At 40.8% G+C, this 67,351-nt stretch overlaps 3 protein-coding genes across 4 annotated transcripts; 2 read left to right on the top strand and 1 right to left on the bottom strand.

The window, feature by feature from the left end:
• Nucleotides 1-17,979: 17,979 nt before the first annotated feature.
• Nucleotides 17,980-49,947, top strand: LOC105698957 (ras-responsive element-binding protein 1). 2 transcript variants are annotated; one of them, XM_012423615.1, is made up of 4 exons: nucleotides 17,980-18,446; nucleotides 40,573-40,643; nucleotides 41,071-45,546; nucleotides 47,625-49,947. In XM_012423615.1, exons 1-4 carry the CDS (start codon nucleotides 18,428-18,430, stop codon nucleotides 48,192-48,194), a joined length of 5,136 nt encoding a protein of 1,711 aa, XP_012279038.1. In that variant the 5' UTR covers nucleotides 17,980-18,427; the 3' UTR covers nucleotides 48,195-49,947. The 2 variants fall into 2 exon arrangements, with proteins under 2 accessions (XP_012279038.1, XP_012279036.1); XM_012423613.1 differs by having other exon boundaries at nucleotides 41,068-45,546.
• Nucleotides 49,948-54,675: 4,728 nt separating this feature from the next.
• Nucleotides 54,676-61,971, top strand: LOC105698956 (dual specificity protein phosphatase CDC14A). The gene is made up of 9 exons (XM_012423612.1): nucleotides 54,676-54,685; nucleotides 54,794-54,995; nucleotides 55,177-55,424; nucleotides 56,980-57,241; nucleotides 57,312-57,441; nucleotides 58,975-59,153; nucleotides 60,020-60,159; nucleotides 60,279-60,392; nucleotides 61,396-61,971. The coding sequence occupies exons 1-9, from the start codon at nucleotides 54,676-54,678 to the stop codon at nucleotides 61,653-61,655; spliced, it is 1,545 nt and encodes a 514-aa protein (XP_012279035.1). The 3' UTR covers nucleotides 61,656-61,971.
• LOC105698958 lies at nucleotides 61,890-66,502 on the bottom strand. The gene is made up of 11 exons (XM_012423616.1): nucleotides 66,114-66,502; nucleotides 65,848-65,968; nucleotides 65,542-65,762; nucleotides 65,268-65,449; nucleotides 64,907-65,054; nucleotides 64,774-64,815; nucleotides 64,502-64,676; nucleotides 64,014-64,408; nucleotides 63,641-63,936; nucleotides 63,460-63,567; nucleotides 61,890-62,061 (listed from the first exon to the last, which is right to left on the bottom strand). The coding sequence occupies exons 1-11, from the start codon at nucleotides 66,189-66,191 to the stop codon at nucleotides 61,971-61,973; spliced, it is 1,857 nt and encodes a 618-aa protein (XP_012279039.1). The 5' UTR covers nucleotides 66,192-66,502; the 3' UTR covers nucleotides 61,890-61,970.
• Nucleotides 66,503-67,351: the final 849 nt, after the last annotated feature.

Raw genomic sequence — 67,351 nt, 5'->3', positions numbered from 1 at the left:
TTATTTACATTTACGTAAATACATCTTATAAATAAATTCTGAAATTACCTTGGTACGCAAAAATTCTTCAAAAATAATTTATAAAATTTATTTTTCTTGTGTTACTAAAAATGCATTATTCTCTCCGATGCCATAAATCGAAATGGAAGAACGCAAAGAATTTTTTATCAGAGCTTTCATGAAAGCCTTCAACAAAAAAGACTTGCAACAAATAATTTCACAATATTGAATGTGCAAGTTTGCAATAGATATCTAACTAGTAAATTGATATGTTTGAACATGAAAACTATCGAATCGGATTGTTTACAAAAAATTTCTATGGACAAGAAATAAATTACGTGTGGGTAAAACGACCAACTTTAAAAATATTTAATGAATCAATTTGACTCACATCCGTCAAAATAGGTATAGCACATATGGATTTTTGGAACTAAGGAGGGGGGAAAGGAAGGAATTAGCATTTGTATACATTTCATAATTTTAAAACCAGCATATGTTTTAAAAATAAATTATTTAAGTTTTTCTATATATATAACAATAAAATTGTAAATGAGTCAAATTGACTCGTTCCAGCAATCTAGTGTTAAGGGGATGTGAAAGTGCAATCCGAAAGCTCAATTGTTCATAAGACTTTTTTACGAATTGGGTGTCTCAAATCGTTTCATACTTTAAAATGTGAATACGAAGGCCCTAAGATAGGTCCTTAAACTCGCAAAATTTCATTTTTTATAAACTATTTTTAAAATTCCTATAAACAAATTTGAAAAGAATTGAAATTTCATGAGTTTCAGGACCTTCCTTATAGGCTTCCTATTCACGTTGTAAAGTTTCAAACTATTCGGTAAACCGAATTGGAAGAAAAGTCTTATAAACAAAACCTCTTAAGGTGATATGAAAGGGTCATTCTATATATATAAAACGTTCAAATACTTATTAAATTTTTCTTTGTACGGAGTGCACTGAATCATTTGAAACTGCAGTACGTGATTATGACGTCCCTAAGGAAGAACGCGTTGCTCGTGAAACTTCATTTTTCACAATAAAACGTAATTTTGGTTTTAGTCTAGGATAAATAAACAAAATTTCTTGTTGAAAAATGAAATTTCACGACCATCGCGTTCTTCCTTAGAACCTTCATCATCACGTGCTGAAGTTTCAAATAATTTGATGTACCCAGTTTGGTGAAAAGTTTTATAAATATTTTCTCATTTTATGTACACAGAATGAACCTTTCATGTCACCCTAAGGTGATATGAAAGGGTCAATAATGTCGTAAGTCATGTCAAGGGGCGATTTGGCAGTTTCACCCACAAGAACATAATATTTTTAATAATACGGAACGAAAAATATAACTTTCTCAATTAAAAGAAACAAAATTAAGGGGTGAGCCACCCCTCATAGGTCTTACTTTGGATGGTGATTTCACCCCCTTAAAGTGTATAATGGTAGATAACAAAAAATACGTGTCGCTTAGTTTTTAATCTACTATAACATGTTATAAAAGAAATGAAATCGGAGAGATCGACCTGGGATACCTTCCTTGTGAGTAAATCTGTCTAGCCTCATCTGAAACACCGCACGTATACGCGGATATTCGTTATACATTCAGAAGATGTTTCGTGTCAGGGATGCGTATCTCGTGCTGAAATCGGCCGATTCGTTGGTGGTCCGATATCCGGCTCGGTGAAAAATTGTCATAATCGGTGAAAGAACCAAAGTAACGTCGAGAACGCCTGAATATTTGTGTACAGACCGTAGTTGGAAACGGTCGCATGGATGGAATGCATTAACGAGACATATGTTACGTATTCGGCACCCCTTGGCAGATCGCTGATGAGCATATAATGCCGAGGGGACAAGCTAAGGTGCCACGACCAAGCACAGGTATATTTACACATGCCCGCCAGACATCTGTTGACTAGGTAGATGAGGTGCCCGGTAGATGCACCCGGAACCCCTCTGTACAGTCCAACACCTATGCATTTCGAAGGCAACCTGGCTGGTTTCGCCGGCGCCAAATTTAGTGACAAGTGAACATCAAAGGCACCTAAATACGATTAGTAACCTAAATGTATCACTTGAACTAATTTTAAAGGTAAAAGGAAATCATGCGCAAGAGGGTCGGAAAGACTCCTACGCATCTGCAGCATGGCGAAAATGTTATAAAAATTAAAGAAACGGATTATTTTTGTTACACCACTGTTAAGGTGTTACGAAAGTCATTCGGCATATATCAAAACGTCGAAATATATATACAACTTTTCTGCAAGCTGGACGCACCGAATCATTTGATACTTCAGCACGTGATTATGAAGGTGAAATTTCATATTTCGACGAACAATTTGTATTTATCTCGGAGAAGAACCAATGGAAGAGTTCTTTTTCGAAAAATGAAATTTCACGAGCATCGCGTTCTTCCTTAGGGCCATCATAATCGCGTGTTAAAGTTTCAAATAATTCGGTACACCCAGTTCAGAGAAAAGTTTCATAAATATTTTAACGTTTTGTATAGATATAGAAAGACCCTTTCATATCGCCTTAAAGTGATATGAAAGTATATGATATATACATAAGAAAAAGTCAAAATATTTATAAACTTTTCTTCAAACTGGGTGTACTGAATCACCTGAAACTTTTACATGTAATTATGGAGGCCCTAAGGAATAACGTGCTGCTCATGAAATTTCTTTTTTCGAGAAAAATGTACTTATTTCGCACACGAACCAATAAAGGATATTTTTTTTCGAAAAATGAAATTTCATGGGCAGCGCGTTCTTCCTCAGAGCTTCTATGGTCACGTGTTAAAGTTTAAGATAATTTGGTGCACCCAGTTTGGAGAAAAGTTTTATAAATATTTTGACTTTTTAGTACGTACATATCACACTTTCATATCACTTTAAGGTGTTACGAAGGAGTTATTCTGTATATACGAAAATGTCGAAATATTTATAAAACTTTTCTCCAAGCTGGATGCACCGAATCATTTAAAATTTTAGCACGTGATCATGGAGGCTCTAAAAAAAACGCGATGTTCATGAAATTTTATTTTTCACAAAAATGTTTCTATTTATCCCAGACTAGAACCATACATATATATTTTTTTATGGAATTGCCAGCAAATAGGGTGAATTCCACTATGATTAAATAAAACGAATATTAATTTTTAATCAATATCTTCTGCCAGTTACAACTAATTCCAAAAGAAGAACACGAACGCGTAAAGGCTGAAAACAATGAATACCGACGAACACCATATCTTGTCAAACTTATAGATATGATAATTCTAAAAGTCCATGAACGTCTTTTAAAGTCCAAAGAGGAAATTATGTCCAAGGTTGGAATTGACAGCCCAATATCGCAGAAACGGTACAAAATATATTTCTCTTTTTAAAAGAATTAAAACAGGAACAAGCTCCAACGAAACCGTCCCGAATAAATTATCATTAGCAATAAAGGAACTGCTTTGAACCCAAAATTCGAGTGTGAAAGGAAATGCAGTATAAAATTGGAAATACCTCGTGAACGAGGAAACCTTCGTTACCGACGTTATCAACGTCGTGCCAATTAACAATTCCGCTGTAACAGCCCAACAGTCCGCTGTGACAGCCCAATTTCGAAGAAACGGCACAAAATATATTTATCTTTTTAAAAGAATTAAGACAGGAACAAGCTCCGACGAAACCGCCCCGAATAAATTATCATCAGCAATAAAGAAACTGCTTTGAACCCAAATGCGAGTGTGAAAGGAAATGCAGTATAAAATTGGAAATACCTCGTGAACGAGGAAACCTTCGTTACCGACGTTATCAACGTCGTGCCAATTAACGATTCCGCTGTAACGGGCAGCCTACTATTGTCGCACAGTGATAGGCCCACGCACATGCACGTGGTGCGCCCATCGGTACCATTTCGTATGCACCTTCCGTACGTTCTTCACCGTATTCTTCCATTCGTATCCACACACGTGAATCGTCTCCGTGCAAGTGTAAGTACGTGCACTCGCTCGCCTGTCCGGACGCCGAGTACAAACACGGATACCGAGATACGCCTTAACCTAATTCGAACTCCTAGCGGAGTCACGAATCGTAATAAGAGGCACGATACAATGGGCGATAGTAACGTAAGACTCGCATGGAAGGCATTTAGTGCCGGAAAAAGATCCGACACTAAGTGACCAGCGCTTAAGTGAGCAAATATCTCACGAAACGCTCTTTATCCGGAAAACTGTATGCACGATCCTACCCTAGTAGCATAGAATAATTTATAAATATTTCTTTGTAATCTTTGCTAAATATCCCAAGCGACAGATTTTTTAAGATCTCTTGTAGATTTCATTCGATGATATTTGAAATATTTCTTGAAAATCTCAATGACATATTTAGTTTCANATAGACATAATATTCTAAAACAAACGTTCTGCAAATATTTCAAATGTCTGGTAAATTGTTACAAAATGTACGATATTCGTTAAATATATAGAAAATATAGGACAAATACTTTATGCTACGAGGGTAGAAACATTTCCTACAGTACAGTAGTTCCTATGCATACGCAATTAAATTAGTTCGAATGAGAAAGAATCTCTCCTCCTTCTGTGAAATGATAGGAAAGTAGTCAATAATGAATAGTAGGGTCATTTATAAGTTTCGGAGTAATCGATGCCCGTCACGTGACTCTTCGGGAAACTTTGGACCGTTTCGAACCGGATGGACCACCATAACGTCACTGATCAAATATGGGCGAGGACTCGAGAAGACAAATACGAACGATCTAATCTCCCGCTTTCCTTATCAGAGTGGAGTTTTACGAACTCTGGAAGATCACTTATTGACGCTCCAGCATCATATCGTTTCTCGGGCATCGCTGGATGCATAATATACGTAATATACAAGTATATTAATTTCTATTGAATGTATATAGATATCTAGCAAAGTTATTTTAGATATACTGAACGGCTAAATGACCAGATATTAAACTCTGGAAGACCGCTTATTGACGCTACAGCATCGTGTCGTTTGTCGGGCATCGCTGGATGCATAATATACGTAATATACAAGTATATTAATTTCTACTGAATGTATGTAAGATGTATATAGATATCTAGCAAAGTTATTTTAGATATACTGAAAAGCTAAATGACCGGATATAATAAGAGTAGGTAGGTATGGTAAATCTAACGATATTGTTATTGAAATGCCTATCCAAGTACAATATTTTAATAACGAGTATAATTAAGCGCGAATAGCCCGCTGGGGGCGAAGTTCTATGGCGTTCGTGTAACGATGGGGTCTACCTTGGTGCCATTGTCCGAGGATTACCGTCAGGTAATGTTCCCTAAGTACTCGACTGTCGCGATGGAAGTCTACCCTGACAATAATAATGGGATAAAAGGACTCGAAACTGCCTGGGTATTTTCAAGACGTCGCCGGAGAAATGGGGCCAATTTTACTCGACCATTGGGAAGTTCGAGAAGTTTCTTAAGCTCAATAATTTTGAGATCATTCATGACTTGGAAAAATTGGGAACCATTTTAGTCGTCACAAATTATTCCTATATATATTTCGACCGATGGTAAAATATTTTAAACGGCGAGGAGGCCAATTTTACTCGACCATTGGAAAGTTCAAAAAGTTTCTTAAGCTTAAAAATTTTGAAATCGTTCATGATTTGGGAAAATTGAGAATAGTTTTAGTCGTCACAAATTGTTCCGATCTATTATTCGGCCGATGATAAAATATTTTAAAAAGCGAGGAGGCCAATCTTATTCGACCATGGAAAGTTCAAAAAGTTTCTTAAACACAAAAATTTTGAAATCGTTCATGATTTGGGAAAATTGAGAACCGTTTTAGTCGTCACAAATTATTCCGATATATATTTCGACCGATGGTAAAATATTTTAAACGGCGAGGGGGCCAATTTCATTAATTTCGATCCCAATAGATATGAACTCTATTCCAGGGTGGACGTCTCAAAATTATGGGACAGAATTCGGTGCTTATGATTTCAAAAACTTTAACATTAATGTACCATGAAAGTGGCGTCGAAGAGGTTTCGTTTATGAAACTTTTCTCCGAATTGGGTTCACCGAATCGCTTTAAACATTGCAACGTGAATACGGAGATTATAAGGAAGGTCCCGAAACTCATGAAATTCTAATTTTTTAACAATTTGTTTATAGGTATTTCAAAAATGTTGTGTCAAAAATGAAATTTCACGAGTGTCAGGACCATTATTATGAACTCCATATTCACGTCGTAAAGTTTAAAACGATTCTATACCCCGAGTTCAGCGAAAAGTTTCATGAACGATCGACCTCTCGAATGCCACTTCCACATCCCCTTAAAAAAGCTGATTGCCGCGTTCATTATCATTTAAAAAATTCTTCCGATTGCCGCATCTTACGTTTCTTGGAGTTTACAATAAGATTCAGGTCAGGGTGCGAACCGTAGTTCGGACACTTCATGAACTTCGAATCACAAGTGTACGAAAGTACCGAGGATACTAAAATCCTCAGAAGTGTTCGAGCGTCTTCCGCTCGGAATTTTTTCTAATACAGATCTCGGATGTGTTTGCGAAATGAGAATTCCAATCCACAGATAGTAAAACGAGAGGCGGGAGTGTACATAATTGTGTTGGAGTAGTCTGCGTCACTACCGTTGGTGGATTATCGTCCAGGTAGCAGTGCCCTAAGTATGGGCAGTGTAGAGATGAGGATCTATCGGGTGACGATAATAGGATAAAAGGACGAACGTAAACTCGAGTGCGGTCTAACGTGCAGGAAACGGGGCCACTTCGGACCTCCCCGGGAAAATTCGCGATCCCTGTGGAAAACCAAGAGCGTTTTCACGGCTGGTAACACCTTTCGGCAAACACTGGACCCGGACACCCCGTGGGTCCTTTCTTTGGGGCCCCATAAACGTCCATTTGGTGACGGTGTATCCGCAATAAAGGGGATTACCGAGTCTTCTGGCAGCGGCGCGACCGAGTGAATAAGTCACGACAAAAGCCGCCTTTAATCCGCAATCACCGTCTCGGGATGTCGTAAACGAAAGTTCCTCGGAGGGCAGAGACTAAGACGGTCGAGGAAAGTCGAGAGACGTCTTAACGGTGTTCGCCGGAACAACGTTTCTCGACGACCCCTCCGGGAAAATCCTTCTTGGCAAACTCATTTTCTCAGTTTGCCCTTACAGCTTCGTTATTTACTTATTCATTTTTCTACCTATCTCGGAAGACTTCCTAATGGCGGTACACTAATAAGGGAAGTTCCCTAATAACCAAGTAAGGAGTCTTCAATAGCCCCGTTCACAGGAACAAGATGGCATCTAGACGTTGCGATGAATCTGCTAATGAGAATTTACTCATCTCTGTTGGGTAGTCATACTTGCATTTCTATACTTCCTACCTCTTTTTTGGAAAGTCGAAGGATTTTTTTTCTCATCTCCTGGAGAGAAATACGGGACGATCGGTCCTCGATCCTCGAAATGATCTACACGCGCGAACTTCGCTGAAATTCCAACAATACCTCGTTTTATTAACCTATCCTTAATGTTAAGAATATTAAAACATAAATACGAGACGACCGCTCCTCGATTCTCGAGATGATCTACACGTGCAAACTTCGCTGAAATTCCAACAATACCTCGTTTTATTAACCTATCCTTAACGTTAAGAATATTAAAACATAAATACGGGACGATCGCTCCTCAAAAATCGAAGGATTTTTTTTCTCATCTCCTGGAGAGAAATAAAAAGAAAAACCACTTCATTCGATTAACGCTCATCTCTGTTGGGTAGTCATACTTGCATTTCTATACTTCCTACCTCTTTTTCGGAAAAATCGAAGGATTTTTTTTCTCATCTACTGGAGAGAAATAAAAAGAAAAACCACTTCATTCGATTAACGCTCCAGTGCGGTGGATGCTCAAAATATGAATTTTGAATTTAAGGAATTTAGAAAACATTTTGAGTGGTTGAGTTAACATGTGTATTGAGTTAATATAATAAAATGATATATTCATACACAAAATATTGAGTCTGTACGCGTTACCATTGTAAACGTATAAAGCCGTCAAGTTAATCTTGATATCCTTTCCTACGTAACTACATTGATCATATAATTATAATTTGAACTCATATCATTATGTCTGTCTCAAATAAAGGTATGTAGATAATATTGTCACTTTAGAATTGTAATTTTTACCGTTTTGACTAAATGACATATAAAGATGTCATACATACGTGTTCAGCTAATCCTTTAATTTTCCCTTAAGGTGAAGTGAAACCCCCATCAAATCAGTCGATTCGAATACAACACTTTTTTTTAAGTGCAACACACCAAACTGTCCGAAACTTTGACACATCCTCCTGATCATCTAAGAATTGTCCTGACACGTTCAAAATTTGGATTTTTGGAAACAATTTTTTAACTTAGCCCGGACCAGAACCAAAATCGCGTCGAGCTCTCATATTTCGATCAGTATACAATTATCGAAGGCTCTGATACGAGAAACGAAAGGATCAGGACAATTTTACGACAATTTAGAACACTCTAGTAATCGATAAACTCGCATTTGAACGGAATAAAGGCAAAAAAAGTGTTGTATGCGCTTCTATGCTAAAACGATGGGAATACGAGGTCCCGTAGTGAAAATTTAATTGACCTTGAAATCACAGATGGCGCAGGGGGTCCCTCTGCAGTCAATTAGGGTCTCAGAAAGCATGAATCCAGAGGATTTCTGGTTATTGTACGAAAACGACAGGTGGAGTATGCCATTTGGTATAATACCCAATATAATTTGACACAATTGTGAATATAAAAACGAACATCAGCAACGTAGAGGCATTTAGAAAAATCTTCTTTATCCACGTCGATCAAGTTCCTCGACGTGTTTCACTTCACCTTAAATGGAACCAAATGTTTCCTGGAATAATTAAGAGGCTTCTGGTAGGATCATTTCTGGCTAGGGTCTTTATCGCTCGTCTTTTCCAAATCTGATTAGTATATTCCGCAAACTGCCCGCTAATGTGCATATTTCAGTAAGGATATTTGAGATCAGTCCTAAAGCCGAACCGTTGAACCGCAATTTTATATCACTTTCTTTCAGGAAAACAGAAATTATCGGATTTCTTATTTCAGATCCTGGTCCTACTCGATAGGTGAAGATTTTTCTATATTTTTCAATCACCATGTAGTCTACTACCCATCATAAGCGAATGTCTCGTTCCGCGCATGCGCAGGTGTCTGTGCGCGTGACGGTATTTCCAAGATCCAAGAAAAGATTATAACCCAATGATGCCAATTGTCCGTGGGCTGTAAAACTTTTCCAAATCTCGCCTCGTACCCTCGTAACTAATTGCTAATGCTTTTCTCGGAAACTAGAGTTCGGAATACTTATCATCCGATATTAACCGTAAGAAACAGGAGACCTAATGACTTAAAACGGGAGATGAAGTCCGTCGATGTCGCCTGTCGGAAATATTTTAATTTCCTACCTTAAGGTGATCTGGAAGTGACGTCAAAGAGTTCACGTTCATGAAACTTTTCTCCAAACTAAGTGTACTGAATCTGTTCAAACTTTGCAATGCAAATATGGAGGGTACAGCAAGGTCCCGAAACTGAGCAAATTTCAATTTTTGTATAATTTGTCCAGACATCTTTAAAATTTGTTATAAAAAATGAAATTTTATGAGGGTCAGGACTTTCCTTATAGCCTCCACATTCACTTTGTAATGTTTGAACCGATTCAGAACACCTAATTCGTAGAAGTTTCGTGAACTATTAACCTTTCAGATGCCACTTTCACATCCCCTTAAGGTGAAGTGAAACACGTCGCGAAACTTGATCGACGTCGGTAAAGAAGATTTTTCTAAATACCTACGTTGCAGACATTCGTTTTTATATTGACAGCTGTGTTAAATTATATTGAGTACTGCACTAAATGGCATACTCCACCTGACGTTTTCATACAATAATTATAAAGAAATCGAAGGAAAACTCCAGAAATCCTCTGGATTCATGCTTTCTGGGGCCCTAATTGACTGCAGAGGGACACCCTGCGCCATCTGTGATTTCCAGGTTAACCAAATTTTCACTCCGAGACCTCGTATTCTCATCGTTTTAGCATAGAAGCGCATAAAACTTTTTTTTACCTTTATCCCGTTCAAATGCGAGTTTATCGATTATCAGAGTGTTATAAATTGTCATAAAATTGTCCTGATCTTTTCGTTTCTCATATTAGAGCCTTCAACAGTTGTATATTGATCGAAATATAAGAGCTCGACGCCATTTTGGTTCTGGGCTGGGTTGAGTTAAAAAATTTTGTTAAAAAATCCAAATTTTGAATGTGTCAGGACAATTCTTAGATGATCAGGAGTGATGTGTCAATGTTTCGGACAGTTTGGTCTAATACCCTTAAACAAAAGTGTTGTATTCGAATCAACTGATATGTAGGGTGTTTCACTTCACGTTAACCCTTTGCTTATTAAGAGCGTCTAAAGGCGCCCGACGTTTGGTCGAATATTGCCTGCACGATCAGACGAATTTCGCCCATATGTCGAAATGGCTCCGCGTTCAAAGGGTTAAGGGGATGTGAAAGTAGCATTCGAAAGCTCAATCGTTCATAAAACTTTTCTACTACCTGGGTGCCTCAAATCGTTTCATACTTTAAGACGTGAATATGGAGACCCTAAGGTAGGTCCTGAAACTCGCGAAATTTCCTTTCTTATAAACTATTTTTAAAATACCTATAAACAAATTTGAAAAGAATTGAAATTTCATGAGTTTCAGGACCTTCCTTATAGTCTCCCTATTCACTTTGTAAAGTTTCAAACCATTCGGTAAACCGAGTTGGGAGAGAAGTTTTATAAACCGAACCTCTTCGACGCCACTTTCACATCATGTTAACGAGCCATCGCGAACGGATCGTCTCCTAATTTTTCTTAATTTCGTATCTAGGCTTCCAAGGTGTTCCCGAAATTTTCCCTTCTCCGTCCAATCCGTGACTTTTTTCACCACCGCTAAAATCTATTTCCACGAGTCACCTTACTTTTTTCCCCATTTCCCCCGAGGGGAATCGGTGTCGATCGATCGACTACTGCGAGAATGAAGGCACCAGGGTCATAGCTCTGATATATAAAGAAGTTATAGATTCTCCGTTGGACGTCCACGTTTCCAAGATTTCTGGGTCACACGACGAGGCGACCATTATTTCGCCGTTTCGAGGCGCTTCGTACGGAAAATAGAGTCTAAAGCTCTTTCCGCGGTTTTCATATCCAGTTGCATGGGTATTTTCGGCGATACCCGCCACATTTCAACAAACATTGGCATTGACCAAAGACCAAAGGCAGAAAAAGTTAATTCAGGTAGAAGAAGAACACCGTTGATGGTCCTCAGACAACTGGCATAAGGAAAGGCTCCGTTCGGGCTATCCAACGTAAAGCAGACAAAACGTTCCTTTCCGCGGTTTTCATATCCAGTTGCATGGGTATTTTCGACGATACCCGCCACGTTTCAACGAACATTGGCATGGACCAGAGACCAAAGGCAGAAAAAGTTAATTCAGGTAGAAGAAAAGACCGTTGATGGTCAACAGCCAACTGGCACAAGGAAAGGCTCCATTCGGGCTATCCGAGGTGAAGCAGACAAAACGTTCCTTTCCGCGATTTTCATATCCAGTTGCACGGGTGTTTTCGACGATACCCGCCACGTTTCAACGAACATTGGCATGGACCAGAGTCCAAAGGCAGAAAAAGTTAATTCAGTTAGAAGGAAAGACCGTTGATGGTCAACAGCCAACTGGCATAAGGAAAGGATCCGTTCGAGCTATCCAACGTGAAGCAGACAAAACTTTCGTTTCCGCGATTTTCATATCCAGTTGCATCGGTATTTTCGGTGATACCCGCCACGTTTCAACGAAGATTGGCATGGACCACAGACCAAAGGCAGAAAAAGTTAATTCAGGTAGAAGAAAAGACCGTTGATGGTCAACAGCCAACTGGCACAAGGAAAGGCTCCATTCGGGCTATCCGAGGTGAAGCAGACAAAACGTCGGACGGTAAAAGACATAAGGGTGTCATCCCTTGGTCCTAAAGCATGCCCAGCAGCCCGTGTCGAAGATCCATCTGGACACCGGGGCCACCGGGTCACCGGCAATTAGCATGCGAGGTATCGCAGGTAGATGTTGCTTTCGTGGCCGCATTAACATAAGGCCCCTAAAGGGCCCGTCTTGGTCCGGCGACGTGGCGTTGTTTCGCACCCCTGACTTATTTCGACTCCTCGGTCACCTCTTGACTTTTCCATGGACGACAGTCGCAGAAGTAACCCTTCTGTGAATTGGCACCCTCCTGGCGGATGACTCCAACGTTTAGCCAACAGTGTCCGGGATTTTCGGATGCGGGCCCCAGGTCCCATTCGGGCCCCGTTCGGGCCCCGTTCCCAGGTATAGGTGTCCGGGTCCGTTTCGGGACCTAAAGAGGCCGAAAAAGGGCCTCGCATTGGAGATTTCTTCGGAGAAAGGGGATTAACTCCTGGTAATCTGTGTAATTGGGCAGCCCCCTGTTTACGTGAAACTCCTCCCGGGTAATACCGAAAAACTAACCCCAATGTCGAATTGCTCCGACAAAGTGCCTCGACCGGGTCATGTACGTCCTTATTTCTGGGAAGATACCAAAATGCAGGTGTCCTTTGCAACCTTTGCTAATGGTAACTGGTTTCGACCCATTTGTGCTCTCCATTAAACACAAAGTGGTGGAATACATGGGGAGAAATGGGTTAAAACTGTAATCATATGAAGTGTGTTGCAAGAAACGTAGTTTCTACGTTCTAATGTTCGCCCTATCAAGTTCACCGTTGATGTTACGTCTAGTTTACGTTTATTAAACTACCGTTTCAGTCGTGTAACGTGAACGTCGTTTAAATGTAGTCCGTACTTATAATAATCGTTCGTAATCATTTATTATATGTTGAAATTATGTTGAACATTATGTTAAAGTACACGTTTTTTCTTAATTAGGGATAAGCATCGAGAACTTAATACGTAGCATCAACGTTTCTTGTAAGTGTTTATTACTTAACCCTTTGAGCACGGAGCTATTTCGACATATGGGCGAAATTCGTCTGACCGTGCAAGCAATATTGGACGAAACGTCGGGCGCCTTTAGGCGCTCTTAGTAGCCGAAGGGTTAAGAGGATATTTCCTCGGGAAGTTATGAATTTAAATGCTCGAAATCACGTGAAAATTGGCTGAAAATCGTAAGCAGAAGTCACTAGAAATCGTTGAAAATCACCGAAACGAAGATACAATTTTAAAGCCGTACGTCACTCGTTATCGAATCGCATTGTCGTTTATCATGTGCAATCGAAGACGATCGGTTCTCAAAGAAGGAAATCGTATCACTGATTTTGGAGTGAAAAGCCCCTCAACGTAGAGAAAAAACCGCAGGTTGATAAATGTTTAATATTTTTACATCTACTACTCTATGCCCATTAGATTTACGTGTATAAAACGTGAATTTCACTACTTTATGTTTACTGTGTTCTCGATACAATAAAATATCCAAAGCTTGTAGTATGAACATTTATTCGCATTTTTCCTGTACAAAACGTAACTAGCATTACGTATTTGTACTCAAATTTACGAATTATGCATTTATGTACATTGAGAAGAAATTTCGTTGATTCAAAGAAAATTATTTCTTAGAAGAATACTCATTTGAATCAAATATCAGTGCTTGGGTAGAAAGAACGTGTAATTACCCCAAAGAAATATTAATGTTTCATTTGAAGAAATAATAATATTCTACAAATTTTATTAAAACTGTCACACGTTTAATTACAATAAATAGTGGTGGAATATTTCGTTCGATCTATTAAAAGAAATGGTTTCTTAGGTATGAAGACATATTTCATTTCATTGAGTTAAGGAAAAAAATCTTTTCTTTTTTCAAGGAAATTATTTCTTTGAATTGAGTTATTGAATTAGAAATACAGTTTCAATTTCTTACTGAATTATCATAAGATATGAAGATCAATGCAATGCGTTAAGTTTAAACATTTCGCACTTTTCAGCGAAAACCATATTTCTTTGATTTTATACTACAGTTTCTTTAACTTCATCCAAAGAAATAATTTCTCAGTGTATTAAATGACTAATGTTTAGCGAACCGCGAATAGCGCTAGGGACGAATTTGCGAAGAGTAATTAATTCAATAGAATGTAGATAATTAATTCAATAGATATGAAGTATTCGATCAATGCAATGCATCAAGTTTAAACATTTAGTATTTTTGAGCGAAGACCATATTTCTTTGATTTTATGTTACAGTTTCTTTAACTTCATCCAAAGAAATAATTTCTCAGTGTATTAAATGACTAATGTTTAGCTAACCGCGAATAGCGCCATGGACGGATTTTCGAAGAGTAATTAATTAAAATTACACATCACGCCGATTAATATACCAAGGCGATAAGTCGAGACCAAAAAGTTTGTTGAATCATGCACGACTAGCGATATCGAGGGATCACGAGACATCAATTATTAACTCTTTCTTTTATTCTCGTCTTAAAACTCGCGAAGAAACCGTAATTGCGCAATCATTTCCAACTCCCGGTGGTTTACTCCCAACATAAACGTCTGCGCCCTACGAATGTTGTTACCGATGTCATTTCAATCCTATTTCGAAAACATATACCAGACATATCCATTAAAATGCACAGTTATAAGGAAACTAGAATAAATTGTAATAAAATGCAGTTGTAATTCAGTTCAGCACTCAAGCCTTCCATACATCCCAGCCGATATTAATAAAAAAGCTAGGCAGGGTTTTGCGCCAAATGACTAATACATCCGTACGTTTCCTTATCAAGGTGGTATGAAAGGGTCATTCGATATATATAAACCGTCAAAATATTTATTAAACTTTTCCCCAAACGGGATGCACCGAATCGATAGAAACTTCAGCACATGATTATGAAGGCCCTAAGGAAGAACGCACTGCTCGTGAAATTTCATTTTCCTCAAAAAAAAAAAAAGAATGTGATCTCGGTTCAAATCTAGGATAAACGAAACAAATTTTTGTTTGAAAAATGAAATTTTCGGAGCATCACGTTCTTCTTTAGGGCCTTCACGATCACGTCCTGAAGTTTCAAACGACTCGGTGCACCCAGTTTGGAGAAAAGTTTTATAAATAATTTCACGTTTTATGTATATAAAATGACCCTCTCATCCCACCTTGAAAATACCACTTCGAGTATACGATTGCTTATCATAATCCCGGAACACCTCGTTTTATTAACCTATCTTTAGTGTTAAGAATATTAAAACATAAATACGGGACGATCGCTCCTTGAACCACAGAATGATCTATGCATGCGAACTTTGAAGAAATTCCGAAAACACCTCATTTTATTAACCTATCGTTAATGTTAAGAATATTAAAACATAAATACGGGACAATCGGTCCTCGATCCTCGAGATGATCTATATGCGCAAACTACGAAGAAATTCCGAAAATACCTCGGTTTATTAACCTATCCTCAACGTTAAGAATATTAAAACATAAATACGGGACGATCGGTCCTCGATTCTCAACATGATCTACATGCGCAAACTTCGAAGAAGTTCCAAAAACACCTCGTTTTATTAACCTATCCTTATATCTTAAAACATAAATACAGGATGGTCGCTCCTCGATCCTCGAGATGATTTGCATGCGCAAACTTCGAAAAACTTAAAAAAATACCTCGTTTTATTAACCTATCCTTAATGTTAAGAATATTAAAACATAAATACGGGACGATCGGTCCTCGGATTCTCAACATGATCTACATGCGCAAACTTCGAAGAAGTTCCAAAAACACCTCGTTTTATTAACCTATCCTTATATCTTAAAACATAAATACGGGATGATCGCTCCTCGATCCTCGAGATGATCTGCATGCGCAAACTTCGAAAAACTTCAAAAAATACCTCGTTTTATTAACCTATCCTTAATGTTAAGAATATTAAAACATAAATACGGGACGATCGCTCCTCAATCCTCGAAATGATCTACACGCGCGAACTTCGAAGAAATTCCAAAAATACCTCGTTTTATTAACCTACCCTTAACGTTAAGAATATTAAAACATAAATACGGGACAATCGGTCCTCGATCCTCGAAATGATCTACACGCGCGAACTTCGAAAAACTTCCGAAAATACCTCGTTTTATTGACCTATCCTTAACGTTAAGAATATTAAAACATAAATACGCTCCGCAGGATGATCTACGCATGAGAACTCGGAAGAAATTCGAAAAAGTGGAATTCGTTCGGAGAGTCGGCTCGCGTAAAGAGAAGTCTACGTAAGAGAGCGCCACCCTTTGGCGCGCGCCCGGAGGCTAACGGTGCCGGTCTACGTGCGCTACGTGCCCGCTGGTCACGTAGTCGTGAGCCGCCTCGATACTCTCGATACCAATGCCGCGGGTCGACCTATCGGCGAGGCTGCGCGCGGGAGTAGGAGCGGGTCTCGCGGCCGCGCACGGAGAAAGGCTCCCGCAGCATCGCGCCAATGGTACGTGCCATCGAGCGGTGCCGGCGCGGCGTAGGAGGGACGTCCGCGCTCTTCCCCGACGAAACGGACGAAACGGACAAGAGAGACGAGAGGGGGGGGGGGGGGGGGGTCGAGTCGGTCGATGAGGAGGAAGACGGAAGAGACGGAGACGCGTCAGAGGCGGAAGCTCGGCCGATCGAAAGGACACGGAAAGAAAAGTGGGAGGGAGCCGCGAAAACGGTCGTTGAAAAGTCGATATCGTCCCTGACCGTTTAATAGATACGTCAAGCTTAACGCATTCGCAACGGGCTATTTTTCAAAGGTTATAATTTAAGAACGAGAACTTTCGTTTCATATATCAATTGTGAAGGCATATCAAATTTATATATCAATTGTGAAGGCATATATCAAATTTATATAACAATTGTGAAGGCATATCAAATTCATATATCAATTGTAAAGTCATACATAAAATGCATATATCAATTGTGAAGGCATATCAAATTCATATATCAATTGTGAAGTCATATATCAAATTTATATAGCAATTGTGAAGGCATATCAAATTCATATATCAATTGTGAAGACATATATCAAATTCATATATCAATTGCGAAGACATATTAAATTCGTATATCAATTGTGAAGGCATATCAAATTCATATATAAATTGTAATCATACATCAAATTCATGTATCAATCATGAAGTCATACATCAAATTCATATATCAATCGTAGTCATATATAAAGATTTGAAAATATCTATAAAACTTTTCTCCAAACTGGGTGCACCGTATCATTAGGAACTTCAACACGTGCTTGCGGAGGTCCTAGGGAAAAACATAGTGCTAAGGAAATTTCATTTCTCTGAGAAATATGTACTCTTGTTTCTAGTCTGGGATAAATGGAAACATCCTTATATAAAAAATGAAATTTTGCGAGCACCACGGTTTTCCTTAATCCTCCATAATCATATACCGAAGTTTCGAACTACTCGATGCATCCAGTTTGAAGAAAAGTTTACTAATCCCAGAATGGCTCCTTCGCGTCACCTTAAAGGAACATCGCCAAACTCTGGATGTCGAGTTCTTCCCCGTGATTTCGCGCGATACGTCCATAGACAAATAGTACGTACCTCCGAATCCGCGGCCCGACTCGGCGGAGCGAATCGGGAGGGGGGAGCGGGTGGCCGGCAGGTGCGCGAGAGAGAGGCATGCCAGGGCGCGAGGGAGACCGCCCCGCGCGGGGTGGGGACGGAGCAGGTAGGGCGCCGGGGTGGGGGCCGGCCGAGAGGAGCGAGGGGAGGGGAGGGCCCGCTCGGTCGGCCGCGGGGAGGGGATGACCGCGAGAGACAGGTGAGAGAGAGGAGAGGAGGCGGTGCCGGGGGCGGAGGGGGAGAGATGAGCCGGCGCAGGTTGAGAGAAATTGTCAGAACCGGCGGAGACTCACTTCTCCGCGGCTAGTCGGATCGGCGAGACCGCTCTCCTGGACCTCGCAACGCTCCTCCCTGGCCCCTCTGCCGCGGGGGCGCGACGTCGGCTCCTCGCAGACCACTCGGACCGGTGGAAGGTGCAAGGTGCAAGGTGGGGTGCCGGGGTCGGGACGTTTCGGCGTCGAGAGCAACGGCCGTTGCGCATTTTGAATTCGCGCGAACGAGGACGAGAGTACGCGGTGTCGCGAGTGCGGGTTTAGTTGGCATGCAGCCTCGCCGATGGACGCCCTGGGCGCCTCGCGGGGGTGACTTGCCCCTGGATTTCGTTCGGCGAACCGTGAGTGGTGACATGGGTGACTAGGCGACCTGGCGAGACTCCGGGTTCGACCGGTCACCTCGGAAAGACTGTTCGGCCGGTTTCCGGTGATCGAAGAAGAGGCTGATCGCTATCGGCGGCCGGACCGGCATGGATTACTCCACGAAAGGTACGTCGAACGGTCTACGTGGTGAAACGATATATCTCGGCCTGCGCTCCGATATGCGTATACGCGTTGCGGAAAACTCTCCGAAATGGAAAATATACGTGAAATTCCCATCTTGGTGGGGCCCCGGGGGGAGAAATCAATTGTAACTACCTGGGAGGACGGCTTCGCGTTGGCCTGATCGGCTCGTCGTGCGAAATGCCGGATAGGAAATGTCCTTTAACGTCTTGCGTGATATTTTCGTTTTAACGCTCGGGAAATGAAGGATCTTGAGTGGCGGGGATTTTTAACGTCGATTCGTGATTCCCGACGGTGGAGGGAGCTTCGGGAAGCTCCACTCGGCAGATGATTACGTGACGCGAGATCGGAGGATCGGGCCAGATAATCGGATAAATAAGCTCGAAAAGTGACGCACTGGACGTCCGGAGCTGACGTAACGCCCTCCGGGGATGCGGAGATTCTTTCGAGGTTCCCCGCTCGAGAGACGCTCCATCGGGCTTTATCGCCTTATCGAAGATAGGACGCTCTGGGCCCGGAGTTTAAGGGGGACGGTCGGGAGCACTAGTCGTACCTCCATCCTCGAGATCAGGAATCGGCTCGTATCGGAGGAACTAACGCCAAGGACGACGCGGATATAGGAATTATCGCCCTTCTTCCTTTCCATTTTTCACGGAAATTTTTATCGAAAGGTGTGTTTCATTTCAATCGGCCACAAGATCTGCAGAATTTACTCGGTGGAAGGTAACCTTTCGTTCTACGAAGAGATCTATGAGGCACGACGCTTCTGAAGTATATTAGGTTAAGGTAGCGCGGAATGCAAAGGGTTAAATTTTGTTTTAGAGGCATGGCATCCATCTTTACGAGATAATTATTAACGCTTTATGGAAAAAAAAAGTCGATTATCGGGAAACTCGGTATCCCTGATAGGTGTCGCGATCTTGGACGGCGAAGCGACGCGAAGTCTCGAATTTCTCTAGCGGTTGGTTTAAGGGAAACGGCAGTCGAAGTCTACTCGGATAAGGACCTTTTGTGCTTCAAACTTACCCTTCATTTCAATCGACCACAAGATCTGCAGAATTTATTCAGTGGTTGGTAACATTTCGTTCTCCGAAGTCACTCATGAGGCACGACGCTTCTGAAGTATATTAGGTTTAGGTAGCGCGGAATGCAAAGAGCTGACTTTCGTTTTAGAAGCATGGCACACATCTTTGCGATATAATTATTAACGCTTTGTGAAAAAAGTTGGATTATCGAGAAACTCGGTATCCGTGATAGGTGTCGCGATCTTGAACGGCGAAGTCCCGACTCTCTTAAATGGTCGGTCTAAGGAAAACGGTTGTCGAAGTCTACTCGGATAAGGACCCTTTGTGCTTCAAACTTATCCTTAATTTCAATCGACCACAAGATCTGCAGAATTTACTCGGTGGTAGGTTACCTTTCGTTCTCCGAGGAGATCTACGAGGCATGACGTTTCTGAAGTATATTAGGATAACACTAGAACTACCGGCGGATTTTTTTTGTATAGGATGGGCCGTTTGAAATCAGTCATCTTGACTGGCCTTGGTAATTCTAGCGTTAAGGTAGTGCGGAATGAAGGGTTAAATTTCGTTTTAGAGGAACGGCACCCATCTTTGCGAGATAATTATTAACGCTTTTTGAAAAAAGGTCGATTATCGGGAAACTCGGTATCCGTGATAAGTGTCGCGATCTGAACAGCGAAGCAACGCGAAGTCTCGAATCTCTTCAACGGTCGGTCCAAGGCAAACGGTTGTCGAAGTCTACTCGGATAAGGACCCTTTGTGCTCCAAACTTATCCTTAATATCAATCGACCACAAGATCTGCAGAATTTATTCAGTGGTTGGTAACATTTCGTTCTCCGAAGTGACTCATGAGGCACGACGCTTCTGAAGTATATTAGGTGAAGGTAGCGCGGAATTCAAAGGGTTAAATTTTGTTTTAGAGGAACGGCACACATCTTAGCGAGATAATTATCAACGCTTTGTGAAGAAAAAGGCCGATTATCGGGAAACTCGGTATCCGCGATAAGTGTCGCGATCTGAACAGCGAAGCGACGCGAAATCTCGAATCTCTTCAACGGTCGGTTTAAGGGAAACGACAGTCGAAGTCTACTCGGATAAGGACCCTTTGTGCTCCAAACTTATCCTTAATTTCAATCGACCACAAGATCTGCAGAATTCATTCAGTGGTTGGTAACATTTCATTCTCCTAAGTGACTCATGAGGCACGACGCTTCTGAAGTGTATTAGGTTAAGGTAGCGCGGAATTCAAAGGGTTAAATTTCGTTTTAGAGGAATAGCATCCATCTTTGCGAGATAATAATCAACGCTTTGTGAAGAAAAAGGCCGATTATCGGGAAACTCGGTATCCGTGATAAGTGTCGCGATCTTGGACGGCGAAGCGGCGCGAAGTCTCGAATCTCTTTAACGGTCGGTCTAAGGCAAACGGTAGTCGAAATCTCCTCGGATAAGGACCCTTTGTGCTCCAAACTTATCCGGGAGGGTCGAAACGTTTCGACGACCTTCGCCGAATCTCTGCCGTGTATGGAAAGACGTCCGGCTCGTTCGATCGGAGATTTCCCCGCGACTCATCTTCCTCCTAAACAGATATATAAAAGAAAAAGAGTACATACGAATGTAAACACTCGCGGATGGTCTGCTGGCGCCTCGAGAAATGTCTACGGTTATCTTGAAGTCCACGGATGTGGAAAATCGAGAGGTTTACCGCGAAAGGGGAAAAATGGCGACCGGGGTGCGGCCCTGTATGTCCTCGATTAAATCCTGGATTAATTCGTTGGTACGTGTCATTTCTCTTAGATTTCTGTAAACGTGTTTTAAGGGGAGGCGAAAGTAGCATCTGAGTAGGCTATCTTTCGTGAAACTTTTTTCCGAACTGAGGATACCGAATCGTTCCAAACTTTGCAACCTGAACGTGGAGGACCTAAGGTAGGTCCTGAAACCCATGAAATTTCACGTTTTATACAAAATTGTGAAAATATCTATTAACAAATTGAAAAAAAAAATTGACATTGTCTGAGAGTCAGGGACCTTTTTCATAGGTTTCATATTGACATTGTCAAGTTTGAAGCGACTCGGTACATTCAGTTCGGGGAAAAGTTTCATAAATGAAACCGCTTGCGCATCACCTTAAAACCCCTAAATATGAAAAAGGACCGTCGGCAGACGATTCGTCTCCATACGTCATACTTCAATTTATACGCTTACGGTGTGGCTAATTTTTTTCATAGAAAAGGAAAATACGCGGCCATCTTCTCTTGACGAGGCATCGGAGTCTCCGACGTTTATGCGTCGATCTCTTATCCGTCACCGCGTTAATTAACAAAAGACGTCTGCTTATGCCGTCGAATAACAGCCATTGGCACCGGTGCTTGAGAAGACACGTAATTCAGGTACATGCAAGAGTACTCCACGTGTTCCGTGTACAGTGTGCAGCGCACCGTCACGTAAACACTTGCATGCACGTTTTTTTTTTTTTTTCTGTGTTGCGTCTTGAATGCAGCCGCAATTCATGTTGTGGTCGCGTAACGATTCAAAGCCAGAGCTTCCCGAAGATTTCTCGGATCTCATCCGGGATATCCATCTTAAATCGAAGTACTGACATGAAAACAGGGGAATTAATGTATTAAGGCAAAAACGTTGGTACAAGTTGTCCGTAGGTGAGCCGCGGTTATATAAGAATTTCTTCCCAGTGGACGTTACATGAAATACAGACAAATTTGACATAAAAGCGGTTAAGGTGAAGTGAAACACGTCGAGGAACTTGATCGACGTCGATGAAGAAGATTTTTCTAAATGCCTACGTTGCCGACGTTCGTTTTTATATTGACAGCTGTGTCGAATTATATTGGGTATTGTACCAAATGGAATACTCCACCTGTCGTTTTCGTACATTAATTATAAAGAAATCGAAGTAAAGCGCTACAAGGTGCGGGCCGATATATCGGCTCTGGCACTAAAAGGGTTAATTGCAAAATTTCATCGAGGAGGCGTTCAGTACTAGATCAGAAAAAAACCTAGACGTCTTGGACCCCTAAAGTGGGGATGATTTCAATACGTGGCGTTAGATCACCTTATACTACTTCGTAGGTGTAACTTTCTGTCCTTCGTGAATAACTTTGTGGTGCAGATATGCAGATGCGATTGATTTGGATGCACCCGCAGTTCCGCTCCCCTCAGCGACAAGCGACAGGGTGGTGCTCTCTATTGCATAGTGTCGCAGTGAACTCCTAGGGTGGCTGTGCTCGCTTAAACGGGTGAAATCAGAATTAGGGAGTGGCGAAGAGTCAATAGCTCCCCACGGGTTCCCGTGACCCCTGCCGTGGAAAATTAATCGGCGCGATGAGTTATTACATGGTGTTAACAAGGTTCGATTCGAATTTCATTCGGTTCCACTTGCGCCTGCGCACGATCAGTTGCAACGAGTGTTTCTTTTTTTTTTTTTGCGGAAAACCGATACGAACCTAGCTGTACTTCTTAAGGTGAAGTGAAATACGTCGAGAAACTGAACGACGTCGGTAAAAAAGGTTTTTCTAAATACTTACGTTGCCGACGTTCATTTATATATTGACAGCTGTGTCGAATTATATTTAATATCGCACTAAATGGCATGGTCCACCTGTCGTTTTCGTACAATAATTATAAAGAAATCGAAGGAAAACTCCAGAAATCCTCTGGATTCATGGTTTCTGAGGCCCTAATTCACCGCAGAGGGATCCCCTACGCCATCTGGGATTTCCAAGTCAACTAAATTTTCTCTCTGAGACCTCATATTCCCATCATTTTAGCATAGAAGCGCGTATGACACTTTTTTTACCTTTATTCCATTTAAATGTGAGTTTTTAGATTATCAGACCGTTCTAAATTGTGGTACAATTGTTCTGACTCTTTCGCATCTCATATTAGAGCTCTCAATAATTGGATATCGATCAAAATATGAGAGCTGGACGCCATTCTGGTTCTGGTCAGGGCTGCGTTGAAACATTTTGTTCAAAAATCCAAACTTTGAAAGTGTCAGAATAATTCATAGGTGCTCACGAATTATGTATCAAAGTTTCGAACGGTTCGATCCAATACCCTTAAAAAAAAGTGTCTTATTCAGGCCGACTGATTTAAGGGGTGTTTCACTTCACCTTAAGATGATGTAAAAGGTGCTGAGAAATTTAATCGTGGTTGATAAATTAAAATTCATCTATACCCTTTTTGGTAGTATCGTCATTTTCAATACTCAAGTGGTAACATAAGCTGGCGCAACCCGTTACCAACATTTATATTTATATCGAAGTCTTTTACAGTCAACGTTGAGAATTATACGAAATGAAGCGTTTTATCTGCCATTTTAGTAAAGTAATGGTGAAGAGATCGACGTAAAACTCTCGAAATCCCGGGAATTCAATATTCTAACGACTGCTTAGGACCAACGTCGCCATCTGTGACGTTTAGCTGCAACTAAATGTTTGCTCTAAAAACACGCATTAGCCCCTGGACCTGCCAGCGTTCTCTTGCAATCGTTGGCGAAAGTATTTTCCACTTTTAAATTAATTAATTTCCACTTTTAATTACCACATTCTAAATTGTTCGAGCTAGATCCTGAAACTCTTCATTTTCGATTCTAAGCCTCCGAGAAGCATAAAACATCGAAAACTTGCACGGACCACGCCGTGTTGGTTCTAGTCCATGATAAGTAAATAAATTTTTGATGAAAAATGAAATTTCATGAGTTTCAGGACCTACTTTAGGGCCTCTATCTTCCCGTGGTGAAATAAAAAACTAATCGGTATCCTCAATTCGGTGAATACTTTCCCCAACGATTTGACTTCTCAGATATATATAGGCTGACTCTTTCATATCACCTTAACAAGATTCGATTAGAATTTTATTCGGTCCCACTTGCGCCTGCGCACGATCACTGCATTGCGCGAGTTTTTTTTTTTCTTCTTTGCGGAAAACCGATTCGAACCTGGCTCTACTTCTTAACCTCGCTCCAACTTGCCGCAGTCAGAACTAGAATTAGTGCACCGGAATAAAATTGAGATAATGTCGAGGATAGATGCCCGAACGTGTTCCCGATAAGAGCCGGCGCAAAACTGGGCTCGCGAATCGCGATATGCAAAGCGACGCATATGCCGTCATAACATTGTCAACCAGTGACCACTGCAGCGATTCCGTTATCGAAAAAGTCGATAGAAATAGCTCCTCGGGATCTTGTATCGCTTCCTTCCCTTTTAACCCTTATCACTCCAAGAATATTAGAAGAGCATTAGAAGTTGGCAGTATTGCTGCCGGTTGGAGTGATAAGGGTTAATAGCCGAGAGAAAAGTATCGCCACGTGGGTTTTGCATCGATAAAATGTGACGCTTTAAATGTACGTGGACTTGTATACTTTTCAAATATTATGTGGTTTCTTTTTTTTTATACTTTTCAAACAGAAAATGTTAAATAGACGCTAATGGGGTCTAATAATTAGGAAAAAAAAAAATACTTCCAGGATAAATTATTCATGTTTAGATCTTTAATACCACTTTTAGGTGGCTTCGGTGGTTAATAATATCTTTACTATAATATCAATGATTTATCCGAGTGGAATATATTTCAACCGGTCCACATTTAATTAAACTGCCTTAAAGGCTTGCAAACATTTGACTTTTCATTTGGTGATAAAGGTGATAATATGCAGCGCCATGTAAGAAACGCCGTAATCTTTGTAATATGTGGGTTTTCGATAAAATGTAACGCTTTTAATGTACGTGGACCTGTATACTTTCCAAATATTGTGGTTTTTTTTATATATATACTTTTTAAATAGAAAATGTTAAATAGACGCTAATGGGGTCTAATAATTAGGGCGCACGGAAGTCCGCATTGCAGAATCGAGCACCGCGTTTATCACATTAGGTATTTACACGGAGAGAAAAAAAAAAGTACTTCCAGGATAAATTATTCTTCTTTAATTCATTAATATCACTTTTAAGTGGCATCGGTTGTTAATAATATCTTTACTATAATATCAATGATCTATCCGAGTGGAATATATTTCAACCGGTCCACATTTAATTAAACTGCCTTAAAGGCTTGCAAACATTTGACTTTTCATTTGGCGATAAAGGTGATAATATGCAGCGCGATATAAGAAACGCCGTAACCTTTGTAATATCTGACGCTAGTTGTGCGATAATTACGGTATGTCGAGATAATCCCACGTATCGATACCGCCTTGCGGTGCCTAAGTCGATTCAGAGGAAACCGACAATCATGCCTGCGCACTTTTATCCAATACCGGTGATAACTGACGCCAGTGTCGGTACGAGTGGAACTATTTCATTTATTTTTCAATTGCGCGTCACATTCGCGTGGGTGGGGACGAACGCGTCAATGAACTATGAATTACTCATGCAGCACCTACCGATTAACACTTTAGAGACATCCTACTCGTGGTATACATCCAATTCAATGAATGTTTCAAATAGTGGCAGGAAAAATAGAAAACAAGAAATCTAACTTACATTTATGTAAGATAATTGAAAACCGGCATTTTTAGCGATGTATATACCCTAGGACGCGGTCGTAACACCCTCCTAACCTTAGACCTTGGGCATAACGCAAGTTATAAGCCACGAGTACCGCATATGACCGCCTAGTAGTACCATCTACGCGTTTGTGTAAGCATACCTGTATTAGTTAGCGTATCTAGGTATATCTAGTAGCGTATATGCGTATGTGTAAGCATACCTGTATTCGTTAGCGTATCTAGGTATACCTAGTAGCGTATACGCGTATGTGTAGCCATACATGTATTCGTAGCATATCTAGGTAGGGTAAGTCCGGGATAGTTGGTCCATGTTTTTTTAAAGTCATTTTTTCTGAAACTTCGCAATGTCTAGGATTTGGTATATTTTTTTTGTAATATGTATATGACCTTGAACAATTGTAAGCACTTCTCCAGCTGTTACACTAATCACACTTGAAGTTATGATTTTTTCTTTTTTTTACTCGGTAGTCCATCTATCCCGGGGGTACTCGGGTTAGATGGACCACCTCCTAGGGATTGATGGACCTCTGGTATACGTTACTAAATCAGGGTGTAACACAAGAAATACATGTTATCAAAGGTATAAACATTGTTTATTTCAAAGTATAAAGTTATAAACTGCTTGAAAAGTGATTAGTATAGAGTTATAAACTATTTGAAAAAGGATAAGTAAATTTGATAGTCAATATACTTAGAAAATATAGGTAGTCTGATTTATATTCACATCCATCCATCCATTCATCCATATATCCATTTATATAGAAAGTAAAGCCCTAATAGGAGATATGGTCCGCCTATCCCAGGTTTTTTCAAGTAGTCCATCTATCCCAATTGTCGGGGATAGATGGACCAGTTTCCCGTCCAGACAAACAACGCTACCGGCATGCCATTTTAGGTCAAGATTGTACTCAAGTATACACTTGAGTTATAGGATTGATCTTACGTCGAAATCATTTAAACTAACTTAACCACATATCAAATAAATCCAGTATAAAATATTTGTCAACTCACCAAAAGAAATAAACAAAGTTTTCTTCTAAAATACGCATGAAACTCATGAGCAAAACTTAAGCGTGGTTCCGTCTACTCAAGAAGAACAACTTCAGACAACGACTGCAGCGCTGCTGTGACACCCCAACCAAATATTCGACTAGTCCTTCTATACCGGTGGTCCATATATCCCGGACTTACCCTATATCTAGTAGCGTATACGCGTACGTGTAACCATACCTGTATTCGTAGCATATCTAGGTATATCTAGTAGCGTATACGCGTATGTGTAACCATACATGTATTCGTAGCATATCTAGGTATACCTAGTGGCGTATACGCGTATATGTAACCACACCTGTATTCGTTGGCGTATCTAGGTATATCTAGTAACGTGTACGCGTATGTGTAGCCTTACCTGTATTCGTTGGCGTATCTAGGTATATCTAGTAACGTGTACGCGTATGTGTAACTATACCTGTATTCGTTGACGTACCTAGGTATATGCGGAGACACTCGGTTGGGCCACGTAAGTAACTCCAGTTTTGCGACATTTACACCGATCGGTATCGACGTGCCCACGCGAAGAGAAATTAGAGGTTTGGATTTAGAACGCGGAATACTAGAGTGCATCGCTTCTTGGTAAAAAGATGGAATGCGATAATGCGCGTTGCACATAGGCATGCCTTGGTATACTATAATGCTTTAGGTGTAATGTTAATTTAAGATGATACGAAAGGCGCTGAGAAATTTAATCGACGTCGGTGAAATAAAATTCATCTCCACCCTTTTTGGGGGTAATGTCGTTTTGAATACTCATGTGGTGACAGAAGAGTCCCGTTACCGACATTTAAATTTATGTTCAAGTATTTTACGGTCTACGTTGAGAATTATACGAAGTGAAGCGTTCCACTTGTCGTTTCGGTAAAGTAATGATAAAGAGATCGACGTAAAACTCTCGAAATCCCGTGAATTCAATATTCTAACGACTGCTTAGGACCAACGTCGCCATCTGTGACGTTTAGCTGGAACTAAATTTTTGCTCTAAAAACACGCGTTAGCCCCTGGACAAGCCAGCGTTCTCTTGCAATCGTTGGCGAAAGTATTTTCCACATTTTCCCATCTGACTGGGTAATATTCCAATTCTACGGTATTCTAGATTGTTCGAGCTAGGTCCTGAAACTCTTCATTTTCGATTCTAAGCCTCCGAGAAGCATAAAACATCGAAAACGTGTCCGGACCACGCCATGTTGGTTCTAGTCCATGATAACTAAATAAATTTTTGATGAAAAATGAAGTTTCATGAGTTTCAGGACCTACTTTAGGGCCTCTATCGTCCCGTGGTGAAATTAGAAACGAATCGGTACCCCGAATTCGGAGAATACTTTCCCCAACGATTTGACTTCTCAGATATATATGTGCCCATAATTATGAAAGTGGTCTAAGTCAAAATTGAAAAAAAAAATGAGTTTATCAGTTATTTCACGCCACATTATTTTAAACTAAATTAATTCAACGTAACTTCGAAACAAAAAATATATGACTTAGACCACTTTCATAATTATGGGCACATATAGGCTGACTCTTTCATATCACCTTAATAGTCTTTGCACGTGAGCACTTAGCATGTAAAATCCAATCGTTATTTCCCTGTAGGTATTAAGTGTACAGTGGGACCTCCCTCGTAAGGCTTGACGTGGGACACTCGCAATAATAGATAACAAAAGCCGGAGATGACTAAACAGCGCTGGAAGGTCACGTAGTAACCGAAAGTAGAGTCCACCGAGAAACTTGAAACGCGAAGTAAAACTGGAATCGGATGTTTAATGACTCTTGCGGGAGAACGGGTTAAAAACGGGATAAAAATCGGTCGCAAGGTGTGGTTTAACGCCATCTAGGGCGAATCAGAGGCAACCGGAACGGACCGTAGGAGGAAACGGCGTTTCAGTTCGCATCGAGTGAGGCGATTGACCGATGATGCCTGATTTTGCATTCCGTAGTCTCGAAGAAGAAAGAAATTATATTTGCGCGCGTCTCGAATGATAACGGAAAGATTTACGGGACGTCGAACGTAACATTGAGGTTTCAGGTAGACGAAGGTTTCTCCGAATCGGGACGGCTTATCCGAATAAAATGTTTACGAGGGAATTGCTCTGGCGAAGTTCGCGGAATCGCCGGCCCATTGGTCACCTTCGGGCGCTGCGGTGCTCCGTTTAAGGTGAAGGGAAACCCCCTTCAAATCAGTCGATTCGAATACAACACTTTTTTTTTAAGGGTATTGGACGAAACTGTCCGAAACCTTGAGACATGATGACTCATGATCATCTAAGATTTCTCCTGACACATTCAAAATTTGGATTTTCGGAACACATTTTTTTACTTTTCCCAGACCAGAACCAAAATGGCGTCGAGCTCTCATATTTCGACCAATATACAATTATCGAGGGCTCTGATATGAGAATCGAAAGGGTCAGGACAATTTTACGACAATTTAGAACACTCTGGTAATCGATAAACTCGTATTTGAACGGGATAAAGGCAAAAAAAGTGTCTTATGCGCTGCTATGCTAAAACGATGGGAATACGAGGTCTCGGAATAAAAATTTAATTGACATGCAAATCATAGATGGCGCGGGGGGTCCCTCTGCAGTCAATTAGGGCCCCAGAAAGCATGCATCCAGAGGATTTCTAGAGTTTTGCTTCGATTTCTTTATAATTATTGTACGAAAACGACAGGTGGAGTATGCCATTTGGTACAATACCCAGTATAATTCGACACAGCTGTCAATATAAAAACGAACGTCCGCAATGTAGGTATTTGGAAAAATCATCTTCCTCGACGTGTTTCACTTCATCTTAACCGCGGATTACCTCGGCGGCCTCCATAACCTCTCAAACTCTGTTCGTCGTGCGCTGCAACTCTCGCGCAATGGTGACGACCTTGTTGCCCGGGAAATCTGCATTTTCATGCAATTGACGTCTGAACCAAGAAAGGACGCTCACGCTAACAAAATTAAACCGAACAGAAACTTCGCATAAAGTATTTTTCGGGAAAAGCAAAGGCGTTCGTTTCTTGCTTCCATTTTTTATACGCAATTTTGATATACCCCAGCGTTGTTGCGTCAAGATATCATGATAGCAGTCAGTAGGTTTGCAATAATTCGCGTTCTATAATCTTCGGAAGATTTATTTGAAATTATTAAAAATTATTAAAAATTTATTGAACCGGATTTGGACGGTCAATTTGGGAATCATAACGACGACCTTTAGAATTTGCGACTCGGCCAAATTAAAAAGAACTCCATGCTTTATGGTTTTGCACGTAAAGCGTCGTAAGATAATTTGTCGGGTTCTTTTCGCGACGTTACGTTCTTGACGATTATTAACAACGAAACGTTAGTAAATTAAGGTGATATGAAAGGGTCATTCTGTATACATAAAACGTCATAATATTTATAAAACTTTTCACCAAATCGGGGGCACGGAATCGTGTGAAACTTCAGTACGTGATTATGGAGGCCCTAAGAAAGAACGCGATGCTCGTAAAATTACATTTTTCACTGAAAAAATGTGATCTTGGTTCTAGTCTAAGCTAAATAAAACAAAATTTTTCTTGAAAAATGAAATTTCAAGAGCATCGCGTTCTTCCTTAGGACCTTCATATAATCACGTGTTAACGTTTCAAATGATTCGGTGCACTCAGTTTGCAGAAAAGATTTATAAATATTTTGATATATAGAATAACCCTTTCACATCACCTTAAAAGGACGAACATAACCACAGTCGGGTCAAGGGCAATTTTTCGTTAAGGTGATATGAAAGTGTCATACATATATATATATGCTAAATGTCAAAATGTTCATAAAACTTTGCTCCAAACAAGATGCATCGAATAATTTGAAACTTCAGCCCGTGACAACGAAGGAGAAATGTCATTTTTCGAGAAAAAATTTGTATTTATCTCGGACAAGAGCCAGTGAGAGTTCTTTTTCGAAAAATGAAATTTCACGAGCATCACGTTCTTCCTTAGGGCCTCCATAATCACGTGTCAAAGTATGGGAATGGGATTGTGTTTCCACCGTTTTTATGTTTCGTCCTGGGTATGCCTACGGACTCCTTGGTAAGGCTTATCAGGCAGATTCTACCTTAGCCCCTGAAAAATCTCTCCTAAGCGGGATACAAACGGTGAGCGTATCGCTGGGCTATCGAAGGCCCGTGGTGAAGTAAGAACGTCTACTGTATACATACTATGACCGTCACAAGAGTTTCCAATGATTCGGTGCACCCAGTTTGGAGGAAAGTTTAACAAATATTTTCACGCTTTATTTTATATATATATATATAGAATGACCCTTTCGTATCACCTTCATACGAATGAATCGTACACTTAATTTGTAGACTATTACAAGTAGGCATGATCCTAACGTAGCCGATGGTATTATTAAGGTGAAGTGAAACACGTCGAGGAACTTGATCGACGCCGATAAAGATTTTTATAAATACCTACGTTGCCGACGTTCGTTTTTATATTGACAGCTGGGTCGAATTATATTGGGTATTGTACCAAATGGCATACTCCACCTGTCGTTTTTGTATAATAAATATCAAGAAATCGAAGTAAAACTCCAGAAATCCTCTGGATTCATGCTTTCTGGGGCCCTAATTGACTGTAGAGGGACCCCCTGCGCCATCTGTGATTTCCAGGTCAATTAAATTTTCCCTCCGAGACCTCGTATTCCCATCGTTTTGGCATAGAAGCGCATACAACACTTTTTTTGCCTTTATCCCGTTCAAATGCAAGTTTATCGATTATCAGAGTGTTCTAAATTCTCGTAAAATTGTCCTGACCCTTTCGTTTCTCATCTCGAAGCCCTCGATAATTGTATATTGATCGAAATATGAGAGCTCGACGCCATTTTGGTTCTGGTTTGGGCTGTTAAAAATTTTTTCCAAAAATCCAAATTTTTAACGTGTCAGGACAATTCTTAGATGATTACGAGCCGTGAGTCAAAGTTTCGAACAGTTTGTTCCAATATCCTTAAAAAAAAGTGTTGTATTCGAATAGACTGATTTGAAGGGGGGTTTCACTTAACCTTAATGCCGAAGATGTACTCGACAGCAGTTACCGGGAGACGCCTCGGCGGAGTCGGGGTTGGCGGGTCGTTCTCACGCGCGGCCGCCGTTCGGCCCGTATCTCGACCTATTGGGCTCGGCCGAGGGTGGCCGGGGGTTCCGGGTGGGTGAGTCCAAGGTTGCCAGGGCAACAGCTCTCGAAACACGCCGGGCGAGCGCCATTTTTGCCGCTCTCCCGCCGCGAGCGTGGGAGTAGCCGGCGAGAGAGGGCGCCCCGACTGCGGGAGAAAGGCGCCGCGCCGGCGGGAGGGGGAGCTCTGGATTGGACGAGCCGGCTGGCGCGACCGCAGCGCCGCCGACAGCGAGATAAAACCTCCGAAGATCGAGCCTGACCAACCGCTGCTCGGGGGCCGCCCGCGCGACCCGCTCCCCTCCCTTTCCGCGGCGGCTACAGCACAGCATCGCGTCCCGCCTCTCGCGCGCCCTTTGCGTGACCTTCGCCATTTTCTGAGCCTCCCGAGTCGGAACGACGAGCCGGACGACTTTTCACGCTGTATCGATTCCGCGATGATAATTGATATTACGCTTAAGGTGAAGTGAAACCCCGATTCGAATACAACACTTTTTTTTAAGGGTAATAGACCAAACTGTCCGAAACTTTGACACATCACTCCTGATCATCTAAGAATTGTCCTGACACATTCCAAATTTGTATTTTTGGAAAACAATTTTTAATTTAGCCCAGACCAGAAGCAAAATGGCGTCGAGCTCTCATATTTCGATCAATATAAAATTATCGAAGGCTTTGATATGAGAAACAAAAGGGTCAGGACAATTTTACGACAATTTAGAACACTCTAGTAACCGATTAATTCGCATTTGAACGGGATAAAGGCAAAAAAAGTGTTGTATGCGCTTCTATGCTAAAACGGTGGGAATACGAGGTCTCGGAGTGAAAATTTAATTGACCTGGAAATCACAGATGGCGCAGGGTGTCCCTCTGCAGTCAATTAGGGCCCCAGAAAGCATGAATTCAGAGGATTTCTGGAGTTTTACTTCGATTTCTTGATATTTATTGTACGGAAACGACAGGTGGAATATGCCATGTGGTACAATACCCAATATATTTATTATGCGGAAAGTCAACGATAAATAGCATCGGTGAGTTATGATGATATGAAAGGCTCCTTCTATGTATCAGAATGTGAAGATATTTATAAAGCTTTTCTCCACACCGAGTTCGGAGAATTATTTGACACTTCGGCGTGTGATTGGGAAGGTCTCAAGAATGAACGCGATATTCGTGAAATTTCATTTTCAGGATAGAAAATATTTGTATTTAGCCTAGATTAGAACCAAGATTGTATTTTTGGAGGGAAAATGAAATTTCACGAGCATCGCGATCTTCCCGAGGGCATCTATAATCGCGTGACGAAGTTTCAAATGATTCGGTGCCCCGAGTTTGGAGAAAAGTTTTAGCGTTGAAATCTAGTCGAATTAAGGTGATATGAAAGGATCATTCTATATATCGTAACGTGAAAATATTTATAAAACATTCCTCCAAACTTGGTGCGACGAGTCATTTGAAACATCAGCACGTGATTATGGAGGCCCTAAGGAATGCCGTAATGCTCATGAAATTTCATTTTTCAACCAAAATTTTGTTTTATTTAGCCTAGACTAGAATCAATATCACATTTTTTTTGTGAAATATGAAATGCCAAGGGCATCGCGATTTTTCCGAGGGCCTCGATAATCACGTATTAAAGTGTCAATTTATTCGGTACCTCCAGTTTGGAGAAAAGATTTATAAATATTTTGACGGTTTATATATATATATACCGTATAAATATATGATATGAAAGGGACAATATATATATATATATTTCATATCACCTTGTAGCTTTCCAAAGGGCATGCGCATTTTCGAAATGCCTTTCTGTTTTTAAATCTCAAATATCCCGGACGCGGTGTTATCTCTGCTTCGGGAAGATGAGCGTACATTTTTGGCACGGAAACCAGCACCGAGTTCTTATATTGCTTCCTCGTGTCGAGGTGCTCAAAGTGGGTCACCGGCAATCGCGGAATTGCTCTAACGAGAATCGTTAAGGATTTCTCGAAACGCGCCGATGCTGGTTCCGATAATTTCTCGGCCGATCGTCGCTCTTCTCTCCTAAAATCGGCTCGTAGCGAATGTGCGTGCTCGCGCGCTTAATCACCTACTACGAAAGAGTCGATTGGCTCTCCTCTAGAATCAGGGCGTTTATTACATATTTTTGACGAGAGCGCTCACCTCTCGCACTTTCATCTCACGTGGGTTTATTCGCCGCATTGCGTATTCGCTATATGAAATAACGAGATCACTAGCACTTCCGGTGTAGTAATATTGTAAATAAAGATTTATACCTTGTAAATCGAAAATTGTGGAGAGGCAGTGGGTTATAGGCAAGTAAGGCGGGAAGATGGAAAGCCGTTAAAAGTAAAGAAGAGGACTCGAGACTGTTGCTCATCCGTTGTCGGTCCGTTGCCGGTCCGTTGCCGGTCCGTTGCCGGTCTGTTGCCGGTCCGTTGCTCATCCGTTGCCGGACCGTTGTCAATCTGTTATCGGTCCGGTCGGTCCGTTGCTCGTTTGTTGCTCGTTTGTTGCTCGTTTGTTGCTCGTTTGTTGCTCGTTTGTTGCTCGTTTGTTGCTCGTCCGTTGCCCGTCCGTTGCCAATCCGTTGCCGGTCCAATGCCGGGCCATTGTCAATCCGTTGTCGGTCCGTTGCTCGTCTATTGCTCGTCCCTTGCCCAGACTAAGCGCCGGGACGTGCCGCGGGTCAGATCGAAGCCGGGCCTCGGCGCGCGCATACGTGCCCGGCGCGTGCACGGTTTACACGACTGAATAAAAATCATCACGCTAGCGCAGCCGAGGTCTTACCGTACGTTCGGCACGGACGTGCCGCACGACCACGCGTGGCGCGAGGCCTATTGTTGCTCGTTCCACGCTCTACCTGCTCATACGTACCTCTGTGTATGTCTTGTATATACGGATGTACGCACACTTGTAGGTTCGCGCAAGACGCGGAGCAGGACTGAGAACTGCCGCGCACGGGTCATGATCGAGTAAATATATGTCTAGGGCACGTAAATACTTCCCAATGCGATTTGAAAACGACCGCTTTATGATATGGCCATGCTTCGGAAATTACTCGTTACAGATTTTATACTTCGAGCTTCATAATTATTGCGCGCATTTATTCAGTTTTTTTTTTCTTTAAGTCACGGCCACTATGCAAGAATCGCGAGCAAGTATCGGAAAATTGCCGGATCCGTGTGGTATCTATAATCGTCCAGATCGCTTTTTTTATGTATCATCGGAAGGCCGGTCCTTGATGCTGTATTAAGATAATGTGAAAGTGGTATCGAAGAGGTTTTGTATATAAAACTTTACTCCCAACTCCATTTACGGAATAGTTTGAAACTTTACAACGTTAAGGTGAAGGGAAACCCCTTTCAAATCAGTCGATTCGAATACAACACTTTTTTTAAGGGTATTAGACCAAACTATCCGAAAGTTTGACACATCACTTCTGATCATCTAAGAATTGTCCTGACACATTCAAAATTTGGATTTTTGGAAAACATTTTTTAACTTAGTCCAGACCAGAACCAAAATGCCGTGGAGCTCTCATATTTCGATCAATATACAATTATCGAAGGCTCTGATATGAGAAACGAAAGGGTCAGGACAATTTTACGACAATTTAGAACACTCTGGTAGTCGATAAACTCGCATTTGAACGGGATAAAGGCAAAAAAAGTGTTGTATGCGCTTCTATGCTAAAACGATGGTATACGAGATCTCGGAGTGAAAATTTAATTCACCTGGAAATCACAGATGGCGCAGGGGGTTCCCCTGCAGTGAATTAGGGTCCCAGAAAGCATGAACCCAGAGGATTTCTGGAGTTTTACTTCGATTTCTTTATAATTAATGTACGAAAACAACAGGTGGAGTATGCCATTTGGTGCAATACCCAATATAATTCGACACAACTGTTAATATAAAAATGAACGTCGGCAACGTAGGCATTTAGAAAAATCTTCTTTATCGACGTCGATTAAGTTCCTCGACGTGTTTCACTTTACCTTAACGTGGAGATGCTCGCGATTCGTCGTAGCTGTTTAAAAATGATACTTTTTCGAGTTTGTACATATACGCAAACAAGTTCTTTTTTTTTCTCCTTTTCTTTTCTACGATTCTCATGTAAGGGGGTAAAACCCAGTCGCCCAATGATGCCCTCGACGACGTCGTAAAAGCCGCACCGCGGTACTAATGGCGGAAATTGCGCTCCAGGGATCGCCTATTGCGTCGCTCGATCCCAGGAAAGTGCCGGCGGCGACGGAAACGCGAGGCGGACGCGGAAGGACGTTTACTGGAACGGAAAGTCGAAGCGCTCGTCGCAGATCGATGCGGCTGAGCGAAGGCTGCAGCTTTCGAGGAACCCTCGCGGAAAAAGCGCAAGGCCGAGCGGTACATCGCTCCGTCGATAAACGAGCGACATTCGACCGGAGATGTTTTGTCTGCTCGATGGAGAGAGACGCGGGAGGGACGCAGGGATCGATAATGAGATTATTGTGCGCGATATACGAAGCGGAAACCGGCGAATCGCGAACCCCGCGGCCGCCGGAGACTCCGTCCGAGGCCCGTCGAGGACGAGGCCTAGCTGAGCGCCACTGGCGTCGCGAGTGGCGCCGCGTCGCGGATCCTGCCGAACTACTTGGCCGACCTCGCGTAATACCCCTGGACCACTGGATCGAATGCGCAAATTGCCAATAGAAGCATGACCCGAACATAAATAGTACTTAAGGTGAAGTGAAATCCCCTTCAAATCTGTCGAATCGAATACAACACTTTTTTTTAAAGGATATTGGACCAAACTGTCCGAAACTTTGACACGTCACTCCTGATCATCTAAGAATTGTCCTGACAGGTTCAAAATTTGGATTTTTGGAAAAAACTTTTTAACTTAGCCCGGACCAGAACCAAAATCGCGTCGAGCTCTCATATTTCGATCAGTATACAATTATTGAAGGCTCTGATATGAGAAACGAAAGGGTCAGGACAATTTTACGACAATTTAGAACACTCTGGTAATCGATAAACTGGAATTTGAACGTAATAAAGGCAAAAAAAGTGTCTTATGCGCTTCTATGCTAAAACGATGGGAATACGAGGTCTCGGAGGGAAAATTAAATCGACCTGGAAATCACAGATGGCGCAGGGTGTCTGTCTACAGTCAATTAGGGCCCCAGAAAGCTTGAATCCAGAGGATTTCTGGAGTTTTACTTCGATTCCTTGATATTTATTGTACAAAAACGACAGGTGGAGTATGCCATTTGGTAAAATATCCAATATGATTCGACACAGCTGTCAATATAAAAATGAACGTCGGGAACGTAGGCATTTAGAAAAATCTTTATCGACGTCGATCAAGTTCCTTGACTTTCACTTCGCTTTAATCACGCGCCAAATAAATGCGAGGGTACATTTACGTTTTTACCCCATGATTATCTTATACGATAACTTTAACCTACGGTTCGGTGATCAATGATTTATTTAACCTAGGTTGGGGGATATATAACTCGCCTTTCCCTATTCACCTTCGTGCTCGCGTTCACCGACATCGGATCCGACGGTTTCTCACATGCGCGCTCGCGTGTTGATATCGCGACTAAGGAGACCGCCGTTGCGGTTAAAAACGTCGCACGAGGTCTCCGATAAATGTTATTGTCCTGGGGTCTCCATCTCCGGTTAGAGGCCGTGACAACATCCGGAATGCGTCAAATCGACGCTCTGAGCGCGTTGTTGGAACGAGTAATTGCTTTCGGGACTCGCTTTACCATAAAGTACCGTCGCCTCTTTTGTCCCAGCTTCTTTTTCCGTCACGCTTTGGATCAATTCTCATCGTCCTATAAATCACACTCGTAGAACCGGCACGAGCGACTTTTAAAAGCGATTAACTCCCTACTTCTTTCGAAATTTCATTTTTTTTAGCCGATTAAAACCGAAGAGAATGTAATGTACCTTTTTTGACCTTAAAGTAAATCCCGTAAAGTTTAGGTGATTAAGGTGAAGTGAAACCCCCTTCACATTAGTCGATTCGAATACAACACTTTTTTTTAAGGGTATTAGACCAAACTGTCCGAAACTTTGACACGTCACTCCTGATCATCTAAGAATTGTCCTGACACATTCAAAATTTGGATTTTTGGAAATCTCTCATATTTCGATCAATATACAATTATCGAAGGCTACGATATGAGAAACGAAAGGGTTAGGACAATTTTACGACAATTTAGAAACTCTGGTAATCGATAAACTCGCATTTGAACGGGATAAAGGCAAAAAAAGTGTTGTATGCGCTTCGGTGCTAAAACTATGGGAATATCAAGTCTCGGAGTGAAAATTTAATTGACCTGGAAATCACAGATGACGCAGAGGGTCCCTCTGCAGTCAATTAGGGCCCCAAAAGCATGAATTCAGAGGATTTCTGGAGTTTTACTTCGATTTCTTGATATTTATTGTACAAAAACGACAGGTGGAGTATGCCATTTGGTAAAATGTCCAATATAATTCGGCACAACTGTCAATATAAAAATGAACTTCGGGAACGTAGGCATTTAGAAAAATCTTCTTTATCGACGTCGATCAAGTTCCTCGGCGTGTTTCACTTCACCTTAAGCGGACGTGAAATGATGTCAAAGAGGTCTTTTGTATGAAACTTTTCTTTTAATTGGATGTACCAAATAATTTCAAATATTACGATGTCAATATGGGGGCTATAAGGAAGGTCTTGACCCTGATGAAATTTCAATTTTAAGAAAAATTCTTTATAGACATTTTCAAAGTTTTGAATAAATATTGATATTTTGTGAGTCTTAGGACACACCGAAGGGTCTCTATATTCACGTTGTAAAGTTTAAAACGTTTTGGCACATCCAGTTTGGGGAAAAGTTTCACGAACGATTGACTCCACTTTCACGTCCCCTTATGAGAACTTTATCGCAGAGAATATATACCTACTTTTACGTAATTCTCCAAGAATTTTCTCCAAGGATTTGGAAGATGAACGGGAGGAAGAATGTGTTCACTTCTTTGCGGCGTTACTACGGACTTATCCGCAGCAATGGGAACCTTAATTGACATTGCTCCAGTTCCAGGCCGGTGCGTGATGAGTGGATACGATAATATCACCCTCGTTAAATGCCCGTTCAGTGCATACAGGATTGTTCGGGCACTGGGCGGAAACGGGCCTAGAAGTGTTCTGCGGCTATGGAACTCACTCCGAGATTATTCCGAAACACTTCGAAATGGTTTCCAGAACTAGATTGAGGAAAGAGGGATTCAGGAGTTGCGCGGGACAGAGGAAAGCTTGTGGTATGAGCCGGAATCAGCGCCGGACCGCGTCGCATCCTTCCTCGAAATGTTGAAATCAAGCTTCGATGTCAACAGTGACTCGACGACGGCCGGCCAGTCGTGAAGATCTCGTTTAGGTGAAGTGAAACACGTCGAGGAACTTGATCTACGTCGATGAAGATTTTTCTACATACCTACATTGCCGACGATTGTCTTTATATTGACAGTTGTGTCGAATTATATTGGGTATTGTACCAAATGGCATACTCCACCTGCCGTTTTCGTACAATGTCAAGAAATCGAAGTAAAATTCCAGAAATCCTCTGGATTCATGCTTTCTGGGGCCCTAATTGACTGCAGAGGGACGCTTTGCGCCATCTGTGATTTCCAGGTTAATTAAATTTTCACTCCGAGACCTCGTATTCCCATCGCTTTAGCATAGAAGCGCATACAATACTTTTTTTGCCTTTATCCCGTTCAAATGCGAGTTAATCGATTATCAGAGTGTTCTAAATTGTTGTAAAATTGTCCTGACCCTTTCGTTTCTCATATCAGAGCCCTCGATAATTGTATATTGATCGAAATATGAGAGCTCGCGCCATTTTGGTTCTGGTCTGGGCTGAGTTAAAAAGTTTTTTCTAAAAATCAAAATTTTGAATGTGTCAGGACATTCTTAGATGATCAGGAGTGATGTGTCAAAGTTTTGGACAGTTTGGTCTAATACCCTCAAAAAATAGTGTTGTATTCAAATCGACTGATTTGAAGGAGGTTTCACTTCACCTTAAGGCCGCCCTATTGTCAAGTTCCAATGTGCTTTCTCGAGCGAAGTCATTTCTCTTGTTTCCGAGATGTTAGCTCTCGTCGCGAGGCCGCATATATTAATAAAACCAGAAATTATCTCCGTGGAAATTGACGCCACGTTCACCAACAGCTATCTTTGCCTGTAGATATTGTACGAGGCAACTGTGAGAATGTTTAGCACGTGTAATGTAATTCAATTTGGTTCATGGCTGCTCAGTTATGAGACTTTTTCTCGCGATTAAAGTAGAGGATGTGTCAATGAGACCGTTGTTGTTAACAGAAATTGATTTTGTGTTTTACAGGGACCACGGACAACGGGCCAGATCAGCGACTGCACAACGAGACGCAGACCGATATCGTATCGTCGCCTTTGGTGAGTCTTGGAAATACTAATTAACGCGACGGACTTTGGTCAGTGGAAATTTATTTGGTCTTGAAGTCCCCCTATCTCTTTGACTCGGTTGTCTGACTGGCGTCAATTGTCATGCCGAGGAGACGGGATTGTTGTAAAAAATAGCGCCATACTATCCCAGTCAGCTGGTCAAGACGCAATCGAAGGCAATGAATTTTAGGGCTTTTCTTTTAACGAGCACAAGGGTTGAGAATGTTACGAAAGGCCACCCTGGAATTAATAACCCTAATTTGTAATTAACCCCAAACCGAACTAGAATCCACGACCCCAAAGTTCGATGACCACGTATTGGACGTAATTTCTATCAAAGTTGTCCACTAGAGTTTAAATTCTTCTCAGCGGACTCTAAGGAACGTACGATAACCGAATGTTTGTTATGTCAAAGCAGTCGGAGCACTTGGAAGGAAGACATCCTTGCCCGGCGTGTCCCATCGTCCTGCCCAGCTCGCGCGAGTTGACCAATCACCTGCGCGGACACAACTCTCCGCGAAGCACGGACTGCAGTGGCGAGGAAGACTACTCCTGCGGCGTGTGTCACAAGGTGCTGAGTTCTGCTAGCTCTCTGGACCGCCACGTCCTGGTGCACTCCGGTGAACGGCCCTTCAAGTGCAAGTACTGCGACATGGCGTTCACGACAAACGGTAACATGAACAGGCACCTGAGGACAGCCCACGGCAGGCTGTCGCCAAACAGTTGCACCGACTCGGACGAAAGTAGCGATTCGGAGAAGCCTTCGAAGAGACGCCGGATGGAGGAGTACAACAACAACGAGATAGCGAAGCGTAACTCGCCTGATTTCAGCGATGGCCGTGCCTCTCCGAGCCTAATGTCCAAGAGGAAGTGCCACGACTTCGCGGAGGATCCCGAGGCTCAGAGAAAGCACAAGATCCTCTTGGGCAACTCTCGGATGGAGATCAAGTGCGGCTTGGTGGAGACTCAGAGCGTGCACAACTGCCCCGTTTGTGGCCGGCAGGACTTCGCCACTAGTGCCCTGCTGGAGGCCCATCTGGAGCGGAGTCATCCAGAATTTCCGGCCAAGTGCGATGCCTGCAACCTGTCGTTTAAGAACCACCGGGTGTTGAACCTTCACCGGTTCATGGTCCATTTCGCGGAACATCCGACAAGCGGAGTTGCGAAGAATCTGCGGAATTCCGTGGTTGGATTCAATGACCTCACCTTCGTTGACTTCTCCTCCGATAAGTTCCCGGCGATAGCTAGAGCGGTCTGCGAACAATCCCTGCACAGACCAGCTTCCGGAGAGATGACCAAGTTCCAGTGTTCCAAGTGCTTTAGAGCGTTTCCCTGCAGGTCGGCACTCGATGCCCACGAAACGGACTGCGGGACGGCAAGTCATGCGAGGAACAGCATGGACGACCAGTCTAGAAGGAACGACTTCTTCGCTGGCCTGGATCTGCAGAATAAGGCCGCGCTAACCGAGGCCAAGGAAGGCAAAGACCTTGCGGACATCCAGAGCATCATCTCCGTCACGTCTGGCCCCATTCTGCAGAGCTTCCCCAGGTCTGACGCCAGCACGCCCGATAATAGCATACGGATGAATCCGAACATAGGTTCTTCCGGATCATCCGGAACTCCCTCGTCGGAATATCACGAAGAAGAGGCCCAGGATGCATTTGCTGCTGAGTTTAGAAAAATGAAGCTGAAGGGAGAGTTCCCGTGCAGGCTGTGCACGGCCATTTTTCCAAATCTGCGAGCATTGAAGGGCCACAATCGTGCTCACATGGGGGTGGGCCCAGGTATTCCTTATCCTTGCAACATGTGTCCCTACACCAGCACGGATAAGGCCACTCTCGTGAGGCATCTGAGGTCTCATAACGGCGACAGGCCCTACGAATGTTCCCTTTGTAATTATGCGTTCACTACGAAGGCTAATTGCGAGAGACACGTGAGGAATCGCCACGGTAAACTGACTAGGGAGGATATTAAAAGCGTGTTGATATACCATCCTAACGAAGATTCGACTAACGACAGCCTCGACAGAACCTCACCCAGAGGGCTTCGAGATGATGCACGAAAATCTCTAGTCTATTCGAATGAACGCGACGAGTCCATTGGGTCCTTGCAGCCGTTACATCCGCAGATACATTATAGTACGAGTACGCCGATCGAGGCAAAATCTGAGATACGAGTGATAGACGAGGCCAAATTGCGCCAGCCAGGAATCCCGCTGTTGAATGGGATGCCGATGAGTCATTATGATAAGCCCTATGACAAATCCGAGATGTTCCCGAGACCACAGCCAGCCATGCAGCCGCTAGAGCTGACGCACAGGATGGGATCGGAGGAGCCGGACATCCCCAGGGACATGATGTCAAAGGCTGCCGGTTTCCTCAAATCCGAGGAGGACGTCGAGTCTAGGTCGTCGGAGGAAAGTGTGTCTCTAGTCAGCGAAACCAAACCGGAATTACACCAAAGAATGCAAGACACCCCGATGGACCTGAAGAAAGGCTCCGATACACCTTCCCCCGTCGGCCCAGGCGAGGATGGGCCATTGGACTTGTCTATGGATGTACTGGACCTGAGCAAGAAAACCAAGAGCAAGGAAACGGAAATCGACAACTCCCCCGAAGATTATGGCAGGAATCAAAAAGAACTGTACAATGCTACCAATCAGCTGTTGCTGACGCAAGCTTTGCTCAAGGCCGGCCAAGCTGGATCCCAGTCTCCTTCCCTGGAAGCTCTCTATGCTAACGCACATCTTATCTATCGGAATTTTGGAACGTTCCCAGGTGGGGTCTCCCCAGGTATATTGCCCCCGTACCTATTCAATCCCCACCTGTTCGGTCAGGATTTTTCTATGAAGGATAGGATTCAGAAGGAGCTGGTAAGAGGTCTTCAGCTGACCAGCGGTGGTTCAATGATGGAACCACCAGTTGGGAATGCTGGATTCAATCCAGCTTTTCATCAAAACAGAGAAATTTCTGCCCCTCCGATGAACGAACCCAATGACTACGTGAAGTTGATGTCACCGAAATTGACTAACAAAGTGCCACCACCGAGGGAGAAGCTGGAAAATTCTTCACCGAATTCCGTGAAGATGGTGATCAAGAATGGAGTTCTGATGCCCAAGCAGAAACAACGGAGATACAGAACCGAAAGGCCCTTCACGTGCGAGCATTGCTCCGCTAGATTCACCCTGAGAAGTAATATGGAAAGGCATATTAAGCAGCAGCATCCCCAGCATTGGAGCCAAAGGCCTCGTGGTGGGCATTCGACGAGGGGGCGTCCACCTGCAAATCCCCCTACACTGCTGCAAAGCATTGGCCAGGGGACATCCCAGCAATTACCTCATTCCTTCCCAAATGTCCTTCCAAAGGTAGGAGTAAACTTCACTCAGGAGTATGGGAAACATTCCATTTCGGATCAGGTGAAATACGCTATTTTGGCGCAACAGCTGAAGAGTAACACCAAAATGGAAGAAAACGACACGGAGGAAGAACTGATCATCGATGAAGAGCCTAATGACAAAGTCACATCCGAGCCCAGAGAGATGAGCGAACAGCCTACGAGTTTGTTGAGAGGAAAGCTGGAAGGGTCGGACCTGAGCAAAGACAGTATCTTGAAGCAACACATCAGCGATTTCTCAAAGGACAGATCGGTACAGACGCAGGAGTCGCAAACGGTGGCCCAGGTCAAACTACAGGAAACCAAGTTGCAAATTCCTCCACATACCGACGACGTCGAGAAAGGCGAACCAGAAACGGAAGACCGCACGACCGAAGAAAATGAATCCGTTCACCAAGAAGGAAACGAAAAGGGCGAGGATAACACCGTAGATTTGGCTAGCGTTTCGAAGCTCCTAGACAACGCCTCGCAGCAATATCAGCAGTTCCAGCCCCAGTACCTCAGCGACGAAGAAGGCCTGGTCGCTTCGACCAGCGACTGCAACAATTCCGGCAGCGATGAGAAGTCAGACTCCGGTAATTCGGCGAATTCCGGAAACTCGTCCTCGTCTAAGAAGAAAAAGAAGAAGAAAAAGAAGAAGAAGAAGAAGTCGGCATATTCCATGGCACCGAACAGGGTAATTTGTCCCTATTGCCAAAGGCCGTTCCCATGGACCTCTTCGTTGCGGCGCCACATTCTCACACACACTGGACAGAAGCCTTATCAGTGTATGCACTGTTCACTTCTTTTCACAACCAAGTCGAATTGCGATCGCCACTTGCTTCGAAAACACAAAACTAATCCCAATAAGATACGACGCATCAGAAATTCGTCCTCGCCGGAAGCGCAGAACGTCAATAATGTACCCATCGGTAACAACACCTTCTCCATGAGGAATGTCCCGGAACGACCTTACAAATGCAATCAGTGCCCTAGTTCGACATTTTCTACTCTTGGAAACCTGAAGAAACATCGCTCCACCAAGCATTCCCGTAAATCAAAGTCCAGACCTGATTCCCCTGTTAGCGAAACTCAGGATAACAGTCCTCCAGAGGGATCTATCAAACAGAACGATCAGAGTGGATACGAGAGCCAATCATCCAGTGTATCGGAGAATACCGAACACTCCCAGTCCGTCGTGGAGGTTTCCAAGTCCAATCCGAACACCTCGTCCTCGGCTAACGATACACCGAGGTCTCGCAGGACTTCACCCAGATCCTCCCCTGGTCCCACGGATGCGCCCTTTAAATGCCACCTGTGCGACAGTGGGTTTGCCGATCGGCAGGATTGCCTGGAACACATCAAGAACAACCATAAAAGGTCCTACGAGATGTTGGTTGCCAAAGGTGCTTTAGACATGGACATCGAAATGCCCGAGGACCAGCAACAGCAGCCAACCCAACACCACACCAGCGACGGTGAAGAAAAGCGGGGAAAGTTCCCAGATTACAGCAACAGAAAGGTGAAATACCGTTTTTAATACGCTCAGTTGATTTTATTGCCGAACATTAGACGGAGGTTGCCTGCTTATCTTTAACGTATCTTACATCTACCGAATTTAAGAGGATATGAAGGGCGCCAAGAAATTTAATCGACGTTGATAAAGTGAAATTCATCTATACCCTTTTTTGTGGTAATGCCGTTTTGAATACTCAAGTGGTAACATTAGCTGGCGCGTCCCATTACCGACATTTATATTTATGTTGAAGTTCTTGACAGTCAACGTTGAGAATTATACGAGCTGAAGGTTTCTATATGTCATTTCGGTAAAGTAATGATAAAAAGATCGATGTAAAACTGTCGAAATCCTGTTAATTCATTACTTTAACGACTGTTTAGGACCAACGTCGCTATCTGTGACGTTTAGCTGCAACTAAATTTTTGCTCTTATAACACGTGTTAGCCCCTGGACAAGCCAGTATTCTCTTGCAATCGTTGGTGAAAGTATTTACCACATTTTCCCATTTGACTCTGTAATGTTCCTTTTCTATGGTATTCTAAATTGTTCGAGCTAGGTCCTGAAACTCTTCATTTTCGATTCTAAGCCTCCAAGAAGCGTAGAACATCGAAAACGTGAACGGACCGCGCCATGTTGGTTCCGGTCCATGATAAGTAAATACATTTTTGATGAAAATGAAATTTCATGAGATTCAGGATCTACTTTAGGGCCTCCATAGTCACGTGGTAAAATTTGAGACGAATCGGTGCACACAATTCGGAGATTACTTTCCCAAACGATTTGACTTCTCAGATATATATACTGTTCAAAAAATGGTATGAATTTTATAACATAGTTTCAAATACAATATATATCATGTGTTATAAATTTAGTACACACGTATGTAATAAAATTATGAAGGATATTAGTAATTTTATGATACATGTATCATAATTTCAGGACATTCGTATATAGTAAAATTGTAAAAAAAAAGGAATAACTTTATAATACGTGTATTATAATTTTATAATAATTTTTAGAAGGCACATTTACAAAATTCTAAACTAGCATCGTAAAATTAAAATAAAAATCAGAAAATTATAAATAACGTGTACTAAGTGACTTTCGAATATAAAACTTATAATTTTCCCACACGATTTCACAAAATTGCAACATAATGTTATAAAATGATAAATTTATTTAGAAGTTTGCAACAAATATATTCATTCATTTTTAAGACATCGAATTTATAACTGTGTTACAGTCTTATGTACTAAAAGTGTATGAATTTTTGTTAACAAGGTAGGCTGACTCTTTCATATCCTCTTAAAGTGAAGTGAAACCCCCTTTAAATCAGTCGCTTCGAATACAACACTATTTTTTAAGGGTATTGGACCAAACTGTTCGGAACTTGAACACGTCACTCCTGATCATCTAAGAATTGTCCTGACAGGTTCAAAATTTGGATTTTTCGAAAAAATTATTTAACTTAGCCGAGATCAGAACCAATATGGCGTCGAGCTCTCATATTTCGATCAATATACAATTATCGAAAGCTCTGATGTGAGAAACGTAAGGGTCAGGACAATTTTACGACGATTTAGAACACTCTGGTAATCGATAAAGTCGCATTTGAACGGGATAAAGGCAAAAAAAGGGTTGTATGCGCTTCTATGCTAAAACGATGGGAATACGAGGTCTCGGAGGGAAAATGAAATCGACCTGGAAATCACAGATGGCGCATGGGGTCTGTCTACAGTCAATTAGGGCCCCAGAAAGCATAAATCCAGAGGATTTCTGGAGTTTTACTTCGATTTCTTTATAATTATTGCACGCAAACGACAGGTGGCATATGCCATTTGGTACAATACCCAATATAATTCCACCCAGCTGTCAATATAAAATCAAACGCCGGCAACGTAGGCATTTAGAAAAATCTTCTTTATCAACGTCGATCAACTTCCTCGACGTGTTTCACTTCACCTTAAACGTGTAACTATCCATCCTCCCTTGAAAGGCACGTGCACGTGAATGCCGAAAAGTGTACCAAAACTTTCTCCATATAGAGACACGATGTTCATGGTAGCTCGATCTTATTTCAGGTGGTCTGCGCTTTCTGCATGCGGCGGTTCTGGTCGGCGGAAGACCTTCGCCGTCACATGAGGACTCACACCGGGGAAAGGCCATTTTCCTGTGACATTTGCTGTCGCAGATTTACTTTGAAACACAGCATGCTGAGACACCGGAAGAAGCACGAGTCCGTCGACTCGCCGATGTACGTGGGCACCAGCGGAGACGAGGAGACAGCCCCGCCTCAGGCACCAACGATAACCCCTCGCAGTCAGCAACACCAGCAACCCCAGCTGGTCCCGGCCACCAGCAACCCCAGAATCCAGGAACGGACGTCCCTACCCACGGTCACCGCCGTAGCCACCGGGGACGCCGCTCCCAGCGGTTTAATGAGATTCAATCCTTACGAGAAGCTGGCCACTCTTACTGGAAAGTTGGCCAACGTCCAGCAGAACTCCAGCCTCGACGCGAACGAGAACACGGACAACGATCTCATCTCGAACCTGCTAGGAATCCGGGACAAGAGCATCATCGACAAGGTCTTGCAGGCGTCAGCCGACGATGCCGCTAAACTCCTTGGAGTCAAGGGCAATCAGGATTAATGCGTTTTTACCTCTTTTTACGCCTATCTAGAAGGGAGGGATCTGTACAAAGAGTTGTAAGGCTCGAAGGGTAGATTCGATTTAAGTCGGTCGGATATGATTTCTGGTATACGTTGGGTCGTCGTGGCGAATTAATCACGAAGTAGCTTTAAATTAATCCGGGGTAAATGATGTATTGAGATTCGTTTACTCGTTTCTAGTATCGGAGTAAGGTAGACGTTGAAATTGCGAGGTGATTTAAATGAACCGTTGTTGGATAGGACGAGGGAAATCGATTTTTACGTGCTCTGGGGAGAAAGCGTAGCAGGATGTCGTTAACTCTTCCAAACTTCTCCTGCACGTATTGAATCATGTTCACGATCGTGCCTTAGGTATCGGCAGTACTTAATTCGATAAATGCGGTACTGGGAGAAAAGTCATACGCGTGTCACATATACATATACACGGATGAAAGACTTTGGGAGGCTAAACGCTGATGATAGGCGTGATCTTTGCGTCCTATTAAAAATCTAACAAACCATGAGATCGCTAAATTTAAATTAACGCATTTGTTGAATTTGTTGATTTCTTCCTGGATACAGTTTCAACGTTTTCTCTTTTTTTGTTCAATTAAATTGGCTCTGAGATTGGTTTCAACCGTTGCTTAATTTAATTGTTTCCTCGTGGTGTGAACAATTTTAGTAGGGCGTGATAGATCCACATGCACGTAACATATTAATTATTTTAAAGCTATGTCCGATCATAACCGTTTTATTTATGATCTCTGGAAATTGGCCTCCTAATAATTCACACTTATACGTGCAGTATAGAAATGTTTGTACCCTAGGGGAGACATCGACAATGGGTAACGAGAAGAAGTAAAGATTTAATTTAATTTTAAACGAGGAACCATGTAAAACCTTATATTGAGGATTATATTCATATACCCTGGCGGACACGAATGCCTTCCCCTCATTTACCGATTATACTTTATCTGCAGAGAAGGTGTTCATGTTCACTAGAGTATACTGCACCATTAAGTTGTAAAGATTAGGTATGTTTTATATAAATTATATAAATATGTTTATACAAATTGGTTGCCGATAAGAAAAGGAAAATTTTGAACCGACATGGCTTTTCATGAAATTCCGGACTCTACTTTGATAATTGTCTTGGCTGTAAATATATATATATATATATACACGGATGTATCAATTAAACACGGATAGAATCAACGCAATATTCCTTGTCCATCCGTTTCTTTTTTTGTTTCTTTTCCAAAATCAGTTTTACCAATTTTCACGATCTCCTTTACGATGAAATCCGCGTTTGACGTTGACGATTAGAAACACGCGACCAGGGAACTCGTGAATAACATAATTGGTGCACTTTTCACAATAAATTGAAGTCTCTCCGTCGGTTGTGCTCATCTTATTCTCTTCGCGTGTGCTGTGTACATAGAATTTAGATATTAAGTATATGAATATATACATATATATGCGTAAGCTCGAGCGTGCGTAAAATATGTGCACATAAACCTAAGGGTCTACGGTTCTACAATGATACGCGTACGCAAATTGCGCCAATGAATCGCAACTCAAGTGTACATACATGGTAGAGCGCGTGTACTTGGCGCGGGACTCTGCTGCAGCTCTTGCCGAGCCGGAAGGAGCGCCATGACCTTACACGCTGTAACGACGTTAAGGTGAAGTGAAACCCCCTTCAAATCAGTCGATTTGAATACAACACTTTTTTTTAAGGGTATTAGACCAAACTGCCCGAAACTTTGACACATTACTCTTGATCATCTAAGAATTGTCCTGACACATTCAAAATTTTTTTTTTTTTAATTTTTCAACACAGCCCAAGCCAGAACGAAAATGGCGTCGAGCTCTCATATTCGATCAATATACAATTATCGAAGGCTCTCATATGAGAAACGAAAAGGGTCAGGACCATTTTACGACAATTTAGAACACTCTGGTAATCGATAAACTCGCATTTGAACGGGATAAAGGCAAAAAAAGTGTTGTATGCGTTTCAATGCTAAAACGATGGGAATACGAGGTCTCGGAATGAAAATTTAATTGACCTGGAAATCACAGATGGCGCAAGGCGTCCCTCTGCAGTCAATTAGGACTCCAGAAACCATGAATCCAGAGGATTTCTAGAGTTTTACTTCGATTTCTTGGTATTTATTGTACGAAAACGACAGGTGGAGTATGCCATTTGGTACGATGCCCAATATAATTCGACACAACTGTCAATATAAAAACGAACGTCGGCAACGTAGGCATTTATAAAAATCTTCTTTATCGACGTCGATCAAGTTCCTCGACATGTTTCACTTCACCTTAAGGAGTTTTGCGGAGCGTCTACAATTTTCGAATCACGTCGACGGGGTCCAAAACGGACAACGGACACTTTCGGAAGACCCCATCGTACGAGTAACGAGTCACTAGGTCATACGTCAGAATCCAAAGAAGCGTTCAGCAACGAATTATCGTAGCCATATAAATATATATATATATTGTATTTCGACATTATTTATTTCTATTCTACGTCAATTCCGCGCTCTTTGATCCGGGAGAGTCGGTGCGAGGCTATTCCCCGGAACGCATCAGATTATAAAATCGAGGTATATAAATAAATATATTGTATATCATTATTTCTAAGGAGGACATTGGCGTGATATTTCCTCGCCCGGGAAATGTCTATTTCCGGTCGCTAATCTTGCTGCAAAACCGGCGTCTTAAAACTATTCGTTCCATGCGTATAAATATTAACGGATGAATAAATGAATTTATATAAAACTAAGTATATGCAAATACGCTCGAGATTTTCACCCGGCTTGGATGGCCGACTCGAAGTGTCGAAAGTAATGGAAAAATACGGCGGCAACTCGAGGGAGGATTTTTTTATCGAGCGGTGCCGATCCGATGGCAATATGGATATGGAAAAGAGAGTTTATCGTATATATATTGAATGTCGGTTTGCATAACCGATCGCCTAAGAGTTGTATCTTACGCAGGTAGCGCAGCCGCCCATAGTCCGATTATTGTCGGATCGCCCGATAAGAGGAGATAAGTAAAATGCAATTATACCAAATATTAGGGTCGGTCTCGAGACCCAGGGTAGCGTTTAAAATGCGACATTTGACAAATTGAAGGGTCATTTCGCGAGTGAAAGAAAGGAAGATCGACTTTGACGAGGAATCTAGAGGAGTTCTTTGCGGTCGACCGTATCTTTTATCCCTTATCTTTGTCCTACCTCCTTCCTCTCTACTATTCTCACGTCCCCTTTTCCAACCATTTCTCTCTTCTTTCTTCCCCTCCCCCCTTGTCTCCTCTGCGTCGACGTTATCGCCGACATGCCGTATTTATTCTTTTTATATTAAAAGTAGAGGACCAGTTCGCGCATGCGCATCTCATGGCGGAACCGAGGTCGGGAATATCGTACCGAAATGTTCTTCTACTCTCGATCTCGGCTCGAGTAGGGTGCAGAAGTGGTGGTTACTCGCTACGTATCTTGTCTATCTTTGTGCGCTGCGGGCTGTATTTCGCGCGAAGGGTATACCTAAATACGTAAACCGAAATGTATCTATTTATTGGAAGGGAAACGTTTCAATGTGGCTTAAGGATTGACGTCATCTTCGATTCTACTCTGAGTACCGAGCTGCGGAATTACTATTGTAATGCGTCTATACATGATTGCGTTGTATCTTCGTTTGACTTATCTAAATATAAGAGCATCCAATATGAAATGAAGCAACTACTCCCTTGTGTTTTCGTGTACTTATCCGACTAACCTCCCAACTAACAATTGAATTAAGGCGCAACTTTGGCCCAATATTGTACATCATTGGCGAAAGTTAGCCGGCCAAGTTTGGCCCGCACTTCATGGAAAAAAAAAATAATTTCGTTACAATTACTATAGTGACATGGTTAAGGTGAAGTGGAACCCCCTTCAAATCAGTCGATTCGGATATAACACTTTTTTTTAAGGGTATTAGACCAAACTGTCCGACACTTTGACACGTCACTCCTGATCATCTAAGAATTGTCCTGACAGGTTCAAAATTTGAGTTTTTGGAAAAAATTATTTAACTTAGCCGAGACCAGAACCAATATGGCGTCGAGCTCTCATATTTCGATCAATATACAATCATCGAAGGCTCTGATACGAGAAACGAAAGGATCAGGACAATTTAGAACACTCTAGTAATCGATAAACTCGCATTTGAACGGGATAAAGGCAAGAAAAGGGTTGTATGCGCTTCTATGCCAAAACGATGGGAATACGAGGTCTCGGAGGGAAAATTTAATTGTCCTGGAAATTATAGATGGCGCAGGGGGTCCCTCTGCAGTCAATTAGGGCCCCAGAAAGCATAAATCCAGAGAATTTCTGGAGTTTTACTTCGATTTCTTGATATTTATTGTACGAAAACGACAGGTGGAGTATGCCATTTGGTACAATACCCTATATAATTTGACACAACTGTCAATATAAAAACGAACGCTAGCAATGTAGGCATTTAGAGAAATCTTCTTTATCGACGTCGATCAAGTTACTCGACGTGTTTCACTTCACCCTGTAAGGTGCAGGAGTGATCACCATTTGGAATGGTAATACTACATGGAGAGGTTACAAATGCGCACAGGAAAATGGAAGGTTTACCTGGGAGTTGTAAACATGTATTATAGTAAGGAGGGTATTTGATATACATCTGATATATATATATATATATAGGCTGACTCTTTCATATCACCTTAACATGTGATTATGCAGACCCTAAGGAAGAACGCGATGCTCGTAAAAGTTAATTTCTCACAAAAAAAAATGTGATCTTGGTTCTAGTCTATGATAAATGAAAAAAATGTTTTTCGAAAAATGAAATTTCACGAGCATTGCGTTCTTCCTTAAAGCCTTCATAATCACTCGTCGAAGTTTCAAATGATTCGGTGCACCCAGTTTGGACAATAGTTTTATGTATTAGGTTGTCCCATAAGTTTCTTCCCTTTTTTTCATAGGACATGAATACACGATGCGGAAGGAACTTATGGGAGAACCTAATATATTTTGACGTTTCGATATATAGAATGACCCTTTCATATCACGATTGAAAGCTAGTACTTGGGATGAAACGCGAACCGAGTCTTTTGACATTTTGTTAAGATCATAATCGACGTTTCGATTTGTCGAGAAGTTCAGACCAAATTTGACCCTCGAAGGCAGAATAAGAGGGAAAAAAAATTGAAGGTGTCGAAAAATGAAAGAGCCGCCAGCGAATCAAAAATGAAGTCACTGGTTCGGCACGCAAAATCATAGTTCTTTCCCTTTAGTATTTTCAATGTTTCCAAGAGGAGAAAAATAATAATGTAAATTGGACTTTTATCATGACCGATCAGGTAGTTATACGAAAATCCATTGAAATTAAAATCTATTATTTAACCTCTGGTTTATTTTCTGTCCGATTAGATAATGGTCTCACTTTTTTCGAAAAAGTAACATGATTCTATCTACCTCATGCGTGCCAAGAGGACCCGTCAGTTGTCAAGTTCTTCTTTCGGATGTATTAAGATATTTGACGAATTAAGAAATTATTTCGGAGGTAATTCATTAATGTGACATTATCGATGGCCCACTTTTTCACAAAAAATGACAGGTAAATTTGACAAAAGTGTTGCAAATCACCGAGTTTCTCTTGCTAGTGAATTTTAATCTTGTTGCGTCGTCTTCTTCTACTTTTACATGTTGAACCGAGTTAATTTGAGAGAAAAATAATCAACATTATACAAATTTCACTCTTTGTCCGTTCATTAGGCAGTGGTCAGCAGCGTATAATATTCAGCACTGCGCAGAATCAAAAATGGAAGGTATGCCGAGTTCTTTTAACTTTCCATATATAGTATAAAAAAAAAGAAGTAAATGCTCATGTTGCAATTACAATTATAAATTGTTAAATAATTATTATACTAAAAATTGAGATATTTAATCTCAAAATCTGTTCATGGGATCAGCTCGATTTACCGACATTTGGATATTACAAATGTACATAAAGAGTAAATTATATTTCGTTCATGTTGCCATTACAATTATAAATTGTGAAATAATGATTATATTAAAATTGAGATATTTAATCTCAAAACTTGTTCAAGGGACCAACTCGATTTACCGACATTTGGGTATTACAAATGTGGTCGAGTACATAAAGAATAAATTGTATTTCGCTCATGTCGCCATTACAATTACAAATTGTTCAATAATTATTATATTAAAAATTGAGATATTTAATCTCAAAACCTGTTCAAGGGACCAGCTCGATTTACCGACATTTGGATATTACAAATGTGGTCGAGTACATAAAGAGTAAATTCTATTTCGCTCACGTTGCCATTACAACTATAAATTGTGAAATTATGATTATATTAAAAATGGAGATGTTTAATTTCAAAACCTGTTCAAGGGACCAGCTAGATTGAACGACATTTGGATATTACAAATGTGGTCGAGTACATAAAGAATAAATTGTATTTCGCTCATGATGCCATTACAATTATAAATTGTTAAATAATTATCATATTGAAAATTAAGATATTTAATCTCAAAACCTGTTCAAGGGACCAGCTCGATTTACCGACAATTGGATATTACGAATGTGGTCGAGTACATAAAAAATAAATTGTATTTCGCAACCTTGGCTCCTGGAAGAAGAGAAATCAGAATCACTAGGGACATCGTTCCCTTCAGCATCGACAGCGAGTTGGTCTACAATAATTTCTACAATGATTTTGGGCCTCTGAACCTTGCTTGCTTGTACAAGTACGAAGAGCCAATTTTTTTTTTACAGGAGAGGCTGGAACTAGCGGTTAAAAAAAGATTCAAAATAGAGTTTATTAAATTTATCAACGCCATCCGCCAGGTGAATTAGCAGTATCCAGTCTTTCCTAGCTTTTAAATTCCTCTCGTTACGTGTGCTCTTAGAAAGCAGTATGTCCACCAGATATTGCTGCCAAGTGAACGAGAAATTGAGAAGCTCAGCCAATAAGCACAAGCAGGTCCTCCATTACACGTCTTTGGACCAGAAGAAAAGGACTAATGCGGCATATCTCATAGCATCCTATGCTATTCTTTACTTAAAGAAAACTCCAAAAGAAGCGATTAGGCCACTAATTGTCGGGAATACTCAGCCCTTTTTGCCGTTCCAAGATGCATCAATAGGCATTTCCGGATACACAATTCGTTTATTAGGTGAGATATCCCATAAGTTGAAACAAAGAATAAAATTCTACCCAAGAAGCCCCCTAGTAGCACAAAATATTTGTCCCATATTTTCTATATATTTAAGGTGAAGTGAAACACGTTCGAGGAACTTGATCGACGTCGATAAAGAAGATGTTTCTAAATGCCTACGTTGCTGACGTTCGTTTCTCTATTGACAGCTTTGTTGAATTATATTGGATATTGTACCAAATGGCATACTCCACCTGTCGTTTTCGTACAATAATTATAAAGAAATCGAAGTAAAACTCCAGAAATCCTCTGGATTCATGCTTTCTGGGGTCCTAATTGACTGCAGAGGGACCCCCTGCGCCATCTGTGATTTCCAGGTCAATTAAATTTTCACTCCGAGACCTCGTATTCCCATAGTTTTGGCACAGAAGTGCATACAACACTTTTTTTGCCTTTATCCCGTCGAAATGCGAGTTTATCGAGTACCGGAAATACCAGAGTGTTCTAAATTGTCGTAAAATTGTCCTGACCATTTCGATTCTCATATCAAAGCCTTCGATAATTGTATATTGATCGAAATATGAGAGCTCGACGCCATTTTGGTTCTGGTCTGGGCTGAGTTGAAACATTTTTTTTAAACAATTGAAATTTTCAACGTGTCAGTACAATTCTTAGATGATCAGAAGTGATGGGTCAAAGTTTCGTTTTCGTTTGGTCTAATACCCTTAAAAAAAAGTGTTGTATTCAAATCGACTGATTTGAAGGGGGTTTCACTTCACCTTAAGGTGATATGAAAGAATCAGCCTATATATACCTGTAAAATCAAATTGTTGGGAAGAGTATTCTCCGAATTGGATGTACCGATTTGTCTCAAATTTTGTCATGTGAACATGGAGGTCCTAAAGTGGGTCCTGAAACTCACGAAATTTCATTTTTCATCAAAAATGTATTTACTTATCATGGACTAGAACAACACGGCGTGGTCCGTGCACGTTTTCGATGTTCTACGCTTCTTGGAGGCTTAGAATCGAAAATAAAGAATTTCAAGATCTAGCTCGAACAATTTAGAATACCGTAGAAATGGAACATTACAGAGTCAGATGGGAAAATGTGGTAAATACCGTCACCAACGATTACAAGAGAATGCTGGCTTGTCTCGGGGCTAACACGTGTTTTTAGAGCAAAAATTAAGTTGCAGCTGAACGTCACAGATGGCGACGTTGGTCCTAAACAGTCGTTGAAGTAATGAAGTAATGAACAGTATTTCGACAGTTTTACATGAATCTTTTCATCATTACTTTTACCAAAGTGACATATGGAACGCTTCAGTTCGTATAATCCTCAACGCAGACTGTAAAAGACTTCAACATAAGTACAAGTGTCGGTAACGTGACGCGCGAGCTTATGTTACCACTTGAGTATTCAAAATGACGTTACCACCAAAAGGGCTATAGATGAATTTAAATTTACCGACCTCGATTAAATTTCTCAGCGCCTTTCGTATCATCATATCCGAGGAATCGATTATCTTCGTGTGCCGAATGGACATTTTCTCGTTTAATTGCAAGGGCAGACTGCTTGAACGCTATCCACAAGGCCGCGGCATTTGGATTCTTCAACTTCGAGGACTTTGACTTAGCCGAGTACGAGAAGTACGAGCAGATGAAGAACGGCGACCTAAATTGGATGGTCCCACAGAAGTTCCTCGCATTCGTCGGGCCCAGCACGGAAGTCGGTTCCGCTTATCACCCCCCGGAACGGTACATAGATTACTTCGTTAGGAACGGCGCGATCGCCGTCGTCAGGCTAAACAAGAAATCTTACGAGGCCTCCAGGTTCGTAGAGTTCTCCGATATTTATTGCCTGCGATATCTCCACCTCACGCCGGTGCTCTTGCTTCAACAGGTTTACGAGAGCCGGGATAATGCATTACGACATGTTCATGCCAGATGGCAGTGTGCCACCGAGAAGAATCCTTAATCAGTTCCTCCAGCTTGCAGAAACCACTAACGGGCCCATTGCCGTTCACTGCAAGGTTCCAAATACACGTCAGATTCTCCCAAAAGAAAACATACCCAGACAGCACAAATACATAGCACAGAGGTTCATAGAATATTCTTTCAAAATATTTCAATATTAAGGTGAAGTGAAACACGTCGAGGAACTTGATCGACGTCGATGAAGATTTTTCTACATACCTACATTGCCGACGATTGTCTTTATATTGACAGTTGTGTCGAATTATATTGGGTATTGTACCAAATGGCATACTCCACCTGCCGTTTTCGTACAATAAATGTCAAGAAATCGAAGTAAAATTCCAGAAATCCTCTGAATTCATGCTTTCTGGGGTCCTAATTGACTGCAGAGGGACCCCCTGCGCCATCTGTGATTTCCAGGTCAATTAAATTTTCACTCCGAGACCTCGTATGCCCATCGTTTTATAGCATTGAAACGCATACAACACTTTTTTTGCCTTTATCCCGTTCAAATGTGAGTTTATCGATTATCAGAGTGTTCTAAATTGTCATAAAATTGTCCTGACCCTTTCGATTCTCATATCAGCCTTCGATAATTGTATATTGATCGAAATATGAGAACTCGACGCCATTTTGGTTCTGGTCTGGGCTCAGTTATAAAATTTTTTCTAAAAATCCAAATTTTGAATGCGTCAGGACAATTCTTAGATGATCAGGAGTGATGTGACAAAGGTTCGGACAATTTGGTCTAATACCCTTAAAAAAAAAAGTGTTGTATTCGAATCGACTGATTTAAATGGGGTTTCACTTCACCTTAATAGGATATGGATTTATGTGCTATGTACATTTTTTGAACATAGGATGAATATAGTTTTGCTTAGTTTTTTATATTCGAAATGTATTTAACGAAATATTGTATGAACATGGAATTGATACTTCTTACACATAATAACTAGCATGTCATATACATATCTGAATGATATTTTTTGCCACGAAAATAAAAATACAAAAGGTTCATGTTTCGGTATTATATTTTTAAATTAGGGTCAACAATTTGGTGAGATAAAAAATTGAAACATTGAAACATAAGCACCTACTTTTACAAAAAATAAAGTACTTACCCAGGGAATATACATTTAAACTATTGGCGCACGTATGTGTATTCAAAATAAAGTAATAATATATTATTATTATCCCACGAAATATTTAGCATGTTTTGATTTTTTTTTAAATAAGGGTGTGCGTAAAAATGTATAAAATAATTGTTAACTTTAGTATTTCAATGTCATATTACAAACCTTTTCTAACCCTTGTAGTATTTATAGAATACTATTTCATATTTCAAATGACATTGCTAAACCAATATTGTACATATATATAAAACATTAAATATTTAGACTATATCTGGGAAACATTATCATATGTACATAATCTAATATTGTACTTAAAATATCATTCCAATGTCAAATGTTCATGAGGAATATTTTCCAACTTCTTTTCTATATTCTATGAATATTTTATGCTGTCTGGGTAACGATGCGTTACGTTACTTGGTGTTTATTTCTTCCTTTTTGTTCAAATACTTTCAGGCGGGATTGGGCAGAACTGGATCCTTGATAGCGGCGTACTTGATCAAACATTACAGGATGACCGCAAGAGAAGCCATTGCCTGGATGAGGATTTGTCGTCCTGGGTCAGTCATCGGGCATCAACAAGCCTGGTTAGAGGACATTGAGAGCTTCCTTTGGCGAGCTGGGCATCAATACAGGTTCTGGACCATCAAATTCGTTCATTTATAATCTGCCCACCAACCACGTTTACGTAGCACTATAACCCTAGTAGCACAGAATAATTTCTAAATATTTCTTCCTAATCTTTGATAAATATCTCAAGCGACAGATTTTTTAAAGTGGAGTGAAATCCCCTTCACATCAGTCGATTCGAATACAACACTTTTTTTAAAGGGTATTAGACCAAACTGTCCGAAACTTTCACACGTCACTCCTGAAAAATTGTTCTGACAGGTTCAAAATTTGGGTTTTTGAACAAAATTATTTAACTTAGCCGAGACCAGAACCAATATGGCTTCGAGCTCTCATATTTCGATCAATATACAATTATCGAAGGCNTATTATAGAGATAATATTCTAAAGTAAACGTTTTGCAAATATTTCAAATATCTGCTAAATATTTACAAAATGTACGATATTCGTTAAGTATATAGAAAATATAGGACAAATATTTTGTGCTACTAGGGAACCGTTACATAACGTTTGGAACATATAATGTAACATACATATAACATATAAGTAAGATATGTTTTACTTTTTCCTCCGCAGCTATATAACCCTGTTGAAAAACGAATAATGTAACGTATACATAACATATCGGTAACATGTTATATCTGATGTTGGTATTATATAACTGCAATGTTTACAAGTTTGTAACAATGTTACCGAGCGGTAATAATTCGACGTTATGTAATATTAATGTATCTTTTGAATAACATTCGTTATATATCATGTTATTCCAGGGTTATGTAATTGTAACATAGTGTGTTTGGTGGGTGTGATTTTTACCGCTTCGTTTTTCTTCCACTCCTTGTAACTATAAGCTTCGGTAATTTCAACGCAGATTAAAGTATCACAGAGATGGTGATATGATTTTACATCATAAAAGAGGGATTTATTCGATTGCGTACAAATTGGAGCAGAAAATAAATTTCGCACTAGGGACCGAGCGATTTACTTGCAACGGAGCGGAAAACAATTTGGGTAAGCTATCTGAATAATTGAAATGTTTAAATTTTAATACAAACGAATTTAATTTAATTTAATGTTACCAAACAATAATTAAAAATTTAATACAAAATAATGTGAGAGAAACCACGTAGATGTAAGTGATGTGCCGAGGAAACGGAAAGTAAGAACCAGTGTTCCAGAAGCGCAGAAATGTAATTTGACGTCGTTCAGCAAGATTAACAAGCCCGGACTCTCCTGCATTTTAGGTAAATAGATAACCCACAAAACACAATGTTAAGTTACAGTTACATAACACTGAAATAACATGGTATATAAGGAATGTTATTCAAAAGATACATTGATATCATATAACGTCGAAATATTATCGTTCGTTAAGGTGAAGTGAAACCCCTTTCGAATCAGTCGATTCGAATACACTTTTTTTAAAGGTATTAGACCAAACTGTCCAAAACTTTGACACATCACTCCTGATCATCTAAGAATTGTCCCGACACATTCCAAATTTGAATTTTTGGAAAAAATTGTTTAACTTAGCCCAGACCAGAACCAAAATGGCGTCCAGCTCTCATATTTCGATCAAAATGCAATTATTAAAGGCTCTGATATGAGGAACGAAATGGTCAGGACAATTTTACGACAATTTAGAACACTCTGGTAGTCGATAAATTCGCATTTGAACGGGATAAAGGCAAAAAAAGTGTTGTACGCGCTTCTATGCCAAAACGATGGGAATACGAGGTCTCGGAGTGAAAATTTAATTGACCTGGAAATTACAGATGGCGCAGGGTGTCCTTCTGCAGTCAATTAGGGCCCCAGAAAGTATGAATCCAGAGGATTTGTAGAGTTTTACATCGATTTCTTGATATTTATTGTACGAAAACGACAGGTGGAGTATGCCATTTGGTACAATACCCAATTTAATTCGACACAGCTGTCAATATAAAAACGATCGTCGGCAACGTAGGCATTTAGAAAAATCTTCTTTATCGACGTCGATCAAGTTCCTCGATGTGTTTCACTTCACCTTAGCAGTGTTACAAACTTGTTAGCATTGCAGTTATATATAATATTGTACGGTACATAATTGGTTTTATAACAGGGTTATATAGCTGCGTAAGAAATAGTAATACAAACCTTACTTATATATATTATATGTATGTTACGTTACCGTGTTTGGTGGGTAAGAATAGTGTTGTTTCCTATCTTAACTTGAAACATTTATTAATGTATTTTATAATCTTTATATAGGAAAATTGTGCAACATCGGTGGAAACGCATTAATTTCAAGTGAGTTGAACACATCAGGATTACGACAGAAGATTGATGCTGATATGGTGAAATACAATTCAATCCTGCCAATGAATAAATCGGAAATAACTCAAGGCGATCGACTCAATGAAATTAAAATAAAAAGGAACAAATTATCTGTAAATTCCCTTCTATTTCCGAAGAACAATTCGCTGTCTGTGCCGACCGAGCCAATTACGCGATCCCAAAAAAAACAATGATTTATAAAGATAATGGATACTTCACTGATATCCTAACACACTCGGCTTCCTCTTCCTTCCATATGTTGTTTACTTTCCAACATTACTTTTTACGAAATATTAAAATATGGAGTTACGTCAATTTAAGTCATAACACGCCACATATTGATATTATCTGTTCTGTAGTTCTGTAAACATTTGCAGGAGAAGAAATTAACTAAAGCAGACTACTAATTCTACTGTGTAAGGATAGAATTGGTTCAGAAAAAGTACTGTATTAAATGCAATTAAATTTATAAAAGTCATGTACAAAAATACATCAACTTTTAATAACGTTTATAGATTAACTTTCATTTTGATTAAATGGTCCCGTAGCAGAGTCTCTTCTGCATCCAGTCCTGGTTGTTCTTGGTTTTCATGTCTCGATCTGTAAAACAAATTGTCTATTAAAGTGAATGTTTGATATCTTAAGGTGAAGTGAAACACGTCGAGGAACTTGATCGACGTCGATAAAGATTTTTCTAAATACCTACGTTGACGACGTTCGTTTTTATATTGACGGCTATGCCGAATTATATTTGGCACTGCACTAAATGGCATACTCCACCTGACGTTTTCATACAATAATTATAAAGAAATCGAAGCAAAACTCCAGAAATCCTCTGGATTCATGCCTCCTGGGGCTCTAATTGACTGCAGAGGGACACCCTGCGCCATCTGTGATTTCCAGGTCAACAAAATTTTCACTCCGAGACCTCGTATTCTCATCGTTTTGGCATAGAAGCGCATAAAACACTTTTTTTTTGCCCTTATCCCGTTCAAATGCGAGTTTATGAACTACCAGAGTGTTCTATATTGTCGTAAAATTGTCCTGACCCTTTCGATTCTCATATCAGCCTTCGATAATTGTATATTGATCGAAATATGAGAAGTCGACGCCATTTTGGTTCTGGTCTGGGCTAAGTTAAAAAGTTTTTTTGAAATATCCAAATTTTTAATGTATCAAGACAATTGTTAGATGATCACGAGTCATGTGTCAAAGATTCGAACAGTTTGGTCTGATACCCTTAAAAAAAAGTTTTGAATAAGAAATACAATTTTTGTATGCAAGAACTCATTTCTGGCGAATTGTACAAAGAATTTAAGGTGAAGTGAAACACCCCTCAAATCAGTCGGTTCGAATAAAACACGTAGTTTTAAGGGTATGGACCGAACTGTCCGAAACTTTGACACATGACTCGTAACCTTCTAAGGCTTATCCTGACACTTTGAAAATTTGGATTTTTTTAAAAATTGTTTAACTTAGCTCAGACCAGACTCAAAATGGTGTTGAGCTTTCACATTTAGATCAATATATAATTATTGAAGGCCCTAATAAATGAAACGAAAGTGTTAGGATAATCAGGCGGCAATTACGAACACTCTAGTAATCGATAAACTCGTATTTGAACGGAATAAAGGCAAATAAGTTTCTTATGCGTTCGTATGCTAAAACGATGGTAATACGAGGTGTCGGAGTGAAAATTTAGTTGACACAAAAATAACAGATGGCGCAGGGTGTCCTTCTGCGTCAATTAGGGCCTCAGAAGCCATGAATCCAGAGGATTTCTAGAGTTTTACCTGGATTTCTTTATAATTATTGTACAAAACGACAGGTGTATGCCATTTAGTACAATAACTAATATAATTCCCCACACCTGTCAATATAAAAACGAACGTCGGCAACGTAGATATTTAGAAACATCTTCTTTACCGACGTCGATCAGGTTCCTCGATGTGTTTCACTTCATCTTAACACTTTGAAGACGTAGTATGAAACACTTACAAACGGGAACATAACTGACTTAAGTGATAAGGAACGACATATCGGGTATGTGGAGATAGATCTTTGAATGGATCATTAGTTTCGTCGGCAGTTTCCAATCCTTCCAGTCTGCGAACAATATTGAATGGTATGGTATCATAAATTATGCATTCATTGGTACATCATTTTTTCACCATCGTACCTTACAACAAAGTGAGTACGATACTGTAATGCCAAGTCGTGCATATTACGCTTGGCTACGTCAAGTACTTCTGGAAAAGCGATATCTCGAAAATCGCCAATAATTTCTGCATTCCTTGGTATTCGATTATTCTGAAGTGATTTCGTCTTTTCTAAGTACGACGTTAAGAGACACCGAGCACGCGGTGTATCCATCCAAACCACACGACCTCCAGATTGCAAAATGCTTGTCACCCAAGCAGAACCACCAACACGAGCTATTTCATTACTCTCACTTGCACCGTACCAGTTGTAAACCTAATATCATATAAGTGTAACATTCTACCAAATGTATCAATATAAGGTATTCTACTTAAAATGAATTTTCTTCTTACATGACATTGACAGCGTTCCTCTAATATTCCTTGCAGTCCATTTATAAATGCCGTAAACGATGAAGAATCCTTCACATACATTAACACAACTGCATCGGTTTTGTCTTGATCACCGTCACCATCTTTTTGGATAACACCGATTGACTCGTAGCCATCGATATTAGCTCCAGCTGTATTTTTCAGATCGTTTGTATTGGTATTCGTGTAAGAACACCGTTTTCCATTATGCACGTGAAGACGGTATACAAAGAATGTGCTCCCAACAACGGCAAACACTATCACAATAACAACAATGATAATAGGAAGCACTTGTTGAGTAAGATTACTCACATGTTCGCGTCTTTGAATTACACCGCTTTGCTCCATAGCAAATGTTCTAACAGATCTCGAACAACCTTTCAGGTAAACATGAGTAAACTAAATTTCAGATTACTGAGAAAACTTTTGAATATAACCCAAGATATTTTTCATTAAAGATACAAATTTACCTAGTATCCACTGACACGGGGTTCTACTTGCCGGAGGTATTTTCCATATAGTGTTTTTGTGGCAGCGATCGTCATGCAAACGTACTAGTAAACAATATTCGGAATCTTTCTGTGTGAACTTCGTTTCAAAATTACACTCTGTTTTCAGAATCATTTGGCCATTTCCAGGGTTGACCTGTTGAACCATCTATTTTTAGTCTCTACTTCAACTTTGTTGTTCTATATTCCGAAGAGAGTTCTCAATCATTTTCCTGACAAACGTGTACACTTACTTCCATAACACTGCAATTAGTAGAAGGTGAAACTTTTGTATTCTGAAAAATGAACGGCTTTTCTATAGTTTTAATGATCTCATAGTTTAATATTTATATGTAGCGTCTTGATCGTATAAATAAGAGACATTACCAGATTTACTTTCCATCTACGGATATACGATTTGCTGTGAAGAATACAAGCATGTTCTTTATTCTTATCCTCAGCTGATAAGGGAAGCAATTCAAATTGTGCACCTGTAGGTCCTTTTGGTATTGAAATACCGGTTGTAACTGTAATACTGTAATGTATATGGAATATATTATCATTATTACTAAGTTATTGAATGCATTATTGTACTTATTTCTGCATCCATGTATAATCCACATAAGAATGTATATCTACATTCGGGTTAAAATACATTGTGCTCGAAACATGACATACTACAATAATGATCAAATGAAACTTTAACACGTTAGGGAAAGGTAAAGCAATGCTCATTACGTATACATACCGTTGATCTGATTCGGCTGCAGAATAAAAATAACATTGCAGTTTTGGTTCTGCTACTTCGGTTCTCTCATATTCAGTGGTTAAGAATTTATTCCCTCTTATAATGAACTTATCGCCATTAACTTTGAAACGCAGTGCATAACATCCAGTGAAAACATGATCGTAACAAATGGTAAAATTGCTCTGAAAGAATTATATTTGATATGAAGATCTTAAACAAGAATCACTGCAGAGCTATTTGACATTCTGATTACTTTATGATTGTCAAATTCTACCTGCTCCGTTTTATTTTGCACTTCATCGTTAGACTTTGTAAGACTATTCAAACTTGTACATATTTTTCGTCTTATAGTATGAACTTCATCCTCGCAACATTCAGATGCATGAAACTTATGAACGTTACAATTATCTTCATTCTTGATGTAGCCATTTACTAAAAGAGCAATTTCACGTATGCAATCTTTATTAAGCGGAACAAAGCTTATCTGCAATCTCCCTATAAACAAAATTTCTAAGTCAATGCAACAATATTTATATATTATATTTAAGTTTCATAAGAATTTACTTCTCATATAACATACCTTGTGACTTTTCTATTAAGTTAAAATTAATGTCATATGGAATATCCTTTGAATTGCATAATTCAGTGCAAACTTTAGCTTTGTTTTCTTTAATAGTTAAATGCGATGCGGAAAGATTCTGCTGTAAGAAAATTGAATGATATTAAACTTTTTGAAATTGCAATAGTACAAATAATAATGTTCCTTTTATCAAACTTCAACAATAATGTGATATCAAAATAAATATGTCAGTGCATATGAACATGTGTCATTATTGTTATGCTTACAACATAATGTTTGTCATCAACGGCGCCAATCGTAAAGAGACTAACTATGAATACAGCAGTAGAATAAACATAACGCATCTTTTAACACTTCGCGTATAAATCGTTGTCATCCATTTAGCATATGATTACGAAGAAAGCGTTTTCAACTTGTTTCAATTATACCATTGGAAATCGCGTAACCTCTCCCATATGCATAAGTAAGTTACCAGTTCGACGCAAACTATTTCTGATTTCCCCGATTTATTGCAATCATTCATTTCTGTACCGTGCCTAAAATTACGCACGAGAGAGCAGATTATTAATATTTAATAGCTAATTATAGCGTACTTATTTATTTTAAAACCAATATTAAAGTTTAATGGCAAGTTTACACAACACAGCTCTATGCTGTGACCTATGTCGATGCAGCGATGCTGCGCATATATAGCAGAAATGAGTTGGGAGATTGCTCACGGGCAGGGTCTCGCGATCGCATCGTGTGCTGCCCTCTGGTTTTGTACGTGAGCGTTTACCGTGTTTGCCTAGAGTTCGAAAAATCTCGGTAACATTAAATTGGAGAAGGTAACTGTGAAACATACCGTAAGTTACCGGGAACATTGAGAATTTAAGAGAACGTTAATTTTGATATTATTCTTTAGGTTTCTTCGTTTAAATAACTTTTTTTTTCAATCAATTTCAAAGTTTAAGCTAAAGAGTAATAATTACTATTAGAAAATATTGATTATAGGGTCGTATTTACCTCCAGCTAAAAATATTCACGTATGTACAACTTCACGGAAAATTCCATGCGATTTGTTTCAAACGAACTGATATTTCATTATGCAACGAAGCGAATGGGAGGTTTTGATTGGCTACGGAGAACGTACAACGGAAATTCCCCTCTACGATGTTTCTCTATAGCTAATCGAAACCTCTCGTTCGCTCTGTTGAAAAATTCAAATTCTCATAATTTCTCGATAAAAAGGCTTTGGAGAAATTACCGATAAGTTGCCAGGAATTTCTCTTCGTTTCTGACGTAACTTACTGGATTTAGAACTCTAGCCCCTACCAGAAATTCGTTGCGCCGTCCTTGGGGGCAAACTAGAGTTCTAAATCCAGTAAGTTACGTCAGAAACGAAGAGAAATTCCCGGTAACTTATCGGTAATTTCTCCGATCGAACGAGAGGTTTCGACAGAGATGAGTTGGGAGATTACTCACGGGCAGGGTCGCGCGATCGCACCGTGTGCTGCCCTCTGAT

Source organism: Orussus abietinus, unplaced genomic scaffold (genome assembly GCF_000612105.2).
Source record: "Orussus abietinus isolate OABI.00-Male unplaced genomic scaffold, Oabi_2.0 scaffold456, whole genome shotgun sequence".
Taxonomy (NCBI): Eukaryota; Metazoa; Arthropoda; class Insecta; order Hymenoptera; family Orussidae; genus Orussus; species Orussus abietinus.
Note: the sequence above shows the minus strand (reverse complement) of the source record. Positions and strands in the feature narration are given on the sequence as shown.

Excerpts from the sequence above, each read along its gene's own strand:
- LOC105698956 (XM_012423612.1), top strand. Across the intron at positions 59,154-60,019 it reads CGAGCTGGGCATCAATACAG|ATTAAAGTATCACAGAGATG; the intron begins GTTCTGGACCAT and ends ATTTCAACGCAG. Across the intron at positions 60,393-61,395 it reads CGGACTCTCCTGCATTTTAG|GAAAATTGTGCAACATCGGT; the intron begins GTAAATAGATAA and ends ATCTTTATATAG.
- LOC105698958 (XM_012423616.1), bottom strand. The coding sequence starts at position 66,191 with ATGCGTTATGTTTATTCTACTGCTGTATTCATAGTTAGTCTCTTTACG. Across the intron at positions 65,450-65,541 it reads TGCAAAATAAAACGGAGCAG|AGCAATTTTACCATTTGTTA; the intron begins GTAGAATTTGAC and ends TAATTCTTTCAG. Across the intron at positions 64,409-64,501 it reads CCCGTGTCAGTGGATACTAG|GTTGTTCGAGATCTGTTAGA; the intron begins GTAAATTTGTAT and ends TTTACCTGAAAG.
- LOC105698957 (XM_012423613.1), top strand. Across the intron at positions 40,644-41,067 it reads ATATCGTATCGTCGCCTTTG|CAGTCGGAGCACTTGGAAGG; the intron begins GTGAGTCTTGGA and ends GTTATGTCAAAG. Across the intron at positions 45,547-47,624 it reads CAGATTACAGCAACAGAAAG|GTGGTCTGCGCTTTCTGCAT; the intron begins GTGAAATACCGT and ends ATCTTATTTCAG.